We start from the raw sequence: 72,089 nt of genomic DNA on the forward strand, positions 1-72,089 counted from the left end.
CAATCGGTTGTTTATACCAGCAAACAACAAACAAACTGAATTTAAAGAGATAGGGATAGAGAGATTGTACACAGTTGTTTATACTGGTTCACTCCAAACTAGAGCTACATCCAGTCTTCTCAGAAACCCTGAGGATATCCACTAAGCAATCACACCTTGATTACTTACACCACAACCAAGAGAATGACCTTGAAAACCTCAAGACACACATTCTCCTTGGCCAACACTAAGATTGCTGATCTTGAACACCTCAAGAACACACAGCCAATCTCAGCAACACACACACAAAAAAATTGTTCAGCAGTTTACAAAGATTACACTTGTTACAGATGAACATCTGAAATCAATACAAGTAAAATCCTATTCAGCACCTTGATCAATCTCTCAACTCTTTAGCAATCTCAGAACTCTTTGAAAAAAAATAACTCTTAGATCAAAACTATGTTTTTAAGATTCTTAAAACATTAAAAACAGCTTTTCAGAATATATCTAAGAATATAGTTTGTTATCAAATCTTAACAAACTCTTAATTGCATTTAAAATTGATTGGTCAAAGCATTTAATGACTGGAGCGTATTCAGTTAAAGCATTTAAAGCTCAGTCAAAGAAAACAGTTTTTCTGTTATGGTTTTAAAACAAACAATCGATTGTTTCCTCGAATCAATTGGTTGTTTTGTTACTTAACAAAATACACCATTCAAAAACAGTTTTCAAACTTTCTCAAAACATCTAAGTGTAAACAATCGGTTGTTTCGACAAAACAATCGGTTGTTTCAACTTAGTTTGAAAAACATTTTGCTTTGATAAAATTGAGATGTTAATTGCTTTGTGATTTAATCTAAGGGTTGATTACAACATTGAACTACCCCAGAACAAGGCTAAAACCAACACAGCAACATCAAGCAAAGCAGAGGCTTCATCATCCTTCAAAGGATTGGATTCTTCAAAACATTGAACACCACTTGGTTCAACAATCTCCCCCTATTTGATGAAGACAAATCCCTTATGCTTGTGTTGTTCTTGATTAAATCTGAAGCAATTCCTGCAATAGAACTTTGAGTAATACATTGAACTTCTGATATTCTGTTAGTATACAGATAAACAATTAAAGCTTGAACCATCTAATATCAGAACCAAATAACATCACTCAAACTGTTTTTAACAAAATGAAAAACAGAAACTTAAAACAAATTGGAAACACAGCATATATCTCCCCCTATTTGTCTTCACAAATAGACAAAGATAAGAGATAAAATAAAACATTGTTCCAATTACATCAGAATAAACCAGCAACAGCAGAAGGAAAGAAATTTAGAACCAGAAAAGAGAACAGCCAAAAACAATCGATTGTTTCGATGGCCAATCGGTTGTTTTTCTCTCAGTCTTCTTCATCACCAAACTGAAGATCAAAGATTTGATTCTGGACAGCTTCAATCTGTTCGTCCAAAGTCATAAACCTTGCATCCATGTTGTCAAACCTTGTGTCTATCCTCTGAAAGTTGCTAACACACAGATCATGAAGGCTTCTTGGATTTTCAGCAAAGGTATCTAGCCTATTCACCATGAGTCTTTCAAAAGGAGACGTGGTTTGCATTCTTTCTCCTTGATGTTCAGCATCAGCACTAGGTCCTGTATCTTGAAAATCTTCTGCTAGATCTTCAAGTTGAACATCCATGTCAGCAGGTTCATCTTGTTCAAGATGAGCAGCACCACTAGAAGATGCACCATGATCACCATCCTTACTTATCCACTTTCCACCTATTTTTGTAAAGCCCATCTTGCTGAGTGATCCATTGTTCAACTCTTGGGTTGACTTGACCAGCTCAGAAGTTTCATCTTCAAGATTAACTTCAAAATAGTGTAGAAACTTAGATATTAAAACAACATAGGGATAGTGGTAATCACCTAACCTCATGGCTTTTTGCATATGTTCCTTGATTATGTGAATCCAATTGATCTTCACTTTCTTGGAGACGCAGAAGATGTAAACCAGATCTTCTTCAGTCAACACAGAGTGGTTACTCCCCCTTGGAGTTAGGATCCAAGTTACAATGAGAGCAAGCAACCTCTCATCAATCTTCAAGCCTCCAACCGAGCAAGTGCTAACTTGAGATTGTTTGTTCTTCAAGCAACTTTTGTAGAACTGGATTTTGTTGAAATCTTCTACCACACCAAGGTTTCCTTTGTTGATTCTCAATCCAGAGAACTTAAGTCCAGCTACAGCAGCCCAAACCTCATGGGTTATCTCCATCTCCACACCTTTCACATGAGAGACTAAGTTGTTTCCCTCAAACTTCAAGTTGGTGTAGAAAACCCTCACCAAATCTGGATAAATGTTTCCTTTGAGCTCCAGAAACTTTCTGAGTGATTGGTCTTTGAGAAGCCTCCTCACATTGTCAAGCTTTTGACTTTTCAGCCAGTCAAAGCACACAACCTTGGGGTTGTTTATCTTCTTGACACTTGTTTCATATCTATACTTCTCAATGAGATCGGTGTCACCAGAAAACCAGCTTTCAAGCCTTCCTCCAGACCTTACAGCTCTGGTTTTGACTCTTTTAGAGGTGGGAGGGGTTGATTCCATGACAGCAGAGACAAAAACTCACTTCACAGAAAAATTTCAAGAGATGGTGCAAGAGATGTTGCAAGAGATGTTGCAATTGGTTGTTCTTGATGAAAGAAATTTGCACCTGATTTTATAGGAGAAAGAAAATCAATTTGAATTTAATTTCATTCAAAGGGTACCTGATTTTCAGAGAGAGGACTTGACTCTGTTCTGCACTGAAAATGTCAGAAAAAGCTGAAAATCACATGGTCTTCACATGTGATCTTTGACTAGTCATTAAGGCTCTAGAATTTCCAAGATTTTGGAATATATTCCTTTATGACTATTGTAAATCCTTTCTGAACGTGATCAGCTTTTAACACAGATCCTTTGACCAAGATTCTCCCTTTGAAAAATATCTGCAACGGCTAGAAATTCAAAAATCAGTTAAATCAATTTCTTCACAGTGCTGTCAGACTCAAAACAATCGGTTGTTTCGAAGAAACAATCGGTTGTTTTTCTGCAGCAGTTAAAAACTTGATTTTGCAATTTTTAACCATAAACAAAAACAGATAAAAGCACATGACATTGATTAAAAGACAATTAATCATAAGAAAGAACTTTGAAACAGAAATTGATAACAAATAAAAGGAAGGTCTTATCCTTGTGTTGTTTCTTCAATGAGCCAATTGCTTGTTGATCAAGAAAGCTTCTTTTCACTGTTTTGACCTTTTGCATATCATTGATTCAGCTTCAATGACTTCATTTTTCTTTAACAGCTTGATCAGAAGGCTCAATTCTTCCTTTTCTCTTCATTTTTCCTACATAAACAAATTCAAGTTGCAAGATTTGGTCCCCTTACAAATTTGAGTCCATTTGGCTTTTCTTTGCTGTTAGAAACATCACATCCCTTAGGAATCCATTTCATACAACCTTTAGGAACATAATATTTTCTAATTTTGCAGAATCTAACAGAGTGGCCTTTCTTCATGCAGTAAAAGCATGTAACAACCGGTTGTTTCGTCTTAACAATCGGTTGTTTTTCTGATTTTTTCAAAAAGCTTTTTGAAAACCTATCTTGCTTGTTCTGTGGATTGAAGCCTAAACCAGCTTTTCCAAAAACACAGCTTTGAGATGCTAGGACATTCTCAAAGTTTGACTTTCCTTTTGAAAGCTTGTCCACAGTTTCAACAAGATAGTGAACCTTTTTCTCAAGATTTTCACAATTTGTGCAATTGAGAGTATCACACTTGCAAGAGGCATTTTTGAAATCTTTTTCCAATTTTTCAAAATCACTTTTTGCTTTTCTCAGTTCCTCTTCAAGTGATTTAACTTTCTTTTCAAGCCCATTGTTAAGATCTTTCAATCGGTTGTTTGAAAGAACCAATCTATTAGCTTCATCATGAGTTTCTTGAAAAGCTTCAAGCAATTCACTATAGTTTTGTTCATTTAAGGAAGCACATGAACTAACCTCACTTGAACTGTAAGAATCATCATCATCATCCTCAGCAACTAAGCATATGTTGGCTTTTTCATCTTCACTTGATGAAGAGCTTGATGATGATACTTCATTTTCATCCCAAGCAATGTAGGCTCTTTTTGTCTTGCCTTTCTTCTCCTTGTAGCTTGTCTTTTTCTCTTTGCTCTTGTTGGGACAATCAGCCTTTATGTGACCTTGCTCACCACAACCAAAACAAGTATAGTTATTTGAATTAAATTCATTGGGTTTCTTGTTTTCATACCTATCCTTGTTGTTGTCTTTGTTGCGGTTTCTCTTTAAGAATTTGCTGAATTTTCTTGACAGCAAACTAAGATTTTCCTCATCACTATCATCACTTGAATCTTGCTTTCCCTTATGTTTGGATGCTTTCAAGGCTATGCTCCTTGTGTGCTTATCTTCACTCTCTTGAACATTGAGTCTATTCATCTCTAGCTCATGTTCCCTAAGCTTTCCAAACAAAGAGGCAACACTTAATGATGTTAGATCTTTAGATTCGGAAATAGCAGTTACCTTTGGTTGTCATGCTCTATCAAGACATTTTAAGATCTTGATGTTCAACTCCTCTTTATCAAACGTCTTGTCAAGGCTCATAAGGTGATTGATGATGTGTGTAAACCTTTTCTGCACTTCAGCTATGGTTTCACCTTTCAGCATTCTAAACATCTCATACTCTTGGATGAGAGCGTGCTTTCTAGCTCTTTTCACCTCATTTGTTCCTTCATGAGTGACTTCCAAAGTATCCCACATTTCTTTTGATGATTTGCATTGTGAGACCCTGAAAAACTCATCAGAATTTAAAGCAGAGGTTATAATATTTTTGGCAATGCAATCGAATTTGGCCTTTCTACTTTCTGCATCAGTCCATTGAGACCATGGCTTCTCAATGACAGAACCATCTTTTTCAAACATAGGGATAAAAGGGCCATTTTCAATTGCATCCCAAATTCCTTTGTCAAGAGATTCCATAAATATTTTCATTCTAACTTTCCAAAACTGGTAATTCAAACCACAAAACAAGGGTGGTCTGTTTATTGAGGCACCTTCCCCAAACGGTAGTCTATTAGCCATTTTGAAAGATTTTACGATCAACTTGAATGACTTTCAAGAACCAAGCTCTTGATGCCAATTGTTAGAAAAGATGGCTTTAAACTAGAGGGGGGGTGAATTGTTTAAAGGGGTTTTCGCAAACTTTTCAAAGCTAGAATGAACTTATTTCAAAAACCAATTGATTCAGCAATTCAGTTAGCCAAAACAGCAAGCAAAACTATAATACCAGGAAAAACAATCGGTTGTTTCTTCGAAACAATCGGTTGTTTATACCAGCAAACAACAAACAAACTGAATTTAAAGAGATAGGGATAGAGAGATTGTACACAGTTGTTTATACTGGTTCACTCCAAACTAGAGCTACATCCAGTCTTCTCAGAAACCCTGAGGATATCCATTAAGCAATCACACCTTGATTACTTACACCACAACCAAGAGAATGACCTTGAAAACCTCAAGACACACATTCTCCTTGGCCAACACTAAGATTGCTGATCTTGAACACCTCAAGAACACACAACCAATCTCAGCAACACACACACAAAAAAATTGTTCAGCAGTTTACAAAGATTACACTTGTTACAGATGAACATCTGAAATCAATACAAGTAAAATCCTATTCAGCACCTTGATCAATCTCTCAACTCTTTAGCAATCTCAGAACTCTTTGAAAAAAAATAACTCTTAGATCAAAACTATGTTTTTAAGATTCTTAAAACATTAAAAACAGTTTTTCAGAATATATCTAAGAATATAGTTTGTTATCAAATCTTAACAAACTCTTAATTGCATTTAAAATTGATTGGTCAAAGCATTTAATGACTGGAGCGTATTCAGTTAAAGCATTTAAAGCTCAGTCAAAGAAAACAGTTTTTCTGTTATGGTTTTAAAACAAACAATCGATTGTTTCCTCGAATCAATTGGTTGTTTTGTTACTTAACAAAATACACCATTCAAAAACAGTTTTCAAACTTTCTCAAAACATCTAAGTGTAAACAATCGGTTGTTTCGACAAAACAATCGGTTGTTTCAACTTAGTTTGAAAAACATTTTGCTTTGATAAAATTGAGATGCTAATTGCTCTGAGATTTAATCTAAGGGTTGATTACAACATTGAACCACCCCAAAACAAGGCTAAAACCAACACAGCAGCATCAAGCAAAGCAGAGCCTTCATCATCCTTCAAAGGATTGGATTCTTCAAAACATTGAACACCACTTGGTTCAACAATATCATCATAGACAACATCATGTATTTTCACTTCATGCACAATCTAGGAGGTAAGTTGTAAATAACTAGTAAAATAGGCCATGAACTGTGATTCGTACTCATATTACCAAACGGATTCATTCCGTCTGTAGCTAAACCAATTCGGATATTTCTTGATTCTTTACCAAACTCTGGAAACCCATCATCAATTTTTTTCCATTGAATAGAATCAGTTGGATGTCAGTACATGTCATCTAAGATTCTTAGCATCATTTGGGTTTGCAAACAAACGCTTCATCCTTAAAATGATGGGAAGATACCACATAACCTTCATTGGGGTCCATGCTTTTCTGTCTCTTCCATAGTATCATCATCTTTTTGTTTCAACTTATAACGTGATAACCCATACCTCAAACAACTTTTTAACAACTCAAGATCTTTCTTGTATAATATACAATCATTAGGACAAGCATGTATCTTTTTATACTCCATACCCATTGGACAAATTATCTTTTTGACCTCATAATTACAAATAGGTAGAGTATTTCTCTCTTGAAGCATATGCTTCAACAACTAAAGCAATTTCGTGAAGCTTTTATCAATCCATCCATTTATTGCCTTCAAATTCATCAATCTTAACACTACCGACAACCGTGTGAAGTTAGTTGATCCAAGATACAATGGAGTCTCTGCATCGCTTTACATACTTCCATATCCATGTGCTTATGCAAAAGACTCATCTCCCCACATAGTGAATCATGTCCTCCAATTGATCATCATCTACTTCACTATGTACTGCATCATCCATGGTGCACTCCACATATTCTTCAGTTACGGAAACACGCAGTAAATATAATAATTCACCATGTCATGTCCAAGTTGTATAAGATCGAAGAAACCCATCACATAGAATGTGCTCCCTAATTTTCTTAACATACAGTATTCTTCTGTTCAAACAGTTAAAGCACGAACACCTAATTTTTGCTCCATCATGACCACTATTATTCACGTTGCGTTGTGCAAATTGTATAAATTCTTCTACTCCTATTTCGTACTTGTACCGCCCTGAAGTCGGAAGTGATGACGTGGCATCAAGCTACAGTATAGGCGTGTTGACAAGGCGCCAGGTTGGCAGAAGGAAAGGAAGTCGGAGGGCTCGTGTAATCGCCAGTTATTAAGTTGGAGATACCAGGCGATCGCCCAGTTACAGATGAAGTCGCCAGATGTAGACTCAGGCGACCTAGTGATTGGAGATCGCCAGAGCAAACACATCGCCAGAGATGAAGGTGGTGCAGATTATGAAGGCGGCCGGCGAGACCACAGGGAAGGTGTATGAAAGCACCCTAACTCGCCAGTTCCAGTAGAGATCGCACTCCCAAGTTAGCTATGTACTGGGCAGCACCATGCATAAATAACTTAGTCAAAGAGAGAGTCAGGAGCAGCGCCCAAGTCAAGGAGCCTCCAGATGATGGCACGTGTACAGTTGGATGCGAGCCACGTGTCCAAGTCTGTAACTGCCAGGAGAGAGAAAGCAACCAGGTATATAAGAGTTCTCAACGAACTTTCTGAGGTACGCACGTTCAGATTACACTCTTTACACTTGCGAGTTCTAGAGCTTACTGTGAGAGAGAATTTGCACGGTTCTTGTTCTCTTAGTATTTGGTGATTCGGTCACTGACTTGGGCGTTGGAGTGCGATCGGCCGCAGCGGCGCCGCTCTGTTTCTTTGCAGGTTCTCGAGGTGGATCTCGAAGAGGAACGAAGGTTGGAAGCGGTGCGCACGTCGATCCTTTGACGAGGCAGTTTCCAGAGTTCTGGTCAACAGGCAGGATCATCAGGCGCCCACCGTGGGGCCGTGTAACACTTCCTCCCATCCACAGCGTGAGTTCTTGGAGGTTTTCGAAGTTTCTGCGTGGTTGTGTGCTGGTGCAACCATCGTTCGCTGTTTGTTTGAGATTTGTTCGGTGAATTCGCGTTTTATACCGTTCGTTTGGGTTTTTGATCGGTGAAGTGAGGTTTTCCTTCTGTTTACGCGTGATTTGTTCGGTGGAGTTTGAGTTCTTTCGCTCGCTTGGTTGTCCGTGGGGAAGCGGTGGTTTCTGGTGAAGTTGTGGTTTTCTTTGAAGGTTTACGGTGTTCTTGAGTTTTCTTGCGCCGTTTCGCACAGTTTTCTCCGATTGATCGCTGAGTCGATCGTAGCTGAAGTAAGTGTCGTTCGCTGCATTCTGTGATTCGCTGAGTTTCATGAGAAAAATGAGAAGCAATCGTTCAAGTCCAGTTGCGCCCGTCGCTGCTGAAGGTGCCGCTGCCATGACCATGGCACAAATGGCAGAGATGATGCGTTCGTTGCAGGCAACTGTGGAGGCCTCGCGCATCGAACAGGCGAGAATGCATGAGGACCTGGTCGCCTCTCGCGCCAGGAATGAGGAGCTCAGCAAGGTGACTGAGGAGTTGCGTCAAGCTCTTCAGGAGCAGCAAGGGCGTTCTTCCGCTGAAGAGGTTGTGCCGTCGTCGCCACCTCGTGTTTTTCCCATGCCTTTTATTCAGGCGATCACTGACACGCCCATTCCTGCGAGCGTGGTTCCGGTTAAGGCTGTTTTCACCGGCGTGGAGGATCCTGAGGCTCATCTCACCACGTTCCATACGCAGATGATGCTGTCAGGAGTGTCAGACGCCGTCTACTGCAAGATGTTCGTGAGTACGCTCCAGGGAACGGCGTTGGAGTGGTTTGTGAGCCTGCATAACGGCCACATAACCAATTTTCAACAGTTCTCGAAGATTTTTGTCGAGCAGTACATCGTGAATAAGGCACCGCCCAGGGTGTCTTATGATCTGTTTGATATAAGGCAGTACCAGGGAGAGTCCCTCAGAGACTACCTGAATCGCTTTGGAGCGCAGATGGTCAGATCGCCGGCTAAAGATGAAGAAATGCTGGTCTATGCATTCAAGAAGGGCGTGCTGCCGGGACCATTCTGCGAGGCCTTGATCAGGGCTCACCCTGCGACGTTTGCTGAAGTCAGGCGACTTGCGGTGGCTCACATCGCCGACGAGAGTGAAGTCGCCGAGAAGAGAGGAAGCGTGGCTCCCGCTAGGCCACGCGCCCAGACCAGGATCCAGCCGCAAAGGGTGCTGGAGACAGCGGCGGCGGCCAGGAAGGACCAGAGGACTCGCCATCCTTATGATAGGAGGAACAAGGGGAGGGGCCAGGGACGCCAGCAACCAGCACGCCGGGAATACAATCGCCCGCCTAAGCACAAGTTTGTTATGGGATTGGCGGATCTGATCGCCATTCCCAATATATCTGCTAGGTTGAAAGCGCCTGAGAAGGTGGGCGACAAGTTGCTGGCACCAAAGCCAGACGCCTGGTGCGAGTTTCACCAGGGCTTTGGCCACACTTTGGACTCGTGTTTGTCCTTAGGGTATCAGCTCGATGATCTGGTTAAGAGCGGATTCCTAAATGACTATCTGCTGGACAGGAGGACGGGGGGAGCGTCGAGTTCCCAGCCAGTGGGTGGAGAAGCCCAGCAACACGAGATGCCTATCCATGGGGAAATCCACACCATTGCAGGAGGCTTCTCAGGTGGTGGATGCACCGCATCGCAGAGGAAGAAGTACGCGCGGTCGGTGATGTCAGTGGATATGTTTGAAGATCACTCGCCGGAGGTAGACATTACGTTCACCAAGCAGGATCTTCGGGACGTTGTGCCCCATGACAACGATCCCATAGTCATTTCGTTGATTACGGCGGGAAGGAAGGTCCACAGAGTTCTGGTGGACCAGGGAAGCTCGGCAGACGTGATGTTCTGGCCGACTTTCACGCAGCTGGAGTTGCCCCTTGACCAGCTAAGGCCCTATGGGGGGTGCCTGTATGGGTTCGCTGGTGACCAGGTGGAGGTCAGGGGGTACATTGAGTTGAGAACCACGTTTACAGATGAGGCTGGTTCGAGGACGGAGAAAATCAAGTACCTCATTGTAAACGCTCCTTCAGCATACAACATCCTGTTGGGAAGGCCCACGCTTAACAGGATAAGCGCTATACCGTCGACTCGGCACATGAAGGTGAAGTTGTCGTCTATGGAAGGGGTGGTGATCACGATCAAGTCTGATAAAAAAGAAGCGAAAAAGTGCTATGAGAATAGCCTGAAAAACAAGAGATCAGTGAGTTATGTAACAACCACCCCACCCCCCGGTGTGAAGCCCAGATCGACGGTAACAAAAGAGACCGCCGGAAGAGACGTGGAGATGGTGGACGCTGAGCTGAGGGAGGGGAACACTGGTCTGGAGGAGGGAGAGGCGCGGAATCGCCCTGAGGAAGCGAGAGAGCAGGGAATCGCCAGGGCGGTGATCGCCAGAGAATCCAGACCAAAACCTATCGAGTAGTGGCTCGAGAAAGAGATCGGGGGAAAGATCTTCAAGCTGGGAAGATCTCTGGAGGTCGAGCTCCAGGACCAGATCGCCAAGGTGATTGAGCGGCATCTGGACGCTTCGGACATGCCCGGGATTGATCCCGACTTCTTGTGCCATCATCTGGCGATGGACAACTTGGTGAGACCAGTGCGACAAAGAAGAAGAAAGTTCAACGAGGAGAGGAGGCAGGCGATCAGGGACGAAACACAGAAACTCCTCGCTGCAGGCCACATCAGGGAAGTCCAGTACCCTGAATGGCTGGCAAATGTCGTACTGGTGAAGAAAAGTAACGGGAAATGGCGCATGTGCGTCGATTTCACCGACCTGAACAAAGCTTGCCCAAAGGATTCGTATCCTTTACCAAGCATAGATGCCCTGGTCGATAGTGCTGCAGGGTGTAAGTTGCTGAGCTTCCTGGATGCCTTCTCGGGATATAATCAGATCAAGATGCATCCCATGGATGAAGAGAAGACAGCCTTCATGACAGAGAGATCGTGCTATTGCTATAAGGTGATGTCGTTTGGGCTGAAGAACGCGGGGGCCACGTACCAGAGGCTGATGGATCGAGTACTTGCACCAATGCTGGGAAGGAACGTGCAAGCGTACGTCGATGACATGGTCGTGACCTCGCCAGAAAAGAGCAAGCACGTTGCAGACTTGGAAGAATTGTTCACGACGATCGCCAAGTTCAGATTAAAGCTCAATCCGGAGAAATGCATTTTCGGCGTGGAGGCTGGAAAGTTTTTGGGTTTCCTCTTGACTGAAAGAGGAATAGAAGCCAACCCAGACAAGTGTGCCGCCATCTTGGCGATGAGGAGCCCAGCTACGGTGAAAGAAGTCCAGCAGCTAACAGGTCGGATGGCAGCCCTGTCTCGCTTCGTGTCAGCTAGCGGAGAAAAGGGCCATCCCTATTTTCAGTGTCTGCGGCGCAATAATAAGTTCGTTTGGACGAAAGAGTGCGAGGAAGCTTTCGTCAAGCTAAAAGAGTATCTGGCGAGCCCGCCGGTTCTGTGCAAACCGCTGGTGGGAATCCCTCTCAGGTTGTATTTCGCTGTGACTGAGAGGGCGGTGAGTGCGGTGCTCGCCCAGGAACAAGAACAGGCTCAGAGGCCTATTTATTTTGTGAGCAAGGTGTTGCAGGGCCCAGAAACGAGATATCAGGCCCTGGAGAAGGCTGCGCTGGCTGTGGTGTTTTCGGCGAGGAGGTTGCGCCACTACTTCCACAGTTTCACAATACTGGTGATGACTGACCTGCCCATCCAGAAGGTCTTGAAGAAACCTGAAGTTGCGGGAAGAATGGTGAAGTGGGCAGTGGAGTTGTCAGAGTTCGACATTAAATATGAGCCCCGAGGCCCGATCAAGGGGCAAATCTTTGCAGATTTCGTGGTCGAGCTCTCAACTGAGGCAACGCGAGTTGAAGGGGACGATTTTCGTTGGGTACTCTCGGTGGATGGATCGTCGAACCAGCAGGGTAGCGGTGCTGGAGTCATTTTGGAAGGACCCAACGGCGTGCTGATCGAACAATCTTTGAGATTTGCCTTCAAAGCCAGTAATAATCAAGCAGAATACGAATCGCTGATCGCTGGGATTCTGCTGGCCAAGGAGATGGGAGCCAGGGTGCTGATGGCTAAGAGTGACTCGCTGCTAGTCACGGGGCAAGTGACAGGCGAATTCCAAGCTAAAGATCCACAAATGGCGGCTTACTTGGAGTATGTGCAGGAATTGAAGAGTTCCTTTGCCTCCTTTGAAGTAGTGCATGTGCCCAGGGAGCAGAATGCCCGAGCTGACTTGCTAGCCAAGCTCGCCAGTTCAGGCAAGGGGGGTAGACAGAGGACAGTGATTCAAGAAACTCTGAAGACGCCAAGAGCATTTGTGGCAGATCACCTGGTTCTTCAGATAAGCAAGTCGACGGAGAAGGCAGCGAGAAGTCATAAATCCCTGACGCAAGAAACTCTCAGATCGCCGAGAATTAGAGCATGTCGAGGAGAGAAGGTGAGCATGACGCAGGTATGTGCCATCCATGAGCCAGATACCTGGATCACACAGTACAAGCGATGCCTAGCGGATGGCCTCCTCCCACTGGACCCGACAGAAGCTAGGAAGGTGAAAAAAAATTCTAGCAACTACACGTTGATTGACGGCGATCTGTACAGGTTTGGGTTCACTCACCCACTCCTGGAATGTGTACATGGCGAGAAGTGCACGAGAATCATGGCAGAGCTCCACGAAGGTATATGCGGAAGCCACGTCGGGGGTCGAGCTCTGGCCGCGAGGACTCTCCGTGCAGGTTACTACTGGCCATCGATGAGAGAAGATTGCAAGAAGTATGCCCAATGTTGCAAACAATGCCAACAGCACGCCGATTGGCATAAGGCGCCTCCCGAGGAGTTGAAGTCGATCTATAGCCCTTGGCCGTTTCATACCTGGGGAATCGACATTCTGGGACCTTTCCCGTTGGCGATCCGGCAGATGAAGTACTTGGTGGTGGCGATCGAATATTTCACCAAGTGGATCGAAGCAGAACCAGTGGCCCAGATCACCGCACACAAGATCGAAGGTTTTGTGTGGAAAAACATTGTGTGCCGGTTCGGAGTGCCTAAGCGCCTGGTGTCGGACAATGGGACTCAGTTTGCAAGCCATTTGTTGAGGAAGCTTTGCGAAGGGGTAGGAATTCAACAAGTGTTTGCGTCCGTCGAGCACCCTCAGACAAATGGCCAGGTAGAGTCAGCTAATCGGATGTTGCTGAGAGGTTTGAAGAGAAGGCTAGAAAAAGCCAAGGGAAGCTGGGCTGAGGAGGTGCCCCGTATAGTCTGGGCATACCATACCACCGAGCAGTCAGGAACCCATGAGACCCCGTTCAGCTTGGTCTATGGGTGTGACGCAATGATTCCAGTAGAAATTCAGGAGAGCTCGCCGAGATTCCAGAGCTTCGTAGAGGAAGACTCGAATGAAGAAAGAAGGCGGAACCTGGATCTACTGGATGAGGTCAGAGAGGAAGCGAGATTGAAGGCTGAGGCGGTGAAGAGGAGGATTGAGCGAAGATATAACTCGAAGGTGATGCCAAGGCAGTTTAGAGAAGGCGACCTGGTGATGAGGAAGGCCCACCAGTACGAGATGGAGAATAAACTGTCGCCCAAGTGGACTGGACCGTTCAGAATAACCGAGACGCTCGGGAACGGCGCCTACCGCTTAGAGACGCTGGAAGGAGGGGCGATTCCTCGCACCTGGAACGCCACGCACCTAAAGTTGTACTATAGTTAAGAGCTTTGTAAGTAAAGACAAACACAAAAGTTATATTACAATGTCTCTGATGAAACAGTTTGAAGGGGGCACTCTTTTTTCCCTAAGGAGGGTTTTTAATGAGGCCACCCAATAAAAGAAGAGTTTTCGAAGTATAAGGCGTTTTCAGATTGCATGCTTGCTATTTTCCAAAAAGTTTTGAAGAAAGACTTTGTCACTTATACGTGATTTAAGGCAAGTAAAGATATATTGTACGCATCAGTTAAAAGTTTTTAAGTCCTCATCGTTTTTCGGCGATTGGAGGCATCAGTAAAAGTTTTTTAAGTCCTCATCGTTTTTCGGCGATCGGAGGCACCAGTTAAAAGACCTCAACGCCCTCGCGCGTTCTGAGGCAAGTGAAAGACCTCCTCGCCGTTGAGCGAGTGCAGGCGAGAAAGAGTGAAAGTCCTCAGTGTTTCTGGGGGCGAGAAGATGTAACCCCTGGGGCAATATAGAGGCAAGTGAAAAGTCCTCAGTGTTTCTAGGGGCGAGAAGATGTAACCCCTGGGGCAATGTAGAGGCAAGTGAAAGTCCTCAGTGTTTCTGGGGGCGAGAAGATGTAACCCCTGGGGCAATGTAGAGGCAAGTAAAAGTCCTCCGTGTTTCTGGGGGTGAGAAGATGTAACCCCTGGGGCAATGTAGAGGCACGATTCAAAGACCTTCTCGCCTGTGAGCGAGTTCAGGCGAGTAAAAGACCTTCTCGCCTGTGCGCGAGTTCAGGCGAGTAAAAGACCTTCTCGCCTATGCGCGAGCTCAGGAAAGATAAAATCCTTCTCGTCTCGAACGAGTTCAGGTACGGTGTAGAGGGTGGAAGAAGTTCTGAGGGTGGCTAAGGTAGGTTCGAAGAGAACGCCTAACCACCCGGTCTCTTGCTCTGAAGCACAAGGAGGTAGAGAAGGATCCGAAAGACGTCTCTACCCCCAGATCAAAGAACAATGGCCAAGGCGTGAAGCCAGAAAGAAGCTGATCGCCAAGAGTCTTGGGCGACCAGGAAAAATTCAAACAGTGGCGAGAAAGTTAAAAGACCCATTTTGATGGAGCAGATCGGGTGAAGCAGTGCTTAAGCCAATATCTGATTTAAAGATTCTTGCTTGAAGAATGTTTTTACGATAAAGTTAATTGCCTTAAGTTTACGAATTGTTAAGTGTTTGTTGCTTAAGGCTGAAGTGGTTCGAAGCAGTTAAGTCAAAAGGTCGTGCCTACAGTTTTCCTAAGTCATTTCTTTGGAATTAAACAAGCAAGGAAAGTTGAAGCAATTGAAGAAGTCATAAGAGGAAAAACGTAGACTTTGTCATTAACAGTGAATAACAGTTCAAAACATATATACGAAAGGACTTAAAATCTGTTACAAGCTATATACAAAGGAAAGTATAAAAGGCGATGGATGGATTGAATTGATCAGTCTTCGGCGGGTACCACTTTTCCATCCACCACTTCATTGTTCAGTGACACCATGCTGAGATCCAGGTCGGGGAACAAGCAAGCAAATTGTTCCCGCGCAGCTTCGAATCCAGCAGCCAGAATTTAAGCAGAGTTCAGCTTGAGTTCTTCAATCTGCTTCTGAAGTTCCTCAATCCGCTTCTTGAGATCTTCAGTTTGCTCTTTCAGCTCCTTATTCTGTTGCTCCAGCTCTTCAACCTGCTTCTTGAGTTGTTCATTGGTCTCTTGAGCCTGGAGAAGGTCTTCAGCGACCTTCTTGGATTCCGCTTGTGCTTGGGCCAATTCAGCAGCTGCCTTTCCTTTCTCTTTGTTGGCCTCGGCGAGATCAGCTATGGCGTCGTCCCTTGCCTTTTCCACCTGCCCAAGGAGGGTCTCTCGCTCGGCTGACCTTTTCTCTAATTTCTGCACCTTGACGGCGTCGGCCTTTATCAGAGCCTCCAGGTCAGCCACCCTGACGCGGTAAGGCACAATCTTGCTCTCTAGTTCGATCTTTTCTTGAGCAAGTTATTGCACCTTGTGGCGAAGGTCAGTGGCCTCCTTGCGCGCCAGCCTAAGCTCGGTGCTCATTGCGTCCTCCACTCGGGAGTGTTCAATTTCCGCAAGCGTCAGGTTGAAGGACAACTTCTCCACCTCGACCCTCATGGTGCTGTTTTCAGTTTTGAGGTTGAAGAGGTCGTCTTGGAGCCTCCTGGTGGAGCTCTCAACAGCTCTGGCGATGATGGCAGGGATGTCTTCTGCTATCGTCTTTAGCTTAGCAGAAAGAGGCTCCCACATCCTCGTGACCTCAAGGGGAAGGTTTGCTGCTTGTAGAGGCACTAGAGGCGCTGTGGGGGCCTGTTGTGGGTTTTCGTCGCCACCTTCCTTAGCTGGTTCTTCAGTGGGCGCTTCTCGGCGTGGTGACGACATCGGGGATTCAGTGATCAGAATCGGTGAGGTATGAGCGACCTCATCCCCGATTGGAGCAACCTCTGCGACTGAGGCATTTGAAGGGGGACCCCCTCCAGCTGATACATGTGGCGTGGAGGCGCTCGGGGGGTCCTCCATGAAGTTTGGCTCTTGAACCTCAACCGCAGGTGGCGCAGTGGCCAGTGGGATCGCTTGAACTGGCGAAGCAGGGGCTTGTGGGGGTGGCGATGATGGAGGTGGAGCAGGTGTGGATGGTGGCGTTGACGTGGGAAGAGGGGTGGTGCAGGTGGTGAAGAAGGTGCCACCCTCTTCCTCTTTGTAACGAGGCCATCTTCGGTGACCTCGTCATCTTCTCCTTCCTCCTCGTGGATGACTTGAGGAGCTTTCCTCTTAGGCCTTTTGAGAACCAGTTTCTTGCGTTGGGCGGCAGGTTCCTTAGGTGGCGATCGTCCGTGGACGATGGCTTTCTCCACCACCGAGTTGGGCACTGTTTGAGAGCCCGTCGCCAACCCGTGGTTTCGGGCGAGCGCCTTCAATTCAGCAAGCATACCCTTGCCCAACATGTTATCTGCATGGAACGAAAATGCATGGGTTAACTCAAGGAGAAAATAAGTGCATAAGGCAGTATGCAGCAAAGCAGATGATCGGTGCAGGAAAAATAAAACCAAAGTCTTGCGCATAACGCACAAGACGCCCAGAAACAGTTAAATAGAAGCAGTATTAAAACAACAGTTTTAAATGTTCTAACCTATTCGAATTTCGAGTTGGTCCTCGTAGAATTCGAAGCAGATCAAGGTGGTGGTAAGGAAAGTGATGTTGGCGTCCGCGACCCTTTTCCAGAAAAGGCATAGATCTCGGTCCAACGCTCCCATGCTGTCAGGACTTCTGGGTCTCCTAAAGCAGCTCTTGGACTCTTTCTTTCCCTTGTCCACCCAGTACAAGGGGAAGCCGTCGAGTAGGGAGGCGTCCTTGTCGTTAGGGCGCACTTGGACGAATTTCTCTTTCCAATCTTTATAGGATTGCTGGAAGATAGCAAAGATTGACCTCCCAGCAATCCCATTCAAGCTAACCCACAGGCGGTCTCCTGGGTGCTTGGCTTCGAAGAGAAACAAAAATACGTCCACCGATGCGGGCAACCCCAGATGGTCGCACATCACTTGGAACGCTCGCACAAACGCCCAGCTGTTGGGATGGAGCTGGGCGGCGGCGATGTTGAGCTCGGTAAGGAGCTCCCTTTCGAAACGGGTAAAAGGGAACTTGAGCTTCACCTTCTTGAATAAGGTTGTGTAGACGAAGCAGAAGGGCCCGTCAGCACTCACCTTGTCATCAGCACAAACGGGCAGATCGGGGGGGCAAGGCAGCACTATCATTTTCTCATCGTGCTCCTTATGAAACGTCTGGTTAGGCTCATCCCCCTTTCTCAGCCGCAAAACTGCTCCAGCAGTGTTCATAGAAGATGTCTCCCTCAGAAGGGTCGAGTTGGCCCAGGGATACAGGGTTTTGAAGTCTGGCAAGGGAACAGGGGCTCCTCCGGCGATAGGTGGAGTCACCTGGGCCAGGTTAGGGCGGGAAGACGCAGGCCTCTCAGCCTGGGAAGATGAAGCGCCACGAACTCGTGGTGGGTCGTGTGCTTGTGAAGGGGGGTTTCGTGGTGAAGGAGGAGGATTCGGGGTGATCTTTGTGCGAGTCATTGTTGCAGCTGCAAAGGAAGAAGAAAAGGAAAAATGATCAGGGGTTACAGAGGCTGACTCGATCATGGAAGGAAGGTGAAAAACGAACGAACGTAGGTTCGTTGCGATGATTGACGAAGCCCTAAGTTACGTAGAAGGAGAAATGGAAAAAGCAACCCACAGCGTATGCACCAGGCAGTTACAGGATGATGCGAATCGGTTAAAATGCAAGAAAAACCAGCAGAAGAAGGAAAGTAGGTACCTTTCGATGATCAGGAAGACGACGAAGGATGATGGTGATCCAGAATATTGGAGAGCGCTGAGAGTTCTTTGCAGAAGGAAGTTAGAGCGTTTGTGAACACGAAGAAAAGTGATGGAACAGTGTGGAGTGGAAATGGGTTTAAGAGTTTTTTTTCGAAAGGGGTTTGGGAAGCGCAAACGGTAACTGAAGGTAACCGTTGATGAAGCCACGTGTCGAGTGATGGACGAGGGGTTTGGTGGAGCGTCAAAGCAGCAGAAAGTACAAACCGCTTGGAATTCTGCGTCAGTGCCAAGTAGACCGGTGTTGGCGTTGCTCTTTCAGTCTTTTCGCTGGACAAGTCTTCGCTTAAGACTGGGGGGCTTGTGTACCGCCCTGGAAGTCGGAAGTGATGACGTGGCATCAAGCTACAGTATAGGCGTGTTGACAAGGCGCCAGGTTGGCAGAAGGGAAGGAAGTCGGAGGGCTCGTGTAATCGCCAGTTATTAAGTTGGAGATACCAGGCGATCGCCCAGTTACAGATGAAGTCGCCAGATGTAGACTCAGGCGACCTAGTGATTGGAGATCGCCAGAGCAAGCACATCGCCAGAGATGAAGGTGGTGCAGATTATGAAGGCGGCCGGCGAGACCACAGGGAAGGTGTATGAAAGCACCCTAACTCGCCAGTTCCAGTAGAGATCGCACTCCCAAGTTAGCTATGTACTGGGCAGCACCATGCATAAATAACTTAGTCAAAGAGAGAGTCAGGAGCAGCGCCCAAGTCAAGGAGCCTCCAGATGATGGCACGTGTACAGTTGGATGCGAGCCACGTGTCCAAGTCTGTAACTGCCAGGAGAGAGAAAGCAACCAGGTATATAAGAGTTCTCAACGAACTTTCTGAGGTACGCACGTTCAGATTACACTCTTTACGCTTGCGAGTTCTAGAGCTTACTGTGAGAGAGAATTTGCACGGTTCTTGTTCTCTTAGTATTTGGTGATTCGGTCACTGACTTGGGCGTTGGAGTGCGATCGGCCGCAGCGGCGCCGCTCTGTTTCTTTGCAGGTTCTCGAGGTGGATCTCGAAGAGGAACGGAGGTTGGAAGCGGTGCGCACGTCGATCCTTTGACGAGGCAGTTTCCAGAGTTCTGGTCAACAGGCAGGATCAGTACTCATCACTTATGTGAACAAAAATAATCCAATTTCGATCTCTGTAATAGTCATTCAAGTGTTTACTAATGAGTGTGAAATCTCACGTTTGCTGAGGGTCGAACACCCCAGACTCAATACCAGCACGTATCAATTGTCGAGGGTCAGACACCCTCGGACTCCATACATAAATGCATCAATTGTCGAGGGTCGAACACCATTGTCATCAATACCAACACGTATCAACTGCCAAGGGTCGAACATCCTCGGACTCAATACCAACACGATAATTCTATTTTAAGCTAACAACGAACATAATATAAATTAATAATAAATACTAAATATATAAATTAAAAATTATTAAATTAATTATAAATATTAAATAATATAAATATATCTACCATCTAATAATTTAATAATTCTATTCTAACCTTAAAAAAATAATATAAATTTTAAAAAAATACAAATTATAAAAAATTAAAAATTAAAAAATTAATACTATTATAAAAAAATTTAAAAATTAAAACACCACCAACCTTATGCGTGAAGGCAATGGTGGTGCTGAAGAGCGACTCTGGAATGGCAGCAATGATGGCGGCAGCAACAGTAGCGACGGAGCAATTAAGGCACAATGAAAACCCAAACATCAACATGGTAATGAAACAGTGGTGACCTTCGAGCAATGACAGAAAAGAAACAAATATGAGAAACGAAAAAAAATACAAAATCCAATGGTGAAGAAGTAGAGAGCTCAAAACGAACTTACCAATGTCACGAAGAAGACAAATGCAAGCTCGAGGAAGACGAGAGGAAGCACCAGAGCAGAAGAGCATAAGAGAACGAAGCGCCAAAGAAAGGAAGTATGAAAGCATAAGTGGTGCGCTCTGTGTTAGGGTAAAAAAATAGTATAAGAGGGCGGCTATTTGGTATAGTCGCATTTTTAAACAAAGTGCTTTGTTTTAAGAAGGTGACTATGAGATAAAGTCACATTCTTAAGCAAAGCGCTTTGTTTAAGAATGCGGCTATACCAAATTGCCGCCCTCTTAGAGGAAGTTAATTTCAATGCCACCCGTTTTGAATGATAGTGCTTGACCGTAAAAACGCCTTAAATGTGGGTTCGTACTTTTGATATTTTGTACTAGTGGTAATTAAGAATGTATTATCTAGTGTTTAATTGTTGATTAGTCTGGCTAATCTTCTTAGGGAATGATGGTTGTGGGCCTTGACCGGGCATTGGGCTTCCATACAGTTGTTTGGTCCCGACCAGTACAATCTTATTTAAGATTATTGAATATTATATTATTTCTATGTGTCCAAATACTCATACTCGAGACTATAGCAATCCACAATATCATTTAAATATGATTATTTGAATTAAGTCCTACATCCTCAAAACCAATGAAGTGTTGTTTACATGTATTGTGGTACATTGTCATTATCCTCAACCAATTGTCATGAAGCACTTTGATACACTCAAGATGGTCAAAAGATGTTCTAAAAGTGTAGTTGAGTGGTGCCAAGATGCTCTTGCTAGGCAGCTTATGGCCTTTTTGGTACTTGAAAGTTAATCAAGTGGAATAATGATGGCTCAAGTTTAGTCCACTTGGATTTGGCTTCCTTTTTGTCGTGCCTTATATGTCAAGAGTTGTGCTTTTCTGTTTATGTTTTTTTGAGGTTTTAAGCTATGTACAAGCTCTGAAGTGTCCTTATTAATATATTTATTCATTGTCGATAAAAAAAAACAAATAGTTCTTCCTACTTGAATACCTCTATAAGATATATTATTTTGGGTTGGTATTTTATTTTGAAATACTCCCTAACAAAATAATATTGCTGAAGGTAAAGCTTTAATATCTCATAATCTCTTATATATCTCTTCCTCCTCCTGTGATATTGATTGATTGTTTTGTATGACCAAGTATGCATATTTCAATGTATTGTACTTTCTTATATCTCCCCCAAATTCATTCATCAATTTTATCCTTTTAAATGTTGGAATCCTTGACTTGTTTTGATATTTCCTCTATCATCAGTTTTTCCATTCAAATCAATTCCTCCTTCACAAGAATGTCCAGAACCATTAGTTTTCTCACACCATGTCCCAATCTGTCCAATCTTTAGCCCTTTTTGGTTTGAGGTTGCATACATTCTAGGTACTTGTCCCTAAAGATTTATCCCCTAACTACATATCTTCCCAAAACTAATTCACATCCCTAATTTTTCATATAATGTTGTCAAGACAGTGTAGTTAGTATATATTGTGTATGATATAATGTGGTATCACATGACAGGTTTCATGAAGGGTTTCTTATATAATGACATTGTTTTTTTTATCAAAAAATAAATAAATAAATGAGGAAGAGAATGGTTAAGGTGGAGAAGCCCATGAGAAAGAAAATATATGTTGGTACATGGTTGTAGCGTAAGGAGTTGAGAAACATATCTTGAATGAGGAAGATGAGGACAAAGAAGCAATGAATGGAAGAAATAAATATAAAGAAAGATAGAAAAGAATTCTAGACCATCAGATATAAAAAGGAAAATATCTAATGGTTCTCAAACCATATTCCACGGTTGGAGGCTTCCCCATACCCTGACCGTAGTTACATTATTTTTTTTTTATTACTTCTAATTTTCATCTAATTTTATTAATTTACGTAATGTATTTATTTTAATATAAAAGAAGAAAAAATATGTATAACTATTTTCTTAGGACTAAAATATTGATTGAATTCTTTATATTTCTACTTAAAAACATTAAAGACAACAAAATATAGAAAGAATAACAATTTTTGGACTAGTGTACTATGTACTTCCTTTTTGTTTATCTCAACCAATCTTAATATATGATTTATATATATATATATATATATATATATATATATATATTGTATAATCTTTTACATATTTATTTTGTCTAGTCAATCTGAATGCAACAAAAGTCATAAGTTTGCATATTATTTTCATATATTTAATTCCAAAATAAAACAAAGTAATTGCATGTTTGTTATCAGGCCTTGAAAATCCATGAGGTGAGTGAAAGTCAATCTTGTTAATAAAATACATTTTCAATCATAATAAGTAAATTAGATAGGAAATAACAAAATATAATAATCTCTCTACATATTATGGCATACAACATTACTATCTATAATATATATAATAATGATAATAATAGTACAGTATATCTATATATTATATATATATATAGAGAGAGAGAGACCATACATTTTTTATAACTATTTTTTAGTGTATATTATTTTACTATAACATTGTGAAAACTATTTTTGGCTGCTATAACTATTATAATAACTATTGATCATTATTTTTTGGTCTAGGTTTTGTGTATGAAATACAAAATATAACATATATAACATTACTTAACACTAGTCTAATTATGGGTATAATTATAAAGTTGTAAAGGCTTTGTATTATGATGCAGAAAGAGAGATTGATTCCCGCAAAGTTGGGAGAGATGTGCTTCCCCATAAAATTCGTTTTTCTATCCAAAACCTAACATTTCACAACACACACTCTCTTCTTTATCTCTCCCCTTCATACCATGCATCCCAATTTGCAATTTCACTCATCAAACAATACAAGGTGACAAATCACAACACCCATTATCATCACAACAACAACAACATTAGCATTAACATTGCATCTTTTATCATCACAAACCTCACCCCCACCATTACCACCAACCCTCCCAATCAATCCATTATTTCTCATTTCTATTCACTTCTCATGCACCTATCATTCTGCTATTCCTTTTCATATTACTCACTATTTTTTATCTGCAGGACTAAACTAACCAATTAATTCACACAAAGCAGTGTTCGTATAGAACTGCGACCTCTCTCAATTTGCACGGGGACCAAAGGTATCCAAGGTTTATTCTCTTTCTCTCTCTCTCACTCTCTCTCTCTCTCGATCTATCTGTTGTTTACATTACAATGTGCCCCACCCAGAAAACGATTGAACATACACAAAAAAACGTTTCCATGCTGTCTGGTTTGTCTTTTCTTTCATTTTCCAAGAAAAATTCTATCTAAGCAGCATTTAACAGAAAGTTGTATTTCTCTTGCAACCCTTCATTCTGGAGATGGAATGAAACCCTAAAATTGTAGATCTAATATATGCATGTATTAAGAATGCGAGGTTTCTTCTTCCGCAACTTGAATTGATGTATATACCTGAATCAAATTGAAGTATAGGTGTATGTGTTATTGTTAGATATATTTCGTAACGAACAAAATTGTGTGTTACTGGGAAATATATTTGTGTGTGTGTGTGTGATGGAAGGTCGCCGGAGGGTAACACTACATGAAGAAATGTCAGCTTCCGACAGCAGCCGAGCCCGAGTGCTAACCGGCTTGACCCTTGACGACGTGTTAGCGAACCAGAAGAGACCTTCCTGGACGCCGCCCAGGGAACCACCGTCCAAGAACCGAACCCTACTTGACATCATCAGAGAAGACGAGACCAACAAAAAGGATCGCAGGTTCACTTTCTTCTTTTAAACCTGCTTAATTTCTCTTTTCTTTAGCTTTAAATTTTTTCTCAATCTAGGTAGAAAATTTTTAATCTCTGTTTTCTTCGAGATCTTTTTGGAGAAATTTGTTTATGACTGGAAAGATGTTTAATCTTTGATGGACTTTGATACGTTGACAAATAATATTTTTTTTTCTAGGTCCATTTTAACAATCCATAGTACAATTATTTAATTATAAATTTATTTTTTTCATCTTTTGATGGTATGATACCGATGGAGCTCAATTTTATTTAAATTTATTGGTTTTATTTTCTTTATGAAAAAGTATAATCAAATCCTTCCAAAGTGTTAGCAGCTAATTACATCAATCTAATTCTTTGAAGAATTTGTTTGGCAAGATCAATTTGTTTGAGTTCTTTACAATAGAATTATACTTTTATTGACAACAATTATTCTTTGTTTAGAAGAAAAAGGTTACTTTAAAGGGATATGCATGGTAAATAGTAATACCTGAATTATTAAAACTGTATTTTAATTAAAATAATCTATATAGTAGAAGCCACTTTTTTTCATGTTGATATTATTTCTCCCATTACTTTTAAGTTTTAATTTTAAATTTATAAATGGAAGACTTTAACTCTTTCAGTGAAATGATAAGCCTATTAGTAACTAATGTATGTTAGATATTTTATTCGTACGTAGTATTACTATTTTTTTGGAATCATTTATGGAAAATATTTGTTTTTTAAAACTGTAATTGCAGATCTTGGAAAGCTTTCAAGGACAAGCTTCGGCTAAAGCGTGCAGGGTCTGCTTGGATATCGACAATTCATATTCCTACTTCGGATGTTCCTATCCCTAACCCGAATAGCAGAATCTTTACCCAGTTTGGTCGCCGAAACTCGGTCCGATTCCCCAGTCTGACTACAAGTCCGACTGATTCTCAGACTCAGACTCAGACTCAGACTCCGACTCCGACTCCGACTCCCTCCGACTCGGACATGTCATCTAACTACATGGCTCACCAGGTCGAGGACCTCAACCCTGCCACCGAAGAGTCCAGTTCTCCGGTCGCCGCAGCTCCGGCAATCCGCCCTCAGTTCAGCCGTCGCGGATCCACCCGCTTCGGCGGCGACTGCGGCGAGAATAACACAGCCGGAACCCTCCGGCCGCAGCTCTCGATTCGGAACACGCCCAACCTGCAGTCGGAGCCGTACAAGCGGGGGCGCGTGGTGACCTTCCGCGACAGCTTCGACGACGAGGATGCGGACGAGGAGGGCGAGAAGCCGGGGGAGGGGAGGGCGCTGTCAGCGAGGGAGGCGGTGGCGGCGCAGGAGGCGTCAGAAGCGGCGGCGCAGGAGGCGGAGGCGGAGGAGGAGCAGGCACCGGTGATGATGTCACTGATGGACTTGTTAGAGGAGACTGATAGGGAAATGGGGCTTGAAGGATCAAGGTATATATTGAGTGATGATGAGGATTTTGATGAAGATGCAGATGAAGAAGATGATGGAGATGGAGTGGGTTCCATGGAGCACACTTGCTGTGTTTGTATGGTGAGGCATAAGACTGCTGCTTTTATACCTTGTGGCCACACTTTCTGCAGGATGTGTTCAAGGGAGCTTATGGTTAGTAGGGGGAACTGCCCACTCTGCAACAATTTCATTTTGGAGATTCTTGAGATTTTTTAACTTTTCTTTTTAATCATTTCTAACCATTTGTTGTTTTTGTTATTTTCTTTTTAACTTTTCTCTGTTAATTTTCTGGTTTATGTTACTGTTGTGATTTTGTTGTTATTATTATTACTATTTTTGTTTGTTTCTCCCCTGTGAGTCTGAGGTGTGAATAGGAGTGCTCCCCTTATTTCTTTCCATGCATAGAGATGAAGTTTTCTTATAGTTTGTTGCTGTGTTTCACTGCACTCCTTACCAATTTTGTTTTATCTTGCTTAAGATGGAAACAAACAAATACTTCCGCAATTCAAGTAACTTCCCATACACTCTTTCTTTTTCTGTTCATGAATGGAGCTGAAGATTTCCAGGTTATCTATGATCCTCACTGGCTTATTTGCTTATTTTTATGTACACCAATTAAATTAATATATTTCGAATTCCACAAGTGAGGTTTCTGGAAAAGACATTACATATCAAAACTTTCTCGTGAGGTTTCTGCGCAAGGACTAGATTGTTGTGTCACCACATATCATTGTGAGTAAATTGGTGTGGTGTATTGTCAAAAAATAAAGAGTAAGAACTTAGGATACTGAAAATTATTAGAAAAAGAAATGACACAGAATGAATGAAGGAGAGAAAAGAAGAAAGAAAGTCATGAGAGAGATGTTTTCGAAGAGCTCGACGAAACCCTTATTTGGCCGTTACTTGCTACTTTTTAAATAAAAACACAATCACTTTTTAAATAAGGATCCAATCTTTTTAAATAATCGTCTTACAATAGTCTCTTTAACCGTTATACTATAAATTATATTTAACATTATAGTATAAATTATATTTAAAACTAGAATTAAAGTTAATAATTATTGACTATTAAAATTTTAAAATAAAATTGATGATAGCTTTGAATTTAATGTTAATAAATTTGTCCCTTAAACTCAAATCTTTTATATTCTTCATTGAGATTGCTTTTCTATTGTCATCACCCGGTTGCCTTCAATATTTTCCCACTAGCCACCACATTGTTCCGGATTAGAAGCAACTTCAGTCTTCTTTACTGCAGCAACTCATAGAGTTCCAGTTTGAATTACTTTTAGTCTTCTGTACCAGTCAGAACCAGACAAATACCAAAGGTTTCAGTACCCGGTTTGTGTCAACCGACATGTTAAAAATGTATTAAAGATCGGAAGAAGATTAACAAGCCTAAACAGTGAATAAGCATTAAGTAATTTGTTATTAATTATGATCCAGACGTTAATCCGGCCCAATAATAATGGGCTCATAATAATCATATAAATAGTCACAAGTGTCGAGAAAAAGGTATGTCATCCCAAATGAGAGCTTACAAAGAAAGAAGGAGTTGACTAAAGTGAAGGATCGAAGGTTGACCAGGTGGAGGAGAAATTGTTGACCTGAGTGGAAGGAGGAAGAATGACCGACCAACCGATGATAAAAGGTAATAATTCTCTTAGTTCCCTTGTAATAGTTCTCTTAATCCTCTTTTAGATGAGAACATCTCCCAAACAAAATCTTCTACACTATTAACCTTGGAATGAAAGGATTTAAGATATATTTTGGCTTCAATGAGCTTGGAACATAATGATTAAACCATATTCTTTTTCAGATGATGCCCGACAGCATTCCATTTACTGTCTTTTCCCAAATCAAAACTACTATTTTCAAGTACAACACATGAACCAAGTTTCTTATTTTTCTCAAAAAATCATAGTCGAAAAGTTTGAAGTATTTCCTACACTCTCAATAAGGGCATTTGTAAACTTATAAGGGACTTCTAATTTGACCTGTAATTCATTAATCTTTTCTTTTTGTGCCAAAAGAAGCAAATGAAAATCTTCTGCTTGACTAACTTTACTTTCTTTGTCTTTCTCCATATCAACATATTTTTCTTCCAATTTTGTAAACCTTCTTTCCAAATTATCAAATTTTGCTTCAACTTTCTCCAATTGAGATATAAGGACATTCCTCTCATTTAGAAGATTGTGTTTTTCATTATTCAATACATTTCCAAAATTCTTCCAAGTTACTTGATTTTGCCCTTAAACCTTCAAGCCCGATTTTTGCATCACAAAGGGACTTCTTTGGCAAGGTACTCTTTAAGTTAAGTTTGAACATTCGATTCTTTGTCATCTCCACGTGTGCGAGCATTCGCCCATTTTTGTCCTTCAAGTGCAAAATCCGGTTTTTCATGAAAATCTAACAACCTTTCTAGAATAATTGTCTCATACTGAGAATATTACTTTTGAGGTCAAGTACATAATAGATGTCCTCCATAGTACCTTCTTTTCTGTCATTTAGGGAAACAAAATTTTCCCCGCCCTTTGAATGGAACTTTTGTTGAGTCTCCAAAAGACACATGTCCATCTTCTATCTCTTGGATATCAAAAAACAGGTGTTTGTGACCACACATATGATTACTAACATCAATGTCTAGATACCATACCATGTTACTATCCATAATGATGCCTTCATTGGCCATCATGAGAATTCCTTCATCTTTTGTCTCATCTTCCTCCACTAAATTTGCATTTTCTTCCACTCTCTTCTTGGCATAGCAGTCTTTTGTGTAATGTCCATATTTTCCACAATTGTCACATTCAACATTTGGACGATTTGAACTACCATCTCTTCCACGATCACGACCTCGTCCACGCAATTTTGCTGGTTCATTTGTCCCCTCTCTTCATTGTTGTTTCCATGACTACGACTTTCATTGTGATAAAAACTACGACCTCCATGTTCATGTCCTCTTCCTCGGTTATGTTGCACGTACATAACTTTGTCTTCCTTGATGGTCATATTTGTTTGTAAGGCTTCCTCCAAGACTTCTTGTTTCTTTTTCTTCTTTCGTTATTTATGTGCTCCAAGAGAACCTGCAAGATCATCAATGGTCATATCTTCCAAGATTCTTGACTCCTCGATTGCACATACGACATTTTCAAAATCATCGGTTAATGAATGAAGAATTTTCTCCACGACCCTTACATCCGAGTTTCTCCATTGTGTTTGAGTTGATTGGCTACCCTTTGCGCACAAATGATGTAACTAGATACATCTTTCAAATCCTTCATCTTCATGGCCTCCAAATCACCTCGTAGAGTTGGAAGATGCATTTGTTTAACTCGGACAACACCCTTGAACACCTTTTCCAAAATGTCTCATGCTTCCTTTGAAGTGGAATCTTGTAAAAAATTGTCTCATCAACAACTTTATACAACATGTACAAAGTTGCCTTATCCTTCGATAGTGTCTCTTTCAATGTTTTGTTTTGGGTCGCCGAGTAACATGTGGTATTTTCTGGTTCTTCAAAACCTTTTTGAACCACCTCCCAAAAATCTTGAGATCCTATAAGGGCTTTCATTTGGATATTCCAATTGTCATAGTTTGTTGTCTTTGTTAATTGGGGCAGTGATACATTATTGGTTATACTGGCCATAACTCTGATAGCAATTTGTGAACAGACAATATATTTTTTATTTCACGACTACTTTTCAAATAAGAATACAATTTTTGTAAATAGTCTCACAATAGATGATGGGAATCAAATAAAGGAGGCTTTTATTAATGGAGGAAGAGGACATCCACCCTCACATTTGAAGTTCTTCCTTCTAGTCTTCTCAAAATTAAAAGAAGACATAAAATAAAGATGAGGCCCAAGCCCAAAGCCCAAGCCCAAGCCCAAGAAGGCCAAAGCCCAAAGAGCCCAAGTCCATCCCATGAGGGGCAAGGCCAAGCTTTGAAATACTCTTGTATAGTTTTAGGAGGTGTGGTTATTAAATAAAGGAGTGTGAAAATGTAAAATAAAGTCACATTACCCATGTGACTTAGGAGAGTGGTGTAGGTGTAGTTTTTGGGAGGTGTCATAGTAGAAAAAGGTCACACCTCCCATGTGACTTGTTTTTGGTGGGAATTTCAAATGAGTTTATTTGAAATTTCCCACCTATTTTTCAGCACCTTAGGCTATAAATAGAGGTGCTTCCTTTGTAAAATTGAGATTGGAATTAATCTAAGAAAACTCTACTCAAATTTTGAGTGAACTTTGGAGAGCTTTGAGCCTTCTTCTCTAGTCTTATCTTGATGGATCAATGGAGTCCTCAAGTGGCGGCATCACTCTCATCTAGGAGCATTCCACACTTCTAGTGGCGAGATCATCCATCCTCCTTCCATCTTCATGAGCATTTCTTCTCTCCTTCCTTTCTCCTCTTTCATTTGTTTTTGTTAGCTTGTGTTCTTGAGTTTGGTTTGGTGTTCTTGCTGTTTTTATGAGTATTTTGGTTCGGCAGTTTTATAATTCTGTCCATTCATCTTGTTCCTTTGCTTTTCTTACTCTTTTGTTCGGTTCAATTTGACTAAAATTGGTTCATCCAAATGAGTTTGGGATTTGGTACTAGTTTTTGGTGAGTTCTTGTCTTAGAACAATGATCCAACTCTAAGAAAAGTGCCTCTATAATGTCCAACTCAAGGTGATTCCTAAGAAGGTCAAGAACCTTTCTCTATGTGGCTAGTGGAATCACATCATGTGGTATCATGAGTCTTAGGTTCTTCTTGCTTAATTGTTGAGTTGTGTGCACTTTATTTCAAGAGCTCTTTTAATTTCTTGCAATTTAAGTTTCTGTTTTAGAATTTTACTTGAGTATTCTTGCTGTTTTTCTTTTACACCAAGTGCTTGTGAAAAGGTTTATGACACTCATAATTCTTATGAGTATGGTTGCTCTTTTGGAATGGCATTATCCTTCCTAGAGTTTACCTTAAGCTTCCTTTCACTTGTTGTTAAAATTTGTGATGTGTCTTTTAATTTTGTAATCATGTCAAGTTTTGTCTTAGTCATGTTATTCCATAATTGTCATTACTTCTAGTAGTACTTTTCTTGTTTTGATTGTTTCTTGCTTTAGTGTCTATAATTTTCTGAATTGATATTGATCCTTTGTGCATTTTCTTTTTAGAATTGAGTTCATACTTGTATTCTAGACCTATACAAGTTCCAATACATCATTTTCTATTATGTCTTTGCTAGTTCATAATCCTGTTTTTTATTCCTATTAGGATTCCTCTGTTTCTGAAAAAAGTGCTTACTGTTTTTTCCTTATTGCAATTGATTTACTTACTGGAAAATTCTGAAATTCTGGATTTGAGATATTCAAAGTGTTAGAAAAGAATATAAAAAAGAATCATTCAAAAATACGAAGTACACAAAAAATGATAAATAAAATAAAAAAAGTGTACAATTCTGCCGAAAAAAATACGGTAATCTGGCAGCGATTTTGAAAAATTTATTTCTCTCAATTGGCTTACTGTTTTTAATTGATTCCAGTGCAATTATTGATTTAACATCTTGAAGTTTCTGTGGTTTAAATTTCATAATCCAGTTCGCTCTACATCATTCCAGTTAAATCAGTGAATATCAAGCACAGTTTGCATTTTAAAAAAAAAATTTCCAGTAGCTAATTTTTTGTTTTCTTCATCTACTCTAGTGCTTTTCCTTAAGTATTCTTTTGTGTGCCTACTTTTCTCATTGAGTTCTTTATTTTCTTGATTGTCTTTCATTCTTACTCTTTGAGTTTGTCTTACATATAGTATTCCTTTTGCAATTACCTTTCCTTGCTTATACCTTTTCTTGTTTGTCTTTATTGTTTCATTGGTTTTGTGGTGGTTGCTCTTGAGATTGGTGTGCTTGCTTTGACATATTTCATTTGAGGATTCCAAGGCCTCAAGATCAGATTGGTGCAAGAACATTATTTCTTTGAGAGTGATCTATTTTCTGCCTCAATTCACTTTGGCAATTTCATTGCCAAGCTCACTGTTTTTGCTAATTTTGTTTCTTAACTTGTTTGCTGTTTTTGTGAGTTTGCTGTTTTTCATTTGCAAAATGGCTGGCTATTCAAGTGGTGCATATTACAAGCAGCATTCTCCTTCCAAAGTTTCAGTCCTTGGTGAAGAAGAACATAGAAGAAGGTGGCATCACCATCATTCTCATGAAGAGAGCTATAATCGTGACCAAAGATATCACCAAGTGTTCAACATTGCTTGTAAAAAAGTCCCTAGTTTTAATGGTGATAGTGATCCTAATGTGTATTTAGATTGGGAGACTAAGGTTGACCATTATTTTCATGTGTATAGGGTCCAAGATGACGATAAACTTAGGATAGTTTCTTCATCCTTTTTGGGCTATGCCAAAGAATGGTGGCATAAAATTGTAATGGACATTATATATCGCAAGAAACCTCCCGTGGTTTCTTGGAATGCTTTGAAAGAGTGTATGCGCGCGAGGTTTGTTCCTCCTTCTAGGAAGGAACACTTGTTGAAGTTCCAAAGGCTTCCTCAAGGACATAGGATGGTAGAAGAATACATTAAAGATTTTGAAACAACTTTGACTAAAATGAATATGCATGCTAATGAAGAGTCAAAGCTAAAATGGTTTGTACGTGGTTTGAGAAGAGATATTAGAGAAATTGTAGAATTAAATGAGTACTCTTCTTTAAAGAAAGTGTTTCGCCAAGCCATCAAGGTAGAATCCTATCTTTTGAAAACAACTTTCAAAAATACTCATGATTATAATTTCTACAACTCTTCTAGGAAGGATGCCAACAAAATGTCTACTCAAAATTGTCCTTCCAATTTTTCCAAACAAACCATGTTTCCAAAGAAAGTTTCTACTACAAATCCTTCTAATCCTAAGTCACCTACCCAACCTTCAAATATCAAATGTTTTAAATGTTTAGGTTTTGGGCACATAGCTCTTCATTGTCCACAAAAGCAACTCTTAATGATAAAAAAGGTAAAACAAGACCTACCTCACCCACCTACCACAAGTAAGAAAGAAAAAGACAAAGAAGGCCAAGTTGACATGGATCTAATCCTTTCACCTCCAAGGTGTTTTCCTTCCTTATCTTTTTCCTTACCCAAGGTTCCTATTTCACCACCATCTTGGTTAAAAACTGTTAGGGATAATTTGTTCATACCTCCTAATGGTTGTCACCATTTAAGAGGTCTTTTTCCAAAACATCACATCATTCCCAAACAAATTTTTCTAACTTGGTCGATTTATAGAACCTCCTTTTCTGAAATCCCATTATTTACAAATGCTAAGTCATGTTTACATTTTTCTTCCACTTTTAATTGTAAAACTAAACTGACTTTGTTATATGCAGGGATTCAGAATTCGTGGACGAATTCTCTCCAACTCGAGGAGTATGATGGGAATCAAATAAAGGAGGCTTTTATTAATGGAGGAAGAGGACATCCACCCTCACATTTGAAGTTCTTCCTTCTAGTCTTCTCAAAATTAAAAGAAGACATAAAATAAAGATGAGGCCCAAGCCCAAAGCCCAAGCCCAAGCCCAAGAAGGCCAAAGCCCAAAGAGCCCAAGTCCATCCCATGAGGGGCAAGGCCAAGCTTTGAAATACTCTTGTATAGTTTTAGGAGGTGTGGTTATTAAATAAAGGAGTGTGAAAATGTAAAATAAAGTCACATTACCCATGTGACTTAGGAGAGTGGTGTAGGTGTAGTTTTTGGGAGGTGTCATAGTAGAAAAAGGTCACACCTCCCATGTGACTTGTTTTTTGTGGGAATTTCAAATGAGGTTATTTGAAATTTCCCACCTATTTTTCAGCACCTTAGGCTATAAATAGAGGTGCTTCCTTTGTAAAATTGAGATTGGAATTAATCTAAGAAAACTCTACTCAAATTTTGAGTGAACTTTGGAGAGCTTTGAGCCTTCTTCTCTAGTCTTATCTTGATGGATCAATGGAGTCCTCAAGTGGCGGCATCACTCTCATCTAGGAGCATTCCACACTTCTAGTGGCGAGATCATCCATCCTCCTTCCATCTTCATGAGCATTTCTTCTCTCCTTCCTTTCTCCTCTTTCATTTGTTTTTGTTAGCTTGTGTTCTTGAGTTTGGTTTGGTGTTCTTGCTGTTTTTATGAGTATTTTGGTTCGGCAGTTTTATAATTCTGTCCATTCATCTTGTTCCTTTACTTTTCTTACTCTTTTGTTCGGTTCAATTTGACTAAAATTGGTTCATCCAAATGAGTTTGGGATTTGGTACTAGTTTTTGGTGAGTTCTTGTCTTAGAACAATGATCCAACTCTAAGAAAAGTGCCTCTATAATGTCCAACTCAAGGTGATTCCTAAGAAGGTCAAGAACCTTTCTCTATGTGGCTAGTGGAATCACATCAATAGACTTCTCAAATTCTACATGTTATCTGATAACCGTTATACTATAAATTGCATTTAAAAATATAGTATAAATGACATTTAAAACTAGAATTAAAGGTAATAATTTATTGACTATTCAAATTTCAAATTAAATTGATGACAACTTTGAGTTAATATAAACAAAAAAATACCGCAACTTCAAAACCGAAATCGGCGACACTACTTCCCGTCCCAACAGCATAATGTCCCGAAAAGAATGGGGGAGATTCGGAAGTCTGAGTCTTGCATGCGGAGAACATGCCTTAGCAGAGATCGTGAGTTGTAGAAGATGATCTTGTTTCCGAGAAGCGCTCCAAGATAAGTGGGACAACTACACGGAGGTTGTCAGAAAAAATGCAGTAGTGGAACTGAACCCTTTGGGTTCACTGAAAAAGGTGATATCTTTGTCTTTTGTGATATCTCAAATGTGGTTTTACAACAATTCCCCACATATTTCAAAAGATAGAAGATAAAAGCAAAGAAGAAAATTCTAGGTTCATATAAGATGTAATGTATCAAAGTTGGTATAGCAAGCTATATGAACTAGTCTTAGATTGATGAACTTAACATACAGTGTAGTTGGTATAGCAAAATGAACTGAGACACACAATGTTAGTGGTTTATCATACACCCCTACTATTCTTGTTGTTATCGTTGTGTTGTGGTTACTAGGCCATGAGCATGTCCGGTATTCATGAGTACTCTAAAAATCTTGCCAAGATTTTATGTAAGCGGCCCTACTTGACACTCGTATAGGTGATTTCATCAAGTGTATGTTGCAAATCATACACCACCCATAAGGGATATGAAAATCATTAAATTTTTTGTTTCAATGTTAAAACTCTTATACCTCATAGAATTTTAACCACAAAGTTTAACCTCCTGATAATGCAGTATCCAACACTTTCACACACCGCATGAAAGGACAAAATTAATCTTAAATCAATTTTAGTGTTAGCAGAACTAACAAGTGACTTGTTTTTACCCATATGAACCTTATTCATGGGATCTCCAATAAAAAAGGTTGGGTTTCACTCCAAGAAAATCATGAAATAGAAACCAATTTTTAGAGACTAAAATAATTAGTTGGAATAGTAACTAAATTAGAGACCATTTTAAAAACTAAAAAAAATGGTTTCTAAATTAGTTTCTATTATTGTTAAATAGTTTCTAAATTGGTATCTAATTAGCAACCAAGGTTTTAACTACCAATTATTTAGTTTCTAAATTTGGTAGCAAAAACCTTGGTTGCTAATTAGATACTGATTTAGAAACTATTTAACAATAATAGAAACTAATTTAGAAACCAATTTTTTTTTTTAGTTTCTAAAATGGTCTCTAATTTAGTTATTATTGCAACTAATTATTTTGGTCTCTAAAAATTGGTTTCTATTTCATGATTTTCTTGTAGTGTTTCCATCACTTGTTTGTTTGCAGGTAGCTTAAGTCTCATTCCCCTCGATGTTTCTAAACTTAGTTTTCTCCCTAGGAGTTTTGTCAGAGGATCTACTAAATTTCATTATGGCTTGACATAGTCAATAGAAATCATTTTACTTTTTAGTAGCTATTTCACCAAATTATGTCTCAATTGTATATGTATGTTATTTTCATTGTAAGTTTTATTTTTAACTATAGTTATTGCCAATTGGCAATCACAATGCATTGATACAAATGTGGTTGGTTTCCTTCCGAACGGAATGTTTGCTAATAAGTTTTTCAACCACTTAGCTTCACTACCAGCCATTTCGAGAGCAACAAACTCAGATTCCATTGTTGATCTTGCAATAAGTATTTGTATGGATGATCTCTATGTAATTGCACCACCCACATGTGTAAACACATAAATACTAGTGGATTTTGTCTCATCTGAATCAGAGATCCAATTAGCATCATTATACCCTTCTAGCACAACGACAAATCCACTATATTCAATGGCATAATCCATTGTACCTCTTAAGTATTTCATGAGTCTTGCAAGCACATTCCAATGATCCTGACTAGAACATTGAGTGTACCTACTCAGTCTACTTATTGCACAAGCAATATCTAATCTAGAAAAGCTCATTAAATGCAATAAGCTCCCAATTATTTGGGCATACTGAGTTTGAGAAATAGATTCTCCTATGTTCTTCTTTAATTTAGAGTTAGCATTTGTTCCTGCCGATTGACTTAACGTCTTCGTACGTTTCTGTTGGCTTCACTTCCGAGAACCCTTCGCTCCCACGTTCCCTTCCTCCGGTTGAATCACCTGAAAACAGAGAAACAAAGGGCGCCCTCGCGGCCGTTTGCACTCCGACGGTCAAGTCAGTATCTCGGGCAATGAACACCAAACTAACACTCTTAGATCACTGTGTGTTCTTTCTCACTCTATTCACCTTCAGAAATGCGTAACTTGCACTCATGAAAGCGTAGAGTGTTCTGTGAAAATGTTAAAACGTACCTTGGTTATGTCTCTTGTCAACCTTATATACCTTTGGTGTCATTGCCCTCCTGTTTAGTTGTGACTTAAGCATTATGTAGGCGCGTCTTAGCGACACTAACGCCCAGACTTAGGGTCGTCCAGTGTGTAAGACTGCCCTGTCGTAGTGCAACCGTCGCGAGATGATTGCTTAGGTGTCGACTCATGCACCCAATCTCTGAGTCATCCGCCCTGGGAGTTCCCTACCCTACTCACGTGCCATGCATGCAGATCACCCTCTGAGACGTGACCCTTACGGGTCGTTTCTGTTCTAGTGGCTCTCTAACGGTGGTGCGTACTGCCGCGTCCCTACACCCCATGCACGAGTCCCTCGTGATTTGGGCCTCTCCCTTCTGGTAACTGGGGTGTGGCCTGAAAACCACCTTTCTTTGTCTATCTTTACTGTTGAGGTGCCGAGGCCCGAGGCCTCCATGCCCTGCCTCTGTGTCGCCCCCTCCACGGTCGTCGTTACCTGTGAACATAAGGAGACACTCTCTTATCCTGTTGTACTTTCTAGGGGTCCCACCTTCGGGGTCCCATCATGTTGACTTTGGTCAACACCCAAGGACCGAACGGTACAGCATCCTAAGGGATGCTCACTAACTTAAAGCCATAGTAATCAAACTTCTTAAGAAGTTTTGCAGTCTATTGTTCTTAGGATAGTAATATTATCCCCCTTCCTTATAATTTTAACTCCTAGAATCATACTTGCTTCATTCATGTTTTTCATCTCAAACTTAGATCCAAGAAAAAAATTGTTTTAAAAACAATATCATCGCATGTACCAAAAATTAGCATGTCATCCACATATAAACATATAATGACACATTCGTCATTTTCAGATCTAGAATACACACATTTATCAGCATCATTGGTAGAAAAAATTTCACAAAGTAAAACATTATCAAGTTTTTCATGTCATTGTTTTGGTGCTTGTTTCAAACTATACAGAGATTTTAAAAGTTTGCACACTTTTTCCTTTTTACGTGCTTGAACTACTCATCCTAGTGGGGGTGTATTTGAGAATAAGGGAATCCCAAATATCTTTTGCTTCCTTGTAAGAGCAATAGACATCTTAGATAACACATTGAGTAAGGTGTGACGACATCTTATTTGCATGCGTCCAAACATCAATTTGTTTCACAGGCGTGCTTGAGTCGGGTTTAGAAGTCATAAGTGCAAAAGCGACTTCGTACATGTCCAACAAGGTGAACATGCGTTGTTGCCAGCATTGAAAATTATGTCTGGTTAAGACTTCAATTTTTGAGACGTCCAGAAACAATTTTGCAAAAATGGTTTGAGTTGCGGAAACGGCATTTGACGTTGTTGTTGTTGTTGTTTGTGTTGTCAACCATAAGTTCTTACGATTGTAGTAAATTTAAGGTGAAAACACGAACAAAGTTGATTTCCTGAAGTGAGTGATCATTGTCCCTAAGAACTTATTCGTGGTGTATTGCGCAAGTCCCCTAAGATACAACAACAACTTCTCAAAAAATACTGAGGATAACAGAACTAGCAAACAACTCTTAAAAAAGTAAGAACACAGGATATCGAAATTTATTTAAAAAAGAAAAGAGAAAGAATGAAGGAGAGAAAAGGAGAAAGATGGTCGTGAGAGAGATGTCTTTGAGGAAGCGGACGAAACCCTTATTTATAGAGTGGGAAAAAATGTAACAGCCCCAAAACTGTTGCAGCTCCAAAACCAACATCGATGGCACTACTTCCCGTCCTAATAGCACAACATCTCGAGAAGAACGGAGGAGATTCGAAAGTCCGAGTCATGCGCATAGAGAACCTGCCTTAGCAAAGATCATGAGTTGTAGAAGAGGATCCCACGTCCGAGAAGCGCTCAAAGATAATCTAGACAATTGCACAGAGGTTGCTAGAAAAAACACAGCAACAAAATTCGATGAAAAAAGTTATATCTTTGTCTTTTGCGATATCTCACATACGATTTTACAAGAGCACCCTTACTAAATTATATATTGGCTATATTTCCAAACAGTAGGAACATATATATCATCATTGTTGGAGCTGCAACCTGCAGGGAATTCAACTAACTGAACTTCAAAATCCAATAAAAGTAGTTCAAGAAGTTCTAATTCAAATTTAACTTCCATTTGTTTATATTGTATTCCATTTAAGCATAGTACATTGTGTGTTAGCAGCATAACATTGCAACGCTATTGCATCAAGGTAACTACGCATTTCTCACTTCAATACAAAAAAAAACTGATTTACCTACGGACCAAATTCGTATGTAACAGCAGAAATCCGTAGGTAAATCAGCATTACCTACAGATTTTCCACGGAAAAAAATTCGTATGTAATGTTGACGTTGGTAATTTACCTACAAAATATGAATCGTAGGTAACAGCAATCCATGGGTAATACCCACGAACAGCAGTCCGTAGATAACACCCACGAACAGCAGTCCGTAGGTAATACCCACGAACAGCAGTTCGTAGGTAATTCCCACGAAAGCAGTCTGTAGGTAATACCCATCGACCGCAGTCCGTAGGTAAAATTTACACACATTACCCACCAACTCTATTCCATGAGTAAAACAATAGATAATCTTACATGCATCATAATATCCATTCATACGTTTAAATGAATGCATTTTTTACTGCTGTATAATATTCAACATATAAAATAATTGAACATATATTAATTGAACAATTTATTATCAAACATCATCCAATACATCTTACATAAAATAAAACACATTTAATTTCAAATTCAAATACATCATAGTTGAAGTCTCTCATTCTTTTCCTTATAATTTCGGACAGGTTCCTTTAGCCGCAAAAAGTGTTGTGAATCATGACAAAAACTCAAAGCATGAACCATTGATACTGACTAGAGCACCTCTGATCTTGGTTGGGGAAGCTTCATAGATGTATAGAGGGGCAGTCATGGATGCCATTCCAACTCCCAAACCAACTAAAACTCTTACCATAATGATCACCAATGGAACAGGCGCAACAGCCATAACCAAAGCACCAAGAAAGAATGCAACATCAGGCACCAAAATAGATCTCTTTCTCCCTAGCTTGTCATTCATCCACCCTCCAAATGCAACACCAATTATAGTTGTTGCCACAGTCATACTTACAATGGTTTCCTGCAGAATAGTGGATTAAAACAATCAATATTTCCACCCCCATTAGTTTCAAACGGAAGAAAGCAAAGCAAACTTAATTTGGAGCCAAGTTCTCTTGTCAACTTAGTCAAATTCATCACGGATGTATAACAAGGCCCTGGAAATCACCCCTGAATGTGAATAATTTAGTCAAAACAAATGTCATTTAAAGTGATCAAAGCAACGTCTTTCATAACCATTCACTGCATGTTTGTTTGTCAAAACTATCTTATAGATTGTCTCAGGTTAAGGAATTATTTTAATTAAAAAAATCAATTTCGTTCAGAATCAAGCTCAATCCAACACATAATAAAGGTGATTTGAACAAGGCTTTTTTTTTATGTAACCTGTATCATAACCAAAGAGAAGGCCTCTTATGCCCGGAGATAAAGCAAGGCGCATGATGTAAGGTGATTCAGTTGTCCTATGCTAGCATTCTTTGAACTCGGTTTTGTCTGCTACTCTTTCCTCCATCACGCTTGAAACATACACAAGTTAGAGATGATGCATGAAAGTGAACTGCATGTCAAAAGCTCAAAATGGAATATGTAAAACTAGAGAAGAAAAGCATGGTTTTCAAAGGAACTTGATTGATAATTAAGATCATATAAATAAAAGGAGTATAATCGCTTTAACTTTTAGAAACATTTTTTATTTATTCTTTTTTAAATATCAAGATATTCTTAATTTGATTAATACAAAGAGAGAAAATTAATATGTACTTTACACCAAATCCATGTCTTCTTAAGTAAAATTTATGACTATAAAAAATAAAGTTATCTAAAGTCAAACACGTGGAATAAAACTATCATCCAAGATGATCACGGGATAATATTGAAATGAGACAAAGAAGAAAAAGAATAAATGTATTTAACATTACAATTCACACCAATTTATTGCACTATAACTACTGCAGTATATACCACAACCCTATGCTCTATACCTTTTAAATTCACTGACCTTATCTATGTCCTCAATTCATTGGCCTTTTCTATGTTCCAGATACACTAGCTCTGTCTTTGTCTTGGATGTATTGCCCATATTTCCTTATTTATATATACAATTTTTTTCTATTGTCCCTATGTTAAAAAATGTTAAAAATGAAAGTTGATCCATATTTGTATCTTGGCAAGATCAATTTTAATTAAATTTTATTGACAATTGTTTTCTAAGTGCATACATACCAAAATTCAATTTTAGTATATAAATTTTTTTTCTATTGTCCCTATGTTAAAAATAAAGTTGATCCATATTTGTTAAAAATGAAAGTTGATCCATATTTCCTAAGTACTTACATAACGAAATTCAATTTTAGTATCCTCGCAATAATTTTTTTCTAATTTCTGAATTTTAAACTTTAAACTTAGTCACAGTAAGTAGGTGTAGTATTTGTTATTATATGCATATTTATTAGATAACAATTAATACAAATATTCATGGAATGTTTTATATTTTACAAAGCAACAAAACATAACAAAATCCAATATCAAACCATGTGTGGCTAAGTAGATGTAACTCATTAAAAATATAAAAACGGTAAAACTACTGTTATGTTTTCTTGTGTGATTGATAAGTTTTAAGACACTACTAAATTTCAAAAATTAATAGCTGAGGGTGTCATTTCCCAAATAAATTTCAAAAGTAAATTTAAGTTTATTACATACATTCTCTTATCTTCTCAAATAACTAACTGTACACTATATAAAATATTCTTTTAGCAAACAATGACTCAACTTCTTAGGCATAACAAATAATTTTTTGTCATTTTTAAATTTTTTGACCTTTAATACTTGTTAGACACAACCTCCATATCTTTTTATTCCTGTCCAAACCATATAATAGTTCGCCCTCAAATGCATTTGTCTATAAATCAACACCTAACTTGAACTAAACAAAAAAGCTGGACTGCATTTCTTAGCTTATCAGGAACCATCTTGCTTTTAATAGCATACCATAAATCTGGTTGTTGATTGATATTGCAGCTAGCTAGATTTAACAACAGGCACAACTGATTTTAAAGGTAATTGTTCCAGTATGAAGGCTACAATTGACTTCTCCCATTCCTCATGTGTCCCAGTCAAAAACACAATGTTCAACAACTGAAATATTGAACCCGTGGTTCACCCTCCAACAGTCATGGAGGAGCATCTGATTCTCAAGTTGCAGGGGACCACATATTTTCTAGCCACCGTGACAATTAACCAACCAACTTAACACCTAAAGTATGATTATTCACACATAAAAGCATAATAGATTTTGCAAATTGTCTGCAGAAAAATACTCTAAAATTTTGGATTTGTTATGTCATATAAACTTGCAGTACAATAATAAAAATAAAAATTGAAAGTAAACTGCAACAAACCAAGAGTGTTAATATTATTTTAAAAAGGAAAATACCTCTCCATTATCAGTCACATAACTATTGCAATCATGTCTTTCTTGATTCAATATCAACTTTTGCTCCAACTCCTTTACCAATTCCATGTACTCCATCTGCCATTTCAGTCTCTCTTTCTACAGGATACCATCATACAACTCCATATAAGATATTGAACAAACATTAGAGATGTTACCCCTAAAAAGCCTAAAAGTTAGCATATTCGGTGATTAAGTTTTTAATAGAATGGGACATTAAGGTTTTGCACAGATACAAAGTAAAGAAACATAGACAACCTATATATAAAAATGCAGAGGCATACATCTTCTGAACAAGTTATTTCAAACAAGTTTGGTCAACAACAAGAATCAAAAGAAGTTACTACACCAAAATGCAGTTACCCAAGTCAAATGAGTCCACACTACATCACGCACTCCTGTCGTTGTTCAAGGTCACACTGAACACATCTCACACCAAGAATCACTGCATGTTCAAAAGGGGATTAGATGGTAAAACTGAAATGAGAAAGAAAAACTCTAAAACGTTTGATTCAAATCAAATAATCTTACCTCTGATGGTAGGGTTTGACTCGTCAATGGATGCGGAAGCTATTCTCTGCCACTTCATTGTTACGATTTTCGCAGTTAGGGTTTGATTCGAAAACTGTTTTCTCTCAAATGGGAAAGATTCACTCTTGGATGAGCTTCGGGATTTCGCTTTTGTGATTTGGGAACGAGGTTCATAGATTTGATTTGAGAACGAAGTGGAGAGGTTTGATTTGGGAACGAGGATCTTATTCGGGTAACACTTTTTTATTTCAATGCTTTGGGTTTTCAATGCAGTACACAGTGCACTTTCAGTTTTTGAAACCAAACATGTTGAAAAATTTCGAACAAAAAATAGGCAGTGCGGTGATTTTTTTAGTTTACCCATGACTTAAATTATATTACCCATGTCTTATCTTTTCCCACCAACTTTTGATTGGTAGGTAAGTACACCTTTACTTTACTTTTCCCAGTTCTACTTTTTTTTTTTTGCCTAAATTGATATTACCTACGGATAGAATGGTGGGTAAATTAAATTTACATAAGAAAAAAATTAGTATGTAATAATCCGTACATAATCAAGCTTTTTCTTGTAGTGCTTTCATTTTAGCAAAATACTGAGGATTTATTTACGTTATACTTTTGTTACACATTCTTTATATTGATCGTTACCAAACAACAGTGTTTATTGTTATAATGGGTACTAGTGCTAGGTAGCATTAACATCTTAACTACTCTACTCAACCCAGTCGTGACATTTTCATCAATGACAGCAAATGCACTCCTCCTCGTGTCTCTTAAATCGAAGCAATAAAATCTCCGGACACCCTCTGAGGGACAGGACATATATCAGGTTGTCTCACTATATAAATTTGATCCCCAACTTCCTTGTAAGAGTCCTGATTACGATACCAACTCCACAAAGCCCACGTTTCATTCTTCACCTGCATACGACATATTGAAACACCGCAGATGAGTGAAAGTTCTGGTTACTTTGTTCAGCCAATTTGAGGTTCCATAAGCTAGTAACGCAAATGCCCTCAGAGGTCATAAAAAATTAAAAAAATACATTTTGCAACTATTTGGCTCCTCTAAAATGAGGGAAGTGTACTTTAGAAGTTAAAGTACAATAATAACCGTTTATTAAATATCAATTGTTGAGATTGTAATTAACTTCAATTTGTATCGTGTATTTGATTTTTTCTCATTACTTAACAGTTGATTGTCCGATCAATAATTGTGAGTATGCTTTATTCCCAAAGTATATATTTTTTTTATTAAAAGAAATAAAATCCAGTGTAATACAATTTTGAAAGGTTGTATACTCTCAGAAGAATTCATTGCTGATAAAAAAAAAACTCTCTGGAAGAGTTATTTAATTTTAGCAACACAGCAGCATTCTAGTGTAACAACTATTTATTTATAGCATCAGGACTGAACATGATATAACAAAGCTTTATACGTTCAACTATCCACCAGTTAATTAATTTTGAGTAGGCATAACTATTAGTATATGGATTTATTGAATATAACGAAATTTGTATCACCATAATTGGGGTGGGGTAGGAAAGGAATGGTACCTCTAGAATCCCATAGCCAAAGCTAGTTTCTCTGAAAGCACTGTAATCTGGCTGGTGATCCCAACAAAACTCACTCTCTGGACCAAATGTAAAATTTGTTGCACAAAAGCCACCCATATAAGGATCAGGAGTACTTAATGGATCAGGACAATGACCAGGCTCGTCTGCAAATTTGATTGCCATCTTCTCTCTGTTACCCCCATCCCCAACTGCAATATGGACAGGACCACATGGATCTAAACTGTAATTGTAAACCCGATTGGACCTCTCATAAGCATGAACCTGTTATTCAATTTAAGTAAAAAGCACAAGCTTAGGCTTAAATCATAAATGTTTGACTAAGTACACGAGCATATATGCGTTATTGTTAACTTCTTAATTACATGCCTGTACTGAACAAATGTAGGAAGAAGATCAGACATAAAATCCGTAAACTTTGCTGATACGTGTTTTAATTTGCTTCAGAAAAACTATCATTAACCATTTGATAACCAGATATTTAGATTGCTTTTATTTTATTATTATATGCTGCAATACAAACACAGATTACGCTTTTAGGATGTAAAAGAACAAACCAAAATTGATTATCGTCATTTAATTTATTTGGACTAAGGATGACTCACATGTCCATTGAATACTATATCCACACCATACAAGTATAACAGGTCTTCCATTTCCACCCTCATGCACTCTGCTTCTCTATAATGGGCTTCATAAGAACTATACCATGGTGGATGCCAAGTTGCTACAAGCCAGGGAGTTATTGATCTATCAACACTTGCCAGATCCCTCTCCAGCCACTTGTATTGATCAGCTGCCATAGTAATAAGCATCTCAGATAACAAGAAGCGGGAATAAACAAGTCAACTGCACTTGAATTTACAGTGCAAATTTTAAACACATTCAACTCCCATTTAACCGTTCTATCCACTATAAATGATATTTTAAACTTGCCTATATTTTTAGATCATATTATATCTTCTCCTTTTTCGCTTTGGTTGTAACTTGTAATAGCAAAATCGCATTGCTGCTCTTTCAAAATTTAGGCCTTGTGTTAAGGCTTCTTTTGATTCAATTTCTGACTTAGGCAAGAGTGTTATATCAGACAGGAAATTTCTTCCACATTTATCATACAAAATACATGGTCAATCAAAGTAGTTTCACAAGTAGTAGTATATAAATGAATCCAAATATATGACTAACTCAAATAGCATTCCACATTCTTGAGAAGCAGGGTACAATGAAGTTTCACAAGGGTCACCCTCTTAGCTCGTTATCTTTTCATTTGCAGTTGTAGTATTTACTCTGATCGTCCGAGCTTAAAAGTAATGTACAGTGAAGTTTCATAAGGGTCATTCTCTAAGCTCATTATCTTTTCATTTTAAGTTGCAGTATTTAATCTGATGATGCTAGCTTAAAAGTTATTAGCCGGTCAGTGTAGACACTAAACTGATATGAACTTGGATATTATGGGTACTCAAGTCCCACGTAGAATACTCTGGGCCAGGTAGAATATTTAAGTATCTGGTTGATCTTTCTTTAGAGGCTAACATTTCCTTACAATTTTCTTTCTGTCTTTCGAACATGGACTGAAAAGTGTGTCCACTGAATCAATACTATTAAGTAACAACTCAAAATAAATCAATTAAAGGAAAATGACAGCACTGTGTAAAGGGGTAGAACAGGGAAATACCTTTTTTATCATAACTAATATAGGCCCCAAGCATAATAAAATGAATGCCCCCAGCATTGAAAGAGTAGTACAATGTGGATGAAGATCCACTTTCTTCAGAGGGGAATGCAAACCTAGAACTGTAGGCCACAAATGTCCTGTTATCAGCCTGTTCTTCTGTTTCGTGATTTCCTTCTACCACCATTATTGGAACTTCAGCTACTAGATTCTGCATAAACCTGGAATCATTCAGTGATGGTAGCATAAGAAGATATAATATAAAATATAATGTCACGGTGCTTTTTTGTCACCCTTAAACTATTGTGTAGAAGTTATGCAATTTGTCTACATACCTTCCCCAATAGTCCCATCGAGGCTGGTAAGTTTCATGTATAGGACTTTGAGGAAACGAGCATTTATAACAGTCAGAGCCAGTTCCATTTGTGAGATACAGATTCGCATAGGTTACATCACCAATCAATAGAATAAGATCAGGTTCATTATTAGTCAGGTGACCTATGGTAGTAGTTGTATTATAAGTGAGACCAAGATCTCCTACTATAGCTACTTTGCCTGGGTAGCTATGTAGACCAGAAATTGGCATGGTCCTGAAATAGTATATATCACTCATGGCTTGTAATGCTGGATCTCCACATTGATAATAGTACAGTGTGCTTGGTTCCAATCCTACATATACAGTAAAAAGTACAATAACATATAGTAGTTGTATTTAAGTAAACAGTACGCGAAACTTGCATACAATATCAACTTTAGTTCAAGAACAATGACCAAAGTTATTTGAATGACATATTACACAGGGTATATAGACAACACATTACTATAATTTGACATAAAACTTAAACACTGAAATAGAAACAGTGATATGGAAAGTCCGTAATATTGAACTCTTGCTAGGAAAGAAATGGGGGGAAATATCACCTATGAGTCGAACGTGATGGATAATTCCAGAAGTGTAATTCTGAAGGCCATCGAAAGGATAGAGCTGGCTGTAGATGAGAGATTGACCCCTAGCTTCATGCACTAAATCAAATCTCGAAGTTCCATATTGAACAACACTTGAGACAGTCTGAGGGTCTAAAGGCTTGATGTCGAAACCAATTTGAAACTCCCCTGTTATTATCACATCATCATCCACGAAAACCATCATGAATTACACCACCTTGGATTAAAATTATCCAAACCCAATTTAATTTATGTTCAATTCACTTATTATAAGTGTATTTTGAGTTCACGTTACATGATTCAAAATCACACAAAAATGCCAGCTAACGTGATCTTAGATGAAAATTCATATGTTATGTTTAATTCTACTGATTTCGAGGTTAAACAGATTTAGGCATAGACTTTGAACTGGATAAAATAAATTTATACTCAACTGTACTACCAACTTCTTGTAGAGAAAACATTCAAGCATAAATAACACACTTAAAATCAATTGTAGACGCAATAGTGAACTACTTTAAACTGTTGAGCAGGTCGAATTCGTCCCTAAATTTCTTCATTTAAAATCATATTGATATTAGTAATACATAGTCCAAGTCGAGATACCTGTAATCCACGAGATCCAAACAGAGTCATGGGTGGTAGATAGAGACAAAGAGATCTGTTCAGGCTCGAAACCCCGGACGCGGCGGCGAACGCGGGGATCGGAGGGCGGCAAGTCGACGGCGTTTCCGCGCAAGGAGTGGTCGAACGGAACGGTGACGGGATCAAAGGGACCTTCGAGAGTGGAGGGAACGCGGCAGTGAGAGAAACCTGCAAGCAGATTCAGCAGCAGAAGAAAAGCGCAATGGAATTGAAGAAAGGGAAAAGCAATTGTCGACATTGGAGAATCCAAAGGCTGAACGATTTTCCATTCGCTAGAAGGAATATGTCAATATTTTGTAGTAGTTGTAGGGTGTGGGAAAGTGTGAGAACGTGGTAAGTGCGGAATATCTCGGAACTGAAAGTGAAGTACTTCTGCTATCACTGCTTAACCGTTTATTGCAGTGTAAAGAGTACAGAATATTTGTTCTATTGAACCAATTCCGTGGCAGGTTTTGTTTCATATAAGAAAAATGTCATGCAAAATATGCGGGGAAAAGAATAATATTTTAATTGTTTCTGCATTCCATGTAATTAGTTATTGTTTTAAAATATTTTAAATATTTTGGTTTACGTTTTTATTTTAGGCTTCTTTTTCTTCCTCCAGTCTTTCTTTTCTATCCTTTCTCTTTCAGCTTTTCTGCAATTGCTGATATTTTTTTTTTTCACATTGGAAGTTTGTTTTTGTTTGTGTTGTTTACGGTGTGGGTTTGGTTTTTCTGCAATGTGGGTTTTGTTGTCGGGGTTTCTGAAGCGGGAAATAGTTTTCAATTTGTTTTGATAGTGATTGTGTATAGCGGTGCTATTACATTGGAAGTGGTGTATTTCGTTTATCAATGATAATATATTTTTTTATTGATTTATTTTTAAAATAATGATGTTGTTTAATATTTTTTTGGATGATGAATAATGTAAAGTTTATTTCTAATTTTTTCACACACTTACAAAATACATTTTATTTTTATTGATTTATTTTTGAAATATTGATGTTGTTTAATTTTTGTTGGGTGATAAATAATGTAAAATTTGTCCCTCTTATTTGTCATGTGGTGACCCCTATAACAATATGTGGTGACCCAAAGTGAAATTCTTGCACACAAACATTTACATAATACATTTTCTCTTAATTGGTTTATTTTGAAAAGATTGATGTTGTTTAATTTTTGTTGGATGATGAATAATGTAAAGATTGTCCCTATTATTTGTCATGTGATGACCCTTCGTAAAAATGTGGTGACCCAAAGTAAAATTCTTGCACACACACATTTACACAATTTTATTATTTTGGTATTTCATTTCATGTTAGGGGTTATTTGGTAGGTCTATATTTCAGTATTGTTATATTATTTTATTTGATAGATGGTTGTATTTTGGCACATCTAGTTTCGGGTTGTCTAAATATAGAGATTCTTCATATAATTATATCTTTAATTTAAAGAATACCATTATATATATATATATATAATTAACAAAAGTTTAAGCCAGTATTTGTTTTTAGTGGTCTGTTTACTTAGTTAGAGAAAGGGTGAGTTGCATGTTTGTTTTCATACAACCATCTATCAAATAATATAATACTCCCTTAAATTTTGACACATCTCCTCCCCAATTCAAATACAATCTAAATATAGTTTATAATAACTTTTTATTCCTTTCCAGCAAAATTTATAATTTTCTTTTGTTAAATGTGGTGTTTTCCCAACATTCAATGGTTGAGATTTCAATAAGTTTAAATTATTTGTATTCTCTTCTTATAAAACCTTATGTTACGTGTGAACTGTGAATTATTTAGATTTGGTGATTCTATTCTTTACTTTTGTTTTTATTTTTTTTTAAATAGTTCTATTTCTAATTCTAAAAGATTATAAAAGGATATATTTTATTCAGACTCATTTGGTCAAGTTTATTAAAGAAATTATAAAATTATTATTAAGATATAATCACACATAACTTAAGAGCGATCGATAATATCTCTTATTATTAAACAAAACTAATTACATAAATAAATTTAGACACATCACAATATCCTAATTCAAGTAACTTGGCTTAGAGAACAATCAAATTAAATTAATAATTAATAAAATCAATAAAATAATCAATGGAATAAAATCATAAATTAATTAATCATACTATAAGATAAGATCTCTGATGAACAATTATAAAAAGAACTATTGAAGATCAAGATTAAACAAGACACAAAAATTCTTAGCGTTTTAGGCTAAAATAACGATTAATGTATTAAATAGTTAATCTTGGAATTAATTTAATGTTTGAGTTGTAATTTTTTTTATGTTTAATGTGTTTTAAGTTAGCTTTCATTCTTTGATCTTAGTTAGATTTGATATTAAATGACATATAGAAGTGTTTTGAGCCTTCGTGTATTTCAATAAAAATAAATAAACTTGTTATAGTTTGCAAAATAGAAAAATTTAATTGGTTACTTTTGTTTTAATAAACTAAAATTACTTAAAGATTTCAAAAAGTGGAGTGGAGACATTTTAATCGATTAAAACACAATTTAATAAACTAAAATCACTAAAAAACAACTTTAAAGTGATTTTAAATTACTAAAATGTTGTTTGAACTAAATAAAATGTTATAAGACTTTGCATAACTTAGTTTAGTTTATTAGAAAATACTTTAATGGCATACTTATAAAGTTAAATTTTTTACTTTTTTAAATATAAATTAGCTTAATATTTAATACACATGAAATCTTTCAAAACTCTTATGAGAGTCTTGTATTTTGAAAAGCATTTTTTTAAGTTTTTTTTTACAAGAATGATGTTACTTGTTGAGTTCTCAGCAATAACAAGATTGAAGAAAATCCTTTCTATACACAAAGAACTCTCATACAACAATGTTTTTACAAAGATCACAAGAAAGCTCTATATATAGACTCTATGCAGAAGAAGTAACAAAAGATCATTCAAAACAAAAAAATCGTTAAGACAATTATAACAACACGTACAAGATTGTCTAACTTCTCCTCCATGTTAAACGATCTAACTGTCTGACTAAACTCATACATCATTTAGAGTCAATCATCATATTACCTTATAACTCGATACTCTTATCTTGAAGGTCAATGCATCTCTATTTTACAATTTTTAGCTAACTTTTGATGTAGTCTTGTTATTTTCTATATTATTTTGTGTTGTTGGTTCTTGATCAAGGTTTTCTTGTGATAAAATTTCACAAGAGATTGTAAAATATCTTATAAGATTCAAGATATTGGTTTGCTTTGCAATAGAATTTCATAAGTAATGGTTGTAAGTAAAAATAGATTGTACATAAAAAAGAGAAAGTTGAATTGATGTTTTACACTTTTGTTTATTTATTAACAAATTGAACAAAGATTTGAGTTTCTAAAAAAAGAAATAAGAAATGTATTAAGAAGTAGATAAAAGATACAAGTTAAATGCATAAAAGATTTTAGAATTGTACATATATTTGTCATTAACTTAATGTAACATTCCTAATTTTAGATAATTATATTAATTATTTTATTTTTAATTTTAAATAATTAAGAGTTAGAAAATCTTATATTTTAACTCTTATGATTAAATTTATATTTGGTATATATATATGTGTCGTATTCTATCTAGATAAAGTATGAACATTGAAAAATAAAAAATAAAAAATTACGAAATATTATAACTAAATAAAATAAAAATGATAAAAATATTAAATTATTTATTTAATTATGAAAATATAATAATTAATTATCAACTACAATAATTTAAGAACCGTCTAATAGATAAGAAGGAATAAAAAATAAAATAGATAAGATAAGATAAGATGGATATCGTTAATGAAGGAATTTCATCATACTTTTATAAAAAAACGGCTTATAGATAAGTGGATTGGAAGAGAAAGTGAAGGAAGAAGGTAAGGGGAAGCTAGTAGAGTAAGAAAAGAGAGAAAGGGAGAAAAAAAGAGAAAAAAAAAAAGGATATTTGGAGTAAGGAGGTTTTCAATCTTCACACTTGAAGCTTTACTTGTGATATATCTCTCCAATTAAAGGTAAGACACGAAGTAAGATTAAACTCTTTTATAGTAATTTCAATAAACTTATACACTCATTAATTTTATTTATTTACTATTAGTTCTAGTTACACACTTTTCCTATTTATTTCTTTATTTTTTTTTCATTTACACATTCGTACTATTTATTTATTTATTTTTATCTCTAATTGTCCTATTTATTTATTTTTATTTTTAGTCACAATCTGGTTCTTTTTATTTATTTTTTTTCTCTAGTTACACATTGATCATATTTAGTTATTTATTTATTTTACCTGCACATTAGTCCTATTTATTTATTTATATTTTTATTATTCTATTTTCCTATAATATATTAATTCATATCTAATTATTTAAAGTTCTTGCTTTAATATTTATTTTATTTTATTTTATTTGAAATATAATTCTTTTAACTCAAAATAAATATATAAAGTAATAATTAAAATAAAATAAAAGTAATTATTATTTTTATTTAATAAGTTTGGATAAAAGAAAGTTACTTACATGTTTTATTTATTTTTATATTTTTTTTATCTTTTTGAATGATGTGTATAAATTATTGGTAAGAAAAATGTGACATATCTTAAAAGTCACCATGTTATGTGATTCTTGAAAGTGCCAAAGAATATGTCAGTTGAGAAGAAAAAGTCATAAAATTCATTGCATTGAGTTAAGACCATGTTAATGTATGAGTTTTTGTATTTAGTAAGTCACACTTTGGTACATTGCGAAATGAAAGGCAGAGACCGGGTGTGGTCTAAAAAAGTTACCAAATAGGTGAATATCTAGATAGTTCAGAATAACACTCTGGACTAAGATATTCATTGGTCAAACTTGGGACTGTCCAATACTTGTTCAGCATCGTCGATGTTAGGTAGTTAGCATCCCCTTTTATTGGTAGATGACCAGAATTATCGAAAAAATTAATTATGATTGTGTCAATGTTTTTTATGAAAAATACTCAACTACCTAATCACTTTCCAAGTAACTTTTGATGTTTAAAGTGGATCATCAGATGTGGAATGTGAATCCATGTGTCATAAAGTGAGATTAAGTCGTATGGAATATAGGTAAAATCATTGACGCGCATTCTGCATTGTGTGTTAAGTTTATTAAGATTGATATTTAAGACTTACAAAGATTTCACTCTTTTTCGTATTTTTTTTTTTTTTAATATGTACTTGTTGTACAAGTAGAAACAAAACCTCTTTAATAAGAAATGTTCACGAAGATTTTGGGATATTTTCTATAGAATATTGACTCGTGAAAAACTAATAAATAAATATATAAAATATATGAATAATTCTCTACTGATATAAAATTCTTATTATTATATATAAAAGAGTCTAAGTCACCAAATTTCTTGATGGAAGAAAACTTTACTAAAATATATAAAATTAATGCTACTCGGTTTCTTAAACTGTTTCTTGAGTAAGTAAGAAATATAATATAATTTGTAAATTGTTAAACCCAGAAGAGCACAAAAAACATTATATGAAACTATCTTAAAAAAACTTAATCAATTAAATTTAATGATAATAAATTATATCTCAAAATACAATTGAAACAACTTAATAAATTATTAGTTCATACAATTAATAAATACACATATCAATTATTATGAAATTACGAGATAATCAATTATATCTTTTTTAAATTGATTATGTGGTTCTTAAATGATTCTCAAAATTACAAAGAACAACTCAATGGATTATTTCACATAAAATTTATTAACTATACATTGATATATTGAGACTGTTCTCACAAAAAGGATTGAGAACACTCAAACAAGCTGACAACACAGACTTCACTAGTCGGTCTCTTGGATTTGGGCTTCCAGCTTCTCTCCAGGTTGGGCTTTTGGCTTCTCTCCATGTTGGACTTTTGACTTCTCTCCAGGTTGGACTTTCAGCTTCTCTTCTCAAAGATGGGAGTGTGTACCTGCAAGGCGCTCCGATGTCAAAGTCAGAAATAGTTTTACATTCATCAGATAAAATTCACTCTACCTTACCTCTTGGGTTGATCCTCTATTTATAGGGTTTTCTTATTGGGCTTATACCTTGTTTGGGCCTTTCTTTCTGCACCTCTTTATTATTTTATACACACCCATTAATTTGGACTCTTATTGATTTGGGCCTTGCTATAGTGATTATGTATATATGTTTGTTTTATCCTTTATATATATAGTTCTCGGTATAACTTCTCGGTATATACTCTCGGTTATCCCTCTCGGTCCTGGTAGTACACTAGCCCCCCAAGCATAAAGATTTTTATTTACATTAGAAAATCTTTATGCCTAATATTATGAAATGTGTCAAGAATTTTTTTAGAAATCATTTTTGATTTTGCATTAAATGTCTCGTTTTGTGTGTTTTTTCTTGATCAGAACAAATGATTTGATGTGAACGATTCACTCAACCGTTAGATGAAAAATATTTGAACGGTTTGAGATGTTATGACGTTTCAAATTTTAGGGTTTTACTTCCATTATAAATACTTTGCTTCATTTGCTATTTTGGGTACTATCTTATCTTGTTCTTTTCTGAGAGATCTAGCAAATTGTTTCAAAGGTATAATGTCTATTTTGAGCTCTTTTTTCGTTTCTGATGAATTTACCGGTTTTTCGAAGTTGTGAATCTACTGAACGAGTGGTACGAACTGAGCAAAATCTGGAATCCAAGTCCTCATTTGTTACTCTTTCATGTATGAAAGATTCGAATGAAGCTGCTACTGCTGTCGTACCCCACAAAGTCGAAAGGATTGCACCACAAAGAACCCCTCGTCCTGGTTACAACTGGGTTAATTCTAAAGTCCAAGAATTTTTCTCTCTGTATCGTTCCTCTAATGAGCTTTGTGATTTTCTTTCTAACACCCAAATCTATTCTTCTAATATTAATGAGGATATAATTTCTTTTCAGCGTGCCGAGAATGTTGATAACGTTTGGCATGGTCGTGAAAATGAAAAAAGTGAATTTTTTTTTATTTTTATGCTTGTTTTTTTAGTGATCTTCACATTCGATTTCCATTCAATGATTTCCAAATGGGTGTAATCAATTTTCTTAATATTTCTCCCACCCAACTTCATCCGAATGGTTGGGCTTCTATACAAGCTTTTAGCTTCTTGTGTAAATTATTATCACTTTCTCCTAGCCCAAAATCTTTTTTGTATTACTATAAATAGAATTTGGTAAACAACCAGGCTAGTTATCCTTAATTAGTAAACCTATAATTTGTTTTCTCAAGCCCTTTACTTCTTCATATAAGGACTTTAAAGGAGGTTTTTTCAAGGTCTTGATAGAGGAAGATGGAAAGAAATATTTCTTTAACGGTGATACCCCTAAATTTCCTTTCTATTGGACTAACGAACCTTTGAAGTTTAACTTTTGGTCATACCACTCTATGGATGTTGATGATCGTCGTGTAATTGATAAAGTCTTTCTGTTACTTTAAGATCAGGAGCGTAAAACCACCTTTATATAGACCCACCAAGTGGTCAAAAACATTTAATAAAGGAGCCAAGTTAGTTAGGATCATTTAAAACATATTAAAACTGCTTAACAGAATTCTGTTAAGGTTTGCAGGAAAACAATCGGTTGTTTTGTCGAAACAATCGATTGTTTTGGTTTGACAGCAAAGTCAACCAAGTTTTTCAAAAACAGCTAAGGTAAAACAACCTGTTGAATTTTTTACAGCTTTTTAGAAAACACATATTTTCAAAAGGTTAAAGATTCAAATGAACTTGGATCAACTTAAGGAGTGAATTAACAAGTTTCAAACAACTAGACAACACACACACCCAACAGCAAGGTCTTCAAGCTTTCCTCTTGGATTTGGAGACATCAAAGCATCTTGTTCAACAATCTCCCCCTCTTTGATGAAGACAAATCCCTGGTTTGTTTGTGTTGTTGTTTTTGAACTTGAAAGGTCCTGCAAAACAGAATTTGTACATATATAAAGCAAGTATACCAGCAAGATACCAAGGCACACAAAACCAGTTTTCTGCATAAGCCTTTAAGCAGAAAAACCAGTCAAATAACCATAAAAACCAGTGCCAAAATGAGACTTGTGTGCAGCAGAACTATGGTGAATAAGAGCATGGCAGCAGCAGAATTTAAACCATGATAAAACCAGATAGCACCATAGTGTAGCAGCAACATTACAACACATAAAACCACACAATTCTCCCCCTATTTGTCTTCTCAAATAGAATGAAAGAAGGGATAAAAACAATTGAATTTCCAGCATTGAAAACCAGCATATAACAGCAACATGATAAACTAGAAAACTTGTGTGTTGTAGCAACACCATTGTAGCAACAAATCTTTGATACCATATCAGAATTGCAGCAAAATCTATGGTGTATCAGAGCTATGACAACAACAGAATCAAAGTACCATAGACCCCAGAAATTTCAGCAAGGAGACCACAATTTCTCCCCCTATCTTTTCTTCATCCAGCAATTCAAGTTGGTCAAATGATTGCTCAAGAGGTGGATTTGGTAGACACATTTTCTCTTTTGTTAAGAGCAAACCTTCCAGATAATCCAAAGATACATTTACAAATATTCATCAACCCCATGACCACCAATGTGGTTGCCATTCATAAAAAGCTTTGAATCTGAAGGAAAACAAAGAATATATCTCTTTATGATCTAATTCAGAGGCACAAGGAATGCATATTTGACTCAAAATGGGTTATGAAAGAAAAGAAACAGTTGTAATCATGCATAAGAAATCATGACAGCTTTATTCAAATGTGTCAGAGGTAAAACAATCGGTTGTTTCGTGAAAACAATCGGTTGTTTTTCTGAGACAACAAAAAAAAAGTTATTTTTTCAAAGCAAATCATCTTTCAAAGTGATGGGAAATGCATAATGAAATACATTCATACCTTTGCATTACCTCAAGCATGTTTAGAATCTCATTTGGTCTTATGAAGCCAAAAGCATAGGATGAACATGTACAACATACTTTACATATCTCATGAATTTTGACTTGTCAAGAATATGAGTAAGGTGTATGCTCTTAAGCTATAAACATCACTTTGATTAGTCTTCAACATAGCACCTGTACTTGAAAGGTCCTGTAACACAGAATTGATGCATATACAAAGAAAGTATAGCAGCAAGATAACAAGACACACACAAACCAGTTTTCTGCATATACAACATTAGCAAAATAAAACCAGAAAAAAATTAATGTAATCAAGTGCTTTCAAGTGCAGAGAAGCAACAACATAATGCACAGGTTTAAAGCTAACTATACAACCAAATCAAGCATAAACTTCTCCCCCTATTTGATCTACAAATAGACAATGAGAAGGGTTGTACAAAGCAGAAATCAGAATGATAATAGAGTAGTCCAGCAGTACAAACAATTTTGACATTTCAAGAATGGAACATGTCATAGAGCTTTCAAGAAAACAAGTGGATATAACTTTTATTATCAAATTTTGAGGCACACTCAATGTATATTTGTCCAAAAGCAAGATTTGAAAAAGAGAAATAGGTTTAATCATGCATAAACAAACTTGACAGCGTTATACAAAGGTGCTAGAGGAAAAACAATCGGTTGTTTCGAAAAAACAATCAGTTGTTTTATTGTGACAACAAAAAAGACATTTTTCATAACCAGAAATTACCTTTTAAATTAATGAAAATGCAATATGCAATTTGTTCATACCTTTGCATAGAGAACCTCAATAGATTCACCCAAAAAGAAGACTTTGAGATGTTCATATGGTCACAAGGCACACTTACATAAAATGAGAAATGAAAACACACATACTCTCTTTATTCTTGAAGTTTCTCTTTTAAGCACCCACTATGCATGTGCCAAGATGTCTCTTGACTTTCAAAGAACCTTGCAAGACATATACAATTGAAAGTGTAGGTACAAAGATTGACTTTACTCTTGTCACTTTTCCCTTTGACAGTCATTCTTCAAGCCCAAAGATGATTCTTGGCTGCCAAAGATACCTACAAGAGAGGATTAAGAAGCAAGATTTGGTCCCCTTATGAATTTGGGTCCAATGATGTTAGTAGGAACCTTAGAAACCTTAGGAACCCATTTCAAAATACCTTTAGGAATAGAAAACCTTCTTACTCTACAGAATCTAATAGTGTGGTCCCTTTTCATGCAATAATGACAAATTTCAACGGGTTGTTTCGATAAAACAACAGGTTGTTTTTCAAAGAAACTTGAAAAGGGTTTTGAAACAGATTTGTTCTTGCTGTTTGGATTAAACCCCAACCCAGCCTTGCCAAAAACACATTTTTGAGAAGCAAGAACAGTTTCAAGATTGGATTGGCCTTTGGAAAACTTATCCATGGTTTTTAAAAGATAGTGAACCTTCTTTTGAAGAGATTCACAATTTTCACAAGAACTTGAATCAACACACTTACAAGAAGAGTTTTGGTAAATCATTTCCAAACTTTCAAAACCTGTTTTTGAATGGTTCAACTCTTCTTCCAAAGTCTTGACTCGATTTTCCAACCAGTTGTTTAAACCTTTCAACCGATTGTTCAAAAGGGCCAACCTATTAGCTTCTTCATGAGTCTCATTGAAGGCCTCAAGAAGTTGGCTATAATTTTCAACATTAATGGAAGAGCTTGAACTTACACTGCTTGTGTCACTTTCTTGTCTTGTCATTTGACATAAATTTGCTTCTTCTTCATCACTTGAAGAGGAGCTTGATGAGTCATCATTATAAGCTCTTTTTGATTTTCCTTTCTTCTCATGCTTCTTGAAGTTTTTCCTCTTTTTGTTGGGACATTCAGTTTTAATATGACCCTGTTCACCACATCCAAAGCATGTATATTTGTTAGTGTTAAACTCAGTAGGTTTCTTGTTATCATACCTGTTGAATGAGTCACTTTTGTTCTTTCTCTTCTTTAGGGACTTGCTGAATTTCTTAAACAACAACCTAAATGTTTCCTCTTCACTCTCATCACTTGAGTATTGACAGTTTTTGTTCCCAGCAGCTTGACTTGATCCAAATTCTTCTTTTGCCATAAGACAAACCTCTTTTCTGGATTCTGAAGAGAAAGATTCAACAAAAGATTCTTCTTTGTCCATCAAGGCACTCCTTGGATTCTTGTGATACTCTTCAAGGGTATTCCACATTTCTTTGGCAGAACTACATTCTGAAACCTTGAGCAATTCATTAGAATCAAGTGCAGATACAATGATGTTCATAGCTACACAATCAAGATGTTCTCTTTCAGAAGAAACATTTTCTGATATAGGCATGAGATAGCTATTTGTAATAACATTCCATATTTTTCTATCTATAGATTCAACAAAGAATTTCATTCTAGCCTTCCATAATTGATAATTCAGTCCATAAAACATAGGTGGCCTGTTAATTGAGGCACCCTCCCCAAAAGGTAGTTTTTCAGCCATAGAAAAAAGATTTAGGATCGAAAACTTGAATAACTTTCAAGAACTTAGCTCTTGATGCCAATTGTTAGAATATATGGCCTTAAACGAGAGGGGGGGGGGTGAATTGTTTAAGAGGGATTTTCGCAAACTTTGAAGCTATAATGAAATTCAACGCTGAATTACAGAGAAAAGAATCAAGGAAACAAAGAACCATAACTGTTTTAAGATGATATCAGAAAAACAATCGGTTGTTTTGTCGAAACAATCGGTTGTTTTTATCAACAGTTTATAAAAACAACTTAAAAACAGAATTTAAAGAGTTAAGGGTAAGAGATAAGCACACAAGCAATTTATACTGGTTCACTCTTACACCAAGAGCTACATCCAGTCCCTAGAAACCACTGGGTATTCCACTATGCAATCAAAACCAGATTACACACACCACACACCAAAGTAGTGACCTTGAACCCCTCAAGAAACACACTACCTTTGGCAAACCACACCAAGAGTGTTGATCTTGAACCCCTCAAGAACACACAACACTCCTTGGCAACACCAATACAGAAATACAGTAATCAAGGAAGAAGGGAATAGAATACACCTAAGTATTACAAAGCATAAAGTTCAAAATTACAACCCAATCCTATTCCACACACTTAAGAATGATCCAAAGCTCTTTCAAATCTTGGAAAAACTATTTTGATAAAGTCTTTCTGTTACTTTAAGATTAGGAGCGTAAAACCACCTTTATATAGACCCACCAAGTGTTCAAAAGCATTTAATAAAGGAGCCAAGTTAGTTAGGATCATTTAAAACATATTAAAACTGCTTAACAAAATTCTGTTAAGGTTTGCAGGAAAACAATCGGTTGTTTTGTCGAAACAATCGATTGTTTTGGTTTGACAGCAAAGTCAACCAAGTTTTTCAAAAACAGCTAAGGTAAAACAACCTGTTGAATTTTTTACAGCTTTTTAGAAAACACATATTTTCAAAAGGTTAAAGATTCAAATGAACTTGGATCAACTTAAGGAGTGAATTAACAAGTTTCAAACAACTAGACAACACACACACACACACCCAACAACAAGGTCTTCAAGCTTTCCTCTTGGATTTGGAGACATCAAAGCATCTTGTTCAACAAAAAGATCAAGTCTTTGACCCTTCAGGTGGAAGAAATAAATGCTTTGAATACTCAACGTGAGACTGAAAAGGAGAATCATTAAAATAAGATTATTGAGTTGAATACCGAAAGGTTGAAGAGTGATGAAGAGAAAACACAACTTCAAACTGAAAATCAACACCTAAAGGAAAAAATGTTGGAGTTATCTAGTGCTAAAGAGATTGACAATAACACCATCAAACTCATGGAGAAAGAAATAAATCAATTGAAGGCAAGCGTGTTTAAAGCCGAGAGTTTTGTCATCAAGCAACACAAGTTAGGTTTTGACAAATCTCTTCAACAAGCCAAACATTTTTACAAAATTCCTGTTGACGAAGGAAATTTTGATGTGAAGGACTTTTATAATGGTGAACTGGTTCCCATCAACGAGATTCCGGAGGAGGATGCAACAGATATTAACATCATGAACGAAATGAGTTATTAGCTCAATTTTTTGTTATAGATCCCGCTTAGATATCGGGAATTAAATCATTTTGAGTGCCGCTATGGCCATACTAATGTATTACCTGCAGTTTAATATAAAACTTTTCGACTTTATCGTCTATTTTTTATGATTCTTGTTTTTACCATAAATAACTTAATCAATTTAAATGACTTAACTAAGTCGATTAAGAACCACTTTCGATTATACTTTTGGGTTTGTGTTACTTCTCGACTAATGTGATTAAAAAGATGTGCTTTGTTGTACTTGATAACCTTTTGATCGAAACTTCTAACTTACTTTACATTTTATCAGTTATAGCTCTTAGTTAATGTGATTTATTAAAAGTGTTCTTTATTATGCATGGTAACCTTTCGGTCAAAACTTTTCGAGTAATGTGATTATAAACATAAGTTCCTAACTTACCTTAGATGTTATCGGCTATACTTCTCAGTTAATGTGATTAACTAAAGACGTGTTTCATTATGCATGGTAACCTTTCGGTTAAAACTTTTTCGAGTAATGTGATTATAAACATAAGTTCCTAACTTACCTTAGCTGTTATCGATTATACCTCTCGGTTAATGTGATTAACTAAAGGCATGTTTCATTATGCACGGGAACCTTTCGGTTAAAAATTTTCGAGTAATGGTTTACTATAAAAGCCATTTGTTTTATTCATAATATACACTTTATGTTACTATGAGGCATTAATGCATTCAAAATTGAGATACGTTGATGATATATCTGTTGGGAGGGTTCACCTGTAGTGAAATCATCCAAGCCCAAGAGATTTTCAGAGTATTTTATTTTGGCAGGGTTTCATTTGTAATGAAATCGTCCATGACCAAAATATTATGATATTTCTCTCGGGAGGGTTTCACCTGGAGTGAAATCATCCAAGACCAAGAGACTCGTAGACTGAATTTTATTGAATGATAATGTTTCCAACCTATAACCAAGTTGGAAAAATTTGTTTGGGAATGATGATATCTTTTGGAAAAAGGCCTCTTAAATGGTGAAAACCATTAGGAGGTATGAAATCATCCCTAACACTTTTTAACCAAGATGGTGTTGAAATAGAAACCTTGGGTAATGAAAAAGATAAGGAAGGAAAACACCTTGGAGGTGAAAGGATAAGACTCATGTCAACTTGGCTTTCTTTGTCTTTTTCATATTTACATGAGGGAGGTGGGTGAGGTAGGTCTTGTTTTACCTTGTTTGTCATTAAGGTTTTTTGTGGACAATGAAGAGTTATGTGCCCAAAACCTAAACATTTAAAACATTTTATATTGGAAGTTTTGGTAAGTGACTTAGGAGTAGAAGAATTTGTAGTAGAAACTTGTTTTGTAGACGTAGTTTTCAAAAGATATAATTCCATCTTGATGGCTATGCGAAGCACTTGCTTCAAAGAAGAGTACTCATTTAATTCTATAAATTCTCTAATATCTCTTCTTAAACCACGGACAAACCATTTTATCTTTGACTTTTCATTAGCATGCATATTCATTTTAGTCAAAGTGGTTTCAAAATCTTTAAAGTATTCATCTACCATCCTATGTCCTTGAGGAAGCCTTTGGAACTTCAACAAGTGTTCCTTCCTAGAATGAGGAACAAACCTCACGCGCATATACTCTTTCAAAGTATTCCAAGAAACCACGGGAGGTTTCTTGCGATACATAATGTCCATTACAATTGTATGCCACCATTCTTTGGCATAATCACTAAATTCTAAGGTGGCTAGCTTATATTTGTGCTCATCAAGGATCTTATGGGTCTCAAATATTTGTTCACACATAGCCTCCCAATCTAAATATACATTAGGATCACTAGAGCCATTGAAACAAGGAAGCTGGACCGAAGGTAGCCTAGCCTTTGCATTTCGGTAGTAGCCATCTTCACGTTTATCTTCATGAGCATGAGATGGTCTAAATCCATGAAAGTTGGGTTGAGGTCTCCTTCTTCTATGATCTTCTTCACGTCCATGATCATTGGAAGAGCCTCTTGATGAAGGTCTATGATGATGATGCTCTCCATGAATAGAATGAGAGGACCTAGCTTGCTTCATTTCAAGTCTTTGTAATCTTTCCTCCAACTTTCTTATAGCTTCATCATTGAGATTAATGGTTCCTTTTGCCTTTTTTAATTCATCAAGAGCAGCTGCTTTGCTAGAAGAATGCTGTTTGGAAGAACCACTGCTGTAATATGAAGCCATGTATAAAAGAAAACAGCAAACAACAAAACAGCAAACAAAGTTAAGAAAACAAAGTTAGCAAAAAGTAATTTGGTAGCAAACTGCCGAAGTGAATTTGGCTTGAGGTCAATCTGATCTTGAGGTCTTGGAATCCTCAAATGAAAGATGTCAAAGCAAGGCACACCAATCTCAAAGCCAACCACAACAAAACCAATGAAGCAATAAAGACAAACAAGAAAAGGTATAAGCAATGAAAGGCTATAACAAAAGGAAAACTAGATGTATGACAAACTCAAAGATTAATGAATAAAAGACAAGCAAGAAAATAAGGAACTCAATGAAAAAGTAGGCACACAAAAGAATACCTAAAGAAAAGCACTAGAGTAGATGAAGAAAACAAAAACAAGCTACTGGAAAATATTTTTTATGCAAATTATGCTTGATGTTCACTGATTTAACTGGAATGATATAGAGCGAACTGGATTATGAAATTTAAACTACAGAAACTTCAAGATGTTAACTAAATAATGGCACTGGAATTACTTAAAAACAGTAAGCCAATTAATTGAGATAAATTTTTCAAAATCGCTGCCAGATTACCGTATTTTTTTCGGCAGAATTGTACACTTTTTGTATTTTATTTATCATTTTTTGTGTACTTTGAATTTTTGAGTACTTCTTTTTTTCTATGCTTTTATAACACTTTGAAGAACACAAATCCAGAATTTTAGAATTTTACAGTGAGTAAATCAATTGCAATAAGGAAAAACTGTAAGCACGTTTTCAGAAAACAGAGGAATCCTAACATGAATGAAAAACAGAATTAAGAACTAGCAAAGACATAATGGAAAATGATGTATAGGAACTTGTATAGGTCTAAAATACAAGTATGAAATCAATTCTAAAACAGAAAATGCACAAAGGATCAAGATACAAATGCAGAAAATTGTATTACACCAAAGCAAGAAACAAAAAATGCAATAAAAGTACTACAAGAAGTGATGACATTCTTGGAAAAACATGACTATGACAAAACTTGTATGGATTCGAAAAGGAAAAAACACAAACACTTGGTATGCACAATTAAGAAAACAGCAAGTATACTCAATTATAATCCTAAAAACAGAAAAGAAACAACAAGAAGATAGAGCTCTTGAATTAAAAGTGCAACGCAACTCAAAATTAAACAAGAACAAACCTAAGACTCATTATACCACATGATATGATTCCAATAGCAAGATATAGATGATTCTTTGACATTTTATGGAATCAACTTGAGTTGGAGAATGAATAGGCACTTTTAATAGAAATGGATCAATGTTCTATGTTTCAAGAACTCACCAAAACTTGCACCAAACACCAAACTCACATGGAAGACCCATTTCTTGCCAATTGAACCGATTAAATTGAACAAGAAAGTAAATGAACCGATTGAAACTCTAAAGAAAGCAATTGAACCGAACAAAACATGAAAAGGAGCTACTGAACTGAATTAAAACAGTAAGAAATTGAAAAGAACCGAACAAAAGTGCAAGAAAAGGAAGATGAACCGAATAAAAGAAACTACACTTGTTTTAGAGTTCATATGGACATGGAAATGGAAGAACTAAATGGAGAAGAGAGGAAACTTATGTGGATAAAGAACTTGGTTGATGAACACGCCACTTGAAGTGTGATTGCTTCAAGATAAGTGTGAATTGCCGCCACTTGAGGGAACCAAGGCTCTCAAGATGAGACTAGGAAGAGGAGAAATCAAATCTCACTCACTCAATCACCAAATTGGGAGAGTTTCTTTACTATAAATTCCAAATCTGAATTGTGAATGACCTAAGCCCTCCTTTTATAGGAGCAAGGGCTGGTCATGAAGCTTACAACATAAGCTAACCAAAAGACTCTTCATATGCTACTTACTAATAGCGCCTAAATGAAGCATGAAGAGTACTCTTCTAGAAAATTCTAAACTAATGCCTAAAGATGCTTTTACAAAAGAGGTATCTAAGGTTTCCCTCTAAGCACCTTTCCTAAAAACTATGTATTTAAACATTCTATATTATTTACAAATTTATAAAAGAAACTATAAAGAGAGATATTTAAATGAAGCCTATTCTTGAAAACTTGTAGACTTCTTTGGCTTTAGGCTTGATCCTCTCTTTATTTTATGTCTTCTTTTAATTTTGAAAAGACTAGAAGGAAGAACTTCAAATGTGTAGGTGAATGACCTCTCCCTTCATTAATAAAAGCCTCCTTTATTTGATTCTCATCACAAAAAGTCCTTTACATCATCTTTCAACTGAAACAAAACTTCAAATGACTCGCGTTCCACATTCTCGGTATTGCATTTTCTTCTAATGTTTCCAACCTATAAGCTCCATTTTTCAATTTTTCTAAAACTCTGAAAGGACCTTCCCAATTTGATGCTAACTTTCCTTGCTGTGGATCCTTTCGAGCATCAGTCTGCATCCTCTAAACCAAATCGCCTTCATTAAAACTTCTAAGTTTTACTTTAGCATTAAACCTCTTAGATGTTCTTCTCTTTACTGCCTCTTCTTTTATTTTTGTTCTCTTTCTCTAAGTTCTTCAATGAGATCTAAATATGTTCTTAAACATTCATTATTGATTTTCCAATCTTCTATTTGTCTTTGCAATGTTGGCTCATTAATTTCTATGGGTAACATGGCATCAGTACCATGTGTAAGATTGAATGGTGTTTGGCTAGTTGAAGTTTGCGAGGTACACCTATATGCCCATAATATCTCTGGTAATTTCTCTGCCCATAATCCTCTCGCACTTCCTAATCTTCTTTTTAGTTGTCTGAGAATAAATATTTTTGCTGCTTCTGCTTGTCCATTTTTTTGCGAGTGCTCAACCAAAGTTGTTGTGGACTTAATCCCTAAATCTGCATAGAATTCCATAACTTTTTATCAGTTAATTGTCGGCCATTGTCAGTTATGATAGTGTGTGGGATTCCAAATCTACATATTATGTTTTTCCATACAAAATTTTGGACTTGTTGGGCAGTTATTTTAGTCAAAGCTTCTACTTCTATCCATTTAGTGAAGTAATCCATAGCAACAATCATAAATTTAGTTTGTCCACGCCCAAGTGGAAATGGACCAAGTATGTCCATTCCCCACTTAGAAAATGGCCATGGGAAAATAATTCCTTGCAACTCTTGTGCTGGTATATGATTAAAACTTCCAAACTCTTGACATTTCTTGCATGCCTTGACATTTTGATTGCAATCTTCTCGAACTGTTGGCCAATAATATCCAGCTCTACAAATCTTCATCACCATTGTTCGGGCTCCACAGTGTAGTCCACAAATTCTTTCATGAAGTTCTTTTGTCACATATTCAACTTTTTCCTGTGAAAGACATTTTAACAAAGGTGTTGAAAACCCTCTTTTGTACAACTCATCACCTATTAGAACAAAATTGGCAGCTTTTTTTTGTTATCTTAGAATCTACTTCAATGTCTTGTTCTTGATTTTTTTATCACTTCTACGTATGCCTTGATCCAGTCATCTTTTGTTGTTGTAATATTGAAGCATTCTTCTAAACCAATCGTAGGTTGGTTAAGAGTTTGTTGTATGACTGAGTTATGTTGAATTTGTCATTGTTGACTTGCCAGCTTGGATAACGAGTCTGCCTTTGAATTTAGTTCTCTCGGTATGTATTTTATCTCGGCCTTAGCAAAGCATTGCATAATTTTTAACACTTTATGATAATATTTTATTAACAATGGATCTCTTACCTGATATTCTCCTTATATATGTCCTACTGTAAGTTGAGAATCGCTTTTGCATATGACATTATCAACTCCCATGTCTCTGGCCAAGAGTAATCCTGCAATTAGAGCTTCATATTCGGCTTGATTGTTGGATGTTTTGAACTCAAGTCTTAATGCCATCTCTATTTGGAAATTTTCTTGATGGAGATCAAGCCCAAGAGAACATGGAGGCCACTCATCAAGCTCAAGAAGAGGTGGAGGCACAAATGGAGGACGCCCATGGAGGTCAAAGTCCACCTCAAAGGATTACAAGAAGCATGTTCAAAGCCTTGGGAGCAAGAGGACATTTATTTTCTCTTTTTGTAGTGTCTTTAGTTGAAGGTGCTTAGAGGGAAACCTTAGAAACCTCTTTTGTTATAGCATCTTTTAGGTTTTAAATAGGACCTTTAGGGGGGTGTATTAGTAGATAGGTGTAGGAGTAGAATAGGGGGTGCCAAAGTGAAGGAAGGGATCACACCTTCCTTGCTTAGGCAAATTAGCGCCGGTTCTAGTGGTTTTTGGAGGGAGTTTTTGAATTGTTTAGCTTTCATTTTTCAGCACCTTAGGCTATAAATAGAGGTGCCTTCCTTGTAAATTTCAGATTTGAATTTTATCTAAAGAAACTATACTCAAAATTGGAGTGAGCATTTGGAGAGCTTTGAGCTTCTTCTCTAGTCTTATCTTGAAGGACCATGGTTTCCTCAAGTGGCGGCTTCCACACTCATCTAGGAGCATCCATTCTTCTAGTGGCGTGATCATCCAACCATTCCTCCATCTTCATGAGCATTCTCTTCTCCTTCCTTTCTTCTCTCTCAATTACTCTTGTTGTCTTGTGTTCTTGAACATGTTTTGGTTCGGCTATTCCTTTTTCCAGCAACTATTTTCTTTTTGTTCTTAAATCTGTTCGGTTCTTTTGTTTAAGTTTCAATTTCTGTTCGGTTTCTTCTTTTCCTTCTCCTTTTGTTGATTCAATTTGACAATATTTGGTTCATCCAAATGAGTTTGGGATTTGGTACTTGTTTTGGTGAGTTCTTGATTTTAGAACCATGATCCAACTTCTAAGAAAGTGCCTCTACATTTTCCAGCTCAAGGTGATTCCTCAAAGTGTCAAGAATCTTGTTCTATGTGGCTATTGGAATCACATCATGTGGTATCATGAGTCTTAGGTTCATTCTTGTTTAATTGTTGAGTTGTGTGCACTTTATTTCAAGAGCTCTTTTTAATTTCTTGCAATTTAAGTTTCTGTTTTAGAATTTTAATTGAGTATTCTTGTTGTTTTTCTTTTGCTCCAAGTGTTTGTGGAAAGGTTTATGGCACTCATCATTCTTATGAGTATGGTTGCTCTTTTGGAATGGCATTATCCTTCCTAGAGTTTACCTTAAGCTTCCTTCCACTTGTTACAATTTGTGTTGTGTCTTTTAATTTTTGAATCATGTCAAGTTTTGTCTTAGTCATGTTATTCCATATATGTCATTACTTCTAGTAGTACTTTTATTGTTTTGATTGTTTCTTGCTTTGGTGTCATATTATTTTCTGAATTGATGTTGATCCTTTGTGCATTTTCTTTTTAGAATTGAGTTCATACTTGTATTCTAGACCTATACAAGTTCCAATACATCATTTTCTATTATGTCTTTGCTAGTTCATCATCCTGTTTTTTATTCCTATTAGGATTCCTCTGTTTCTGAAAAAAGTGCTTACTGTTTTTCCTTATTGCAACTGATTTACGTACTGTAAAATTCTGAAATTCTGGATTTGAGATATTCAAGTCTTAATGCCATCTCTATTTGGAAATTTTCTGGTCCTTCGGGTACTATCCCTGCTCTGCTTCCTTTCTTATTTGATGAGTCGTCCACATGTAACGTCCACTCCTCCTACTGTGTTGTTGTTGGCAATTGAATAATAAAATCTGCAAGAGATTGTGCCTTGATTGCTCCTCTCGGTTCGTATTTGATTCCATATTCTGAAAGCTCCATTGACCATGCAACCATTCTACCTACAAGTTCTGGTTTTCTTAAGATTTTAGATATTGGATAATCAGTTCTCACAATTACCTGATGATGGCTGAAGACGTCTTGTTGTGCACACAAGTGTTAAGGCTATTTTTTCAACCAAGGGGTATCTGGTTTTGACATTTTGGAGGGATCTACTTACAAAGTATATTAGTTTTTGCTCTAGATTTTCTTATATTAAGGCTGCTCCTATAGCTTTGTACCGCCCTAGTGGTCGGGTGTGATGACGTGGCATCCTGCTACAGTATAGGCGTGTTGACAAGGTGCCAGGTTGGCAGAAGGGAAGGTGGTCGCCAGTTGTTATATTGGCGTGTTCCGATTTCCAGCTTACCAGAATCGGCGATCGCCAGGTTAAACATGAAGTCGCCAGATGTAGATTCAGGCGACCTAGTCATTGGAGATCGCCAGAGCAAGCACATCGCCGAAGATGAAGGAGAAGCAGATTATGAAGGCGGCCGGCGAGACCACAGGGAAGGTGTATGAAGGCTCCTAACTCGCCAGTTCCAGTAGAGATCGCACTCCCAAGTTAGCTATGCACTGGGCAGTACCATGCATAAGTAACTTAGCCAAAATGAGAGTAGAAGCAGCGCCAAGTCAGGGAGCCTCCAGATGATGGCACGTGTACAGTTGGATGCGAGCCACGTGTCCAAGTCTGTAACTGCCAGGAGAGAGAAAGCTACCAGGTATATAAGAGTTCTTAACAAACTTTCTGAGGTACGCACGTTCAGTTCATACTCTTTACGCTTGCGAGTGATAGAGCTGACTGTGGGAGAGGATTTGTACGGTTCTTGTTCTCTTAGTATTTGGTGATACCGTCACTGACTTGAGCGTTGGAGTGCGATCGGCCGCAGCGGCGCCGCTCTGTTTCTTTGCAGGTTCTTGAGGTGGATCTCGGAGAGGAACGGAGGCGAGAAACGGTGCGCACGTCGATCCTTTGACGAGGCAGTTTCCAGCGTTCCGGTCAACAGGCAGGATCATCAGGCGCCCACCGTGGGGTCGTGTAAAACTTGCTCCCATCCACAGCGTGAGTTCTTGGAGGTTTTCGAAGTTTTCTGCGTGGTTGTGTGCTGGTGCAACCATCGTTCGCGGTTTGTCTGAGTTTCGTTCGGTGAGTTTGCGTTTTGTACCGTTCGTTTGGCTTTTCGATCGGTGGAGTGAGGTTTCCTGCTGCTTACGCGTAATCTGTGTGGTGGAAGTTCGAGTTCTGTCGCTTGTTTGGTTGTTCGCGGGAAGCGGTGGTTTCTGGTGTAGTTGTGGTCTTCCTTGAAGGCTTACGGTGTTCTTGAGTTTTCTTGCGCAGTTTCGCGCTGTTTTCTCCGATTGATCGCTGATTCGACCGTGGTTGAAGTGTTGTTCGCTGCATTCCTGTGATTCGCTGAAGTTCATGAGAAAAATGAGAAGCAATCGTTCAAGCCCCGTGGCGCCTGTCGCTACTGAAGGCGACGCCGCCATGACCATGGCGCAGATGGCGGAGATGATGCGCTCGTTGCAGGCAACTGTGGAAGCCTCACGCGTAGAGCAGGCGAGGATACATGAGGACCTGGTTGCCTCTCGCGCCAGGAACGAGGAGCTTAGCAAGGTGACTGAGGAGCTGCGTCAAGCTCTTCGGAAACAGCAAGGACGTTCTCCTGCTGAGGAGGTGGCGCCGTCGACGCCACCTCGTGTTTTCCCTATGCCTTTTGTTCAGGCGATTACTGATACGCCTATTCCCACGAGCGTGGTTCCGGTTAAGGCTGTCTTTACCGGCGTGGAGGATCCAGAGGCTCATCTAACCACATTCCATACGCAGATGATGCTGTCGGGAGGGTCAGACGCTGTCTACTGCAAGATGTTCGTGAGTACGCTCCAGGGAACGGCGATGGAGTGGTTTGTGAGCCTGCCTAACGGCCACCTAACCAATTTTCAACAGTTCTCTAAGATCTTTGTCGAGCAATACATCGTGAATAAGGCACCGCCCAGGGTGTCTTATGATCTGTTTGATATAAGGCAGTACCATGGGGAGTCTCTCAGAGACTACCTGAATCGCTTTGGAGCGCAGATGGTCAGATCGCCGGCCAAGGACGAAGAAATGTTGGTCTATGCCTTCAAGAAGGGCGTGCAGCCGGGACCATTTTGCGAGGCCTTGATCAGGGCTCATCCAGCGACGTTTGCTGAAGTCAGGCGACTTGCGGTGGCTCACATCGCCGACGAGAGTGAAGTCGCCGAGAAGAGAGGCAGCGTGGCTCCCGCCAGGCCACGCGCCCAGACCAGGATCCAGCCGCAGAGGGTGCTGGAAATAGCGGCGGCGGCCAGGAAGGACCAAAGGACCCGCCATCCTTACGACAGGAGGAACAAGGGGAGGAGCCAGGGGCGCCAGCAACCAGCACGCCGGGAATACAATCGCCCGCCTAAGCACAAGTTTGTCATGGGAGTAGCGGACCTGATCGCCATTCCTAACATATCTGCTAGATTGAAAGCGCCTGAGAAGGTGGGCGACAAGGTGTTGGGGTCAAAGCCGGATGCCTGGTGCGAGTTCCACCAGTGTTTTGGCCACACTTTGGACTCGTGTTTGTCTTTGGGATATCAGCTCGACGATCTGGTTAAGAGCAGGTTCCTAAATGACTATCTGCTGGACAGGAGGACGGGGGGAGCGTCGAGTTCCCAGCCAGCAGGTGGAGAAGCCCAGCAACACGAGATGCCTATCCACGGGGAGATCCACACCATTGCAGGGGGCTTCTCAGGTGGTGGATGCACCGCATCGCAGAGGAAGAGGTACGCGCGATCGGTGATGACAGTGGATATGTTTGAAGACCACTCGCCGGAAGTGGACATTACGTTCACCAAGCAGGATCTTCGGGACGTTGTGCCTCATGACAACGATCCCATAGTCATTTCGTTGATTACGGCGGGAAGGAAGGTCCACAGAGTCCTGGTGGACCAAGGGAGCTCGGCAGACGTGATGTTCTGGCCGACTTTCACGCAGTTGGAGTTGCCCCTTAACCAGCTAAGGCCCTATGGAGGGTGCCTATATGGGTTCGCTGGTGACCAGGTGGAGGTCAGGGGGTACATTGAGCTGAGAACCACGTTTACAGATGAGGCTGGGTCGAGGACGGAGAAAATCAAGTACCTCGTCGTAAACGCCCCCTCAGCATATAACATCCTATTGGGAAGGCCCACGCTTAACAGGATAGGCGCCATTCCGTCGACTCGGCACATGAAGGTAAAGTTGCCGTCCATGGAAGGGGTGGTGATCACGATCAAGTCTGATCAGAAAGAAGCGAAAAGGTGCTATGAGAATAGCCTGAAAAACAAAAGATCAGTGAGTTATGTAACAACCACCCCACCTCCCGGTGTGAAGCCCAGATCGACGGTAACGGAGGAGGCCGCCAGAAGAGATGTAGAGATGGTAGACGCTGAGCTAGGGGAGAGGAGTACTGGCCTGGAGGAGGAAGAGGCGCGGAATCGCCCTGAGGAAGCAAGGGAACAGGGAATTGCCAGGGCGGTGATCGCCAGAGAATCCAGGCCTAAACCTGTCGAGCAGTGGCTCGAAAAGGAGATCGGAGGAAAAATCTTCAAGCTAGGAAGATCTCTGGAGGTTGATCTCCAGGACCAGATCGCCAAGGTGATTGAGCGGCATCTGGACGCGTTTGCATGGTCCGCTTCGGACATGCCCGGGATTGATCCCGACTTCTTGTGCCATCATCTGGCGATGGACAATTTGGTGAGACCGGTGCGACAAAGGAGGAGAAAGTTCAACGAGGAGAGGAGGCAGGCGATCAGGGACAAAACACAGAAACTCCTCGCTGCAGGCCACATCAGGGAAGTTCAGTACCCTGAATGGCTGGCAAATGTCGTGCTGGTGAAGAAGAGTAACGGGAAATGGCGCATGTGCGTCGATTTCACCGACCTGAACAAAGCTTGCCCAAAGGATTCGTATCCTTTACCAAGCATTGATGCCCTGGTTGATAGTGCTGCAGGGTGTAAGTTG

At 38.0% G+C, this 72,089-nt stretch overlaps 2 protein-coding genes and 1 long non-coding RNA gene across 3 annotated transcripts; 1 reads left to right on the forward strand and 2 right to left on the reverse strand.

The window, feature by feature from the left end:
- The first annotated feature begins 23,445 nt into the window (after positions 1-23,445).
- LOC137826441 (uncharacterized) lies at positions 23,446-25,777 on the forward strand. Its single transcript, XM_068632397.1, has 2 exons — positions 23,446-23,888; positions 24,643-25,777. Exons 1-2 carry the CDS (start codon positions 23,683-23,685, stop codon positions 25,565-25,567), a joined length of 1,131 nt encoding a protein of 376 aa, XP_068488498.1. The 5' UTR covers positions 23,446-23,682; the 3' UTR covers positions 25,568-25,777.
- A 13,092-nt stretch (positions 25,778-38,869) lies between these two features.
- Positions 38,870-42,578, reverse strand: LOC137825719 (uncharacterized). Its single transcript, XR_011083333.1, has 5 exons — positions 42,310-42,578; positions 42,142-42,223; positions 41,761-41,877; positions 39,711-39,841; positions 38,870-39,345 (listed from the first exon to the last, which is right to left on the reverse strand). It is a non-coding gene; the product is annotated as an uncharacterized lncRNA (long non-coding RNA).
- A 263-nt stretch (positions 42,579-42,841) lies between these two features.
- On the reverse strand, positions 42,842-47,576 carry LOC137825718 (purple acid phosphatase 15). The gene is made up of 7 exons (XM_068631459.1): positions 47,107-47,576; positions 46,477-46,668; positions 45,891-46,224; positions 45,559-45,776; positions 44,489-44,679; positions 43,866-44,147; positions 42,842-43,229 (listed from the first exon to the last, which is right to left on the reverse strand). The coding sequence occupies exons 1-7, from the start codon at positions 47,381-47,383 to the stop codon at positions 43,083-43,085; spliced, it is 1,641 nt and encodes a 546-aa protein (XP_068487560.1). The 5' UTR covers positions 47,384-47,576; the 3' UTR covers positions 42,842-43,082.
- Positions 47,577-72,089: the final 24,513 nt, after the last annotated feature.

Source organism: Phaseolus vulgaris, chromosome 8 (genome assembly GCF_000499845.2).
Source record: "Phaseolus vulgaris cultivar G19833 chromosome 8, P. vulgaris v2.0, whole genome shotgun sequence".
Lineage (NCBI taxonomy): Eukaryota > Viridiplantae > Streptophyta > Magnoliopsida > Fabales > Fabaceae > Phaseolus > Phaseolus vulgaris.

Coding starts and splice junctions, on each gene's coding strand:
- LOC137826441 (XM_068632397.1), top strand. CDS start 23,683: ATGGAAGGTCGCCGGAGGGTAACACTACATGAAGAAATGTCAGCTTCC. Junction 23,889..24,642: donor ACCAACAAAAAGGATCGCAG/GTTCACTTTCTT, acceptor CTGTAATTGCAG/ATCTTGGAAAGCTTTCAAGG.
- LOC137825718 (XM_068631459.1), bottom strand. CDS start 47,383: ATGTCGACAATTGCTTTTCCCTTTCTTCAATTCCATTGCGCTTTTCTT. Junction 45,777..45,890: donor CGATGGGACTATTGGGGAAG/GTATGTAGACAA, acceptor GAATGATTCCAG/GTTTATGCAGAATCTAGTAG. Junction 44,680..45,558: donor TATTAGTTATGATAAAAAAG/GTATTTCCCTGT, acceptor TTACTATGGCAG/CTGATCAATACAAGTGGCTG.